We start from the raw sequence: 58,495 nt of genomic DNA, 5'->3' as shown, positions 1-58,495 counted from the left end.
TGCTCTTTTAAACGTCTCTTTGGATGAGCAGCTGAAAACACAAGGGAATAAACATTTTCCACATTGCAGTTTACATATATAGAGAGATATCGATTTTTAATTCAAACGTACAAGAAAATAGCCACTTCCTCTGATTGTCTACACATATTTGCCAAACCGTACAGTACTGTTGCCCCCTGTGGTTGGGCTCCCAATATAATTTCAGAAAATATATCTATTGTTTTTTTTGCAATCTTTTCTTTAAATCATCTCTATGACTCCGACACCTTGCCCCGGTCACCACAGCACAGAGATGAGTCGAGCAGTTCAGGATTTACAACCCGGAGCGTAAGGGAACGTACCTTCAACATGCACAGAAACGTCAGCAGTCAAGACAGAACGTGTAGCTCAGTGGCTGGCTTGTCTTTGGGAAGTCGCTGGTTAAAACATACGCCACAAATGAGCTCAGGGTCAGACTCTGACAGACACCCGCACAGGCTGAACACATCTCGAGGACGGCACCAACGACAATGCACCCCCCACCCACCCCCTTACCCCACTCAGCGTCGCACTGGAGCGTCAGCCTAGACTGTGAGCTCAAACGCCCTACGAGGGACTTGAACCCACGTCAGTTTGACCCAGACGGGTAAAGCCCAGGCCGACTCCTATCCACGTAGGCAAACCCAGTAAAGTAAACCAGAATAATACTTCAGGTCACATCCAAAACAGTGGAACAAGAGGACCCGGGTTTAGAGTTGCAAAGGGGCAACTTCAGGACAGACGCCAGGAAGTATTTCTTTACCCGGAGGGTAATTAACGACTGGAACCCATTCCCAGGAAAGGTGGTTGAGGCCGAGATAGTGGGACTCATTTAAACAACAGCTCGGTGCTGCGCTGGGAGGAATAAGAGGGTGGGTGTTCTGCAAGGAGGCCATCAGATGAGCTGAAGAGCCTTCTTCCCCCCACCAAAGCGATCTTGTATCACAACACGTGTGGTATTTTCCCGCCTGCGTGCATCACCGAGCTTTGTTAAGTGACCTTTCAGGTGACGTTAGCCAAGACTAATCCTTTTGGAGATGGACGTCAGCAAAGCAAGAGGGAGTGGGCGTACGAAGCAAGAGTTTCTTCTCTCTCTCTTCCCACTCCAGAGCTATTTTTACACACACACAAGGCATGAGTCAACGCTGCTCACTCTGCTCACCCACCACATCAGCTCCCTGAAATTCCTCAGCTTTTATGAGACCATTGTCTCAACTTTGGAGCGTGTGAAACTCATCGGTTCTGAAACTCAGCCTTCGTTTCTGCTCACCAACGTTTCTCGGTTCTGTTTCTCCTCTCCCCCTGATGTTCCGCCCTGATGGGCCAGAGGAAGAGAAAACTAAAGGAGACAAACTTACAACTAGATGTTCCTTCGTTTAGGCCACCCCCGAGTACTGTGTCCAGCTCTGACTCTGGTGTGTGTGTGTGAGCTTCATAATAATAATAATAATAATCCTTGCATTTGATATGCTTGTTTGAGTGTGGGTGTTTGTTTTGTGGTGTTCGTTTGTGTTTGCTCATTTGAGTGTGTATGTGTGTGTTCATTTGTGTGTGTTTGTGATTGTGTGTGTTTTGAGTGTGTGTGTGTTGAATGTGTGTTTGTGTTTTGAGTCTGTGTTTTGAGTATGTGTGGGTTTGTGTTTTGAGTGTGTGTGTTTGTGTTTTGAGTGTGTGTGTGTGTGTTTGTGTTTTGAGTGTGTGTGTTTGTGTTTTGAGTGAGTGTGTGTGTGTTTTGTGTGTGTGTGTGTCTGTTTGTTTGTGTTGGAGTGTGCAGGGAGCACGGAAAGGCAGAGTTGGAGGACATACATCTAAGGTTTGAAGGTTTCACTGTTTTGTTGGCGGAGGGGGGGGGGGGTGGGAAGGGTGGGGGAGCGAGAAGTGTTGTTTTGGAGGTTCATGGAGGTGAAGGTTGTTAATATTGGGGAGTGAAACACATTCCCACTTTTTAACTCACGGTGTCAGAATCGAGCAGCACCTGAGATCAAGTAAAGAGTCAATGAGGCGAGATTTCAACCCACATCTCAGCCACTGATCTGAAAGGCCTGTCCGGAACTCTAACCCCAAACCCTAAACTCTGCTCTTTGACAAAGATACGAAATATAATCCCTTTAATAACCAGGAGGAGTTATGCCTGCCCTCTCCCTCCCCCCGAAACACACACAGCTCCCACACATTCAACTCCACGCATCGCCAACCGACCGATCAATCGCAGATATAAAGCATCGATTCCTATCACCACTGCCCACTGCTTCGGTACCTCATCAGCAAAAGAAAAGATCGTTAGTTAAACTGGAGGTTAATTGGTAATCAATCAGCCCTATTTGGTTCCACTTCCAATATCTGCTCACCCAACAGAGACATCGAAGGGCACTTTTGAGGAATGGACATAAAAAAATGACAATAAACTTTTAAGGCTTTTCAAACCCAATCCCCCCTCCCCTGAACACCACAGAGATAACATTCGCTTGAGATAACATGTCCCCCAACCTCACTGTCATCAGCTGCTCTTTCTACATCTCCAACCAGCAGATGAGGGTCCTATTTAAATCCCCCCGTCCCCATCCCCCACACATACCTCACCACCACCTTAAATTAAATTAACCCAAAGCATTTTTGCTCCCGGGTTCCTATAAAGTTTCCACCTGTGACCCCATCTCACAGGAAGGACGTCACCTTGTCTCCATCACTTGATGTCTTTTTCACATTTCCCGTGTGTGTAAAAAAATACTATTCCCAAACTAGTTTCCTGGGAATAGGCCGGAGGTATCTGGGAGCCGGAGTTACTGGGATTGATATGAACATCTCTTGTGGTTTCCATTGATCCCCAAAAAGCCACCGAGACTGAGAGTTCGTTGCCCGTTGAGCGAGGCGAGGCAAGGCTGGGTAAGGCGGTATGAGTGAGTCAGTCATAGATTCCTACAGCAAAGGAGGCCATTCGGCCCACCGTACCTGTGCGGGCTCTTTGAAGAAGCTACCAACTCGTCCCATTCCCCTGGTCTTTCCTCAAGCATTCCTTGTGATATCTTTGCGACGACAGATTCACAAACCCACACACGGTGCAGCGCAGGTCAAAAGTAGTAAAAAAGAAATCCACAAAAATAACGAGAGTGGACAGAGTCCTGCGATTTGAGACGCTGAACCCCGTTAAAAATGTTCCCCCTCCCCCCTCAAAAAAAGCCTGTCCTTTCGCATGCATTGCCCCCTGGAGCCTCCTCTCCAACTTGGCGATGCCAGTGAGGTGGGGTTTGGGGGGAGTTGAGTCCGAAGAGAAAGGAAACAGCAGGTTCATATCAAAAAATCTGAGCCAATCGTTGTTGGGGTGTTGGTGGTACAGGCGGCCACGATTGACTGACATCAACAGGCGGTGACAATCAACACCATTCACGATGGCATCTTACATTCCATGACGTCGCTCCTGCTATTGGCCTCCAGGGGCAGGTTTCCAGCCACAGTCCTTAGTCCTTGTTGGCCCAACCCCTGGTTACTCACTGACCAGTCAGCTCTCTCCTCAAGCCCTCTGCAGGTCTGGGGACAGGGGGGTGGGAGTGGAGGAGCCGTCCAGGTTTGACAACGGCAGCTGCATGTGGCTGTTGATGTTGGGGAACTAAAGAGAAAAGAAAAGGNAAAAAAAACATTTAAAATGTCAATTTTAGTAAACAAACTTTTCTTCCCATTTTCTCCCTCACGCTTCGCCTAGTCCCCATTACTCCCCACACCCCATCTTTGTCTCAGGCACATACCCCCACCACCCCACATCCTGTCCTCGTCCCCACCCCTCCACCCGGTAACCCGCTACAGCTGTTGTTTATTCTCAATCGAAAGAAATACTTCCTGGTGTTTGGTCTGAAATTGCTCTTCACACCCCAGGTGTAAAGAGTCCGAGCTTATCTAATCAACCCACACAGCACATTCCTCTCACACAGGGCTCGTCCATTGAACACTGAAAACATACAGGCCTCGGGTTGATGTGCTCTTGTGTGCACTTGTGTCTGCACGTTCATGCGTGCGTGTATTAGTGCGTGTCGTGTGTGTGTGTGTGTGTGTGTGTGTGTGAATGAACGTGTGGGTATGAAAGATGTTGTGTGTGTGTCTATTTGAGTGTTGTGTATGTTGTGTACGTGTGTGCGTACACTTTGTAAGCATGGATATGTGGATATACACGTGTGTGTGTGTATTGTGTATTGCTTTGGGATTAAACCAGAAAGTAAACGAACCTGAAATAAAGTGTTGGTTCCCGGCATTCTCGCTGGGCTGAGGGTGGCTACAGGACTCAGGGTGCTCCAGAAATGGATGCTGGACAGTAACGGGCTGGGAGTGAGCAGGATCGGGGTCTGAAAGAGCAGACATCAGGCCAATAAAGTCCAAATATCATTACAATACGATACAGGAGCCAACAGTACAACCAACGCCTCTCACGTCAAGTCCGTTATCAAACATCGCAGTTTTAATTATAATAATGATGATGATAATAATCATTGTGTTTGATACAACGCCTTTCACGTCAGGAGGACGCACGTCTCAAAGCACCTCACAGGGTTTACTGTCGAGTGTGGTGACCGTGTGTTTTGCAGGTGGGGGTGTTTGGCGACCGGTTCTCGCATGGGAAGTGGCTGCATGCAAATTGGCTGCCGCGTGGCACTACGTAAGACCCCGTCGCCGGGCTTTACGGCGAATCGACGTGAGTGCAAGTTGTCGCGGTCGTCGTCGTCCCCATTGTCGTTCAGGGCCTCGGGACGGTCCTCCCGACACGAAAGGCGCTGCGTAAATGTGACTGGCTGTGGGGTTAGTTTGTAGTCGAATCCCGTGAGGAGACTTGAGACGCCTGGACGGGGAGGGGGCTGAGGAGACTCGAGACGCCCAGGCGGGAGGGGTGAGGAGACTCGAGACGCCTGGACGGGGGGGGGCTGAGGAGACTCGAGACGCCTGGGCGGGGGGGGTGAGGAGACTCGAGACGCCTGGCGGGGGGGGGGGGGGGTCTGAGGAGACTCGAGACACCCGGGCGGGGGGGGGGGGGGGGCTGAGGAGACTCGAGACGCCCGGGCGGGGGGGGGGGGGGGCTGAGGAGACTCGAGACGCCCGGGCGGGAGGGGTGAGGAGAGAATGATCGTTGTTCACGAGACATGGATTCTGAGATCAGAGGACCTTCACTGCAGGTCACCGGTGAGAGGCTCAGCAGCGCCATCTGTTGTGACGGTGGGTGTACAACACACTGCCACGTGCCCCACCTCCGTTCGCCAATGGGAAAGTGACCGCGACAGTCTGGTTAAGGCCCTAAATCTCTTCGGAGTGGTCACTTTGCCGCCGAATTCCACCGCCGTGAGCAACGGAGTCAGTCAACCGGCGCAGAGCCGGAGGTTGGTGAGCGGAGCGATAACAAATCTGTCGGCCTCTATTTTGGTGGTGCGCGTTGGGGAGAGGTGTGTTGGTTTCGTGCCGGGCACTCGCTCAATCCACCACCGCGGTTTGCGGGGACGTCGCCGTGCTCAATTGGCTGCCGCGGTGCGCCCGCAAAATATACAGTCACTACATTTTGCAGCGTATCCCGAGAAGCGCTTTGAGACGTCTCGAAGACGTGATAAGGCGCTGTATCCAATGCAAGGATTATTATTCTATATTATTATGAGAAGTTGGCTGACTGCACCGCGCTTACAGTCACCTCGTTCCCCCCATCCCCCCCTCCTCCCGCACCCCTCTCCCCCCGGCTTGGCTTAAGGCTCCACCGCGGTTAAGCGCTCTGAGACTCCATACCCCGCGTGAAGAAACACTTTATCAGAGCAAGTTATAGAGCGCACGTGTGCTCACTGACCTGAGTCAAGTAGGCGGGAGTGAGAGACGATGTTGGGAGAGAAGGACTGCACAAGGCTAAGGGGCTGGGGTCACTGTTGGTAATCACCAATGCTGGGGTAATCTCCAATCCTTTGGGCTTCTTTGACCGGGCCTTGTGACTCCTGCCCCCCTCCGGCCTCTCACTGGAGTCACTGGAGTCGGAGGTGGGGTCGAGGCCGTGGGGAGAGGGGCTGCTCTCCAGCTCCGAGCCAATGGGGAGGCTCTCGGGCAGCAGCTCCAGGGACGAGGCTGAGATGAACGAGTTGGATCTGGAGAGGAGAGGCATGGCGGGCGGGCTGGAGGCCAGAGTCAGGGTGCTGGCGCAAGAGCTGGCCAGGTCGGACGCGGACACGGGCGAAGAAGGTTCTTCGTTTGGCATTGGCTTTGGCGAGGCTGGAGGCGGGGGCACGGAGGGCAGCTCTACCAGAGAGATCGAGGGCGGAAATTTCCGCGACGGGTTGGGCACGAACTTGATGACGGTGACGGGCTCCTGAGCCGGTTTCTTCTCGGGCGGTTTGTCGGCCAGGCTCTCGGTCTTGACGGACTTGAAGATGTTGGGGTTGGCCTGCAGGGAGTTGAGGGTGAAGGAGGAGTACAGACCCGAGCGGATGTAGTCATTGCGGCTGGAGACCTTGACGGAGCTCGTGACCAGCCTCTCCTGACTGTGGTTCTCTTTGTCCTTCTGCGTTCTGCCCATCTCCAGCGACGCACTCTCACCCCCACCCTCAGTCCTGCCCACCACGTTTGGATCCATATTTAATATGTCCGGGTAGGATACAAACTTATACACAAACTTCTGCCCGTTGACTTTTTTAATGATGTTCTGTGGACGAAGAACGAAAATTAAAAAAGGGAGTTGGGGGGGAGGTTAGCGATAAGGAAACAGCGCTCAAGGACATCAGTTCCAATCACATCTTCACATCTTGTTTACTTGACGCAGCACAGGCCTGTAATTCCACATGGTCCTAGCCTTCAGACCATCTCGGCTTGAAATTTAAAATTCATGCAAACATTAGGTGGTGGATACCGGACAAATAGCACGTGGGTAACATGCGGAGAACATGCAGAGAGAAGTTATAAAAAGGCGCCTAATAACTCGCCTGAAAATCCCTGAAGCCAATGTCTAACCCAGTGTCAAACTCTGAATAACAAACATAAGCTCATGAGTTCCCATTAAACTGGAGTCACCACCCACTCCCACCCCCCGTCTGAAACCAGCTCAACTCCAACCAGTCATTCCCCCCCACATACCTAACCCCCAACCCCACCACCCCTCCCACACACCGCCTTCACCACCACCCCCACCCCTCCACAAAAAGGTCCGAGTCACAGACAAAGGCAGGACGTACCTTGTCGTAGTAGTATCGCAGAGCCCGGCTGAGTTTATCGTAGTTCATGTTGGGCTTGTTTTTGCGGACGCCCCACAGCCTGGCCACCTCCTCGGCTTTCAACAGCTTGAACTCCCCGTCACTGGATGTCCAGCAGATCAGATACTTGTTCTTGGGCTCCACCAGGAGCTGCAGCAGAAACTGCCACAGGGTGATGGCACTGTCCATGGTCGGCACTGCCACCTGCCGAGGGCACAAGATCCGGTTACTCCCAACTCAACCCCAACTCAACACAGCCCCCAACCTAACTCATGACAACCCAACTCCAACTCATCCCAACCTCAACCCTTCCCAACTCAACTCAACCCAACCCCAACTCATTTGGTAAAGCGCCTTATCACTTCAGAAGGAAGTCTCAAAATGAATCTCACAGGATTTACTGTGAAATGGAGTGACTGTGTATTTGTAGACAAACACGGCAGCACAATTGTGCACAGCAACGTCCCACAAACGAGCCATGAGACGTCCTCCCAACGTGAAAGCCCTCTACCAAGCGCAAGGACCGATTATTACCAGTGCAAAGAGATTGGCATAAATCACAATCTGGGAGAGCTGTACAAGACATGCAGCGGGGAGAGAGTTAAATGCTTGTGGGATGAGACAGAGGCAAAAGGAAAATCCATTTATAATTTCAAGTCAGGACAGCAAATGCCACTAATTCCCATTGCACACCAAATCTCCCTGCGAAAGGATTGTGTGAAAATGGGATTAAGCGCGAACATCGTGTAGGAATCGGTCTGTTTGGGTTCTATATAAATGTCCCCAGATTCCACTGTGTAATTGATTCACACCTCACCCTCGCTTGAGGCCTCTCTCTGTGTCTCTCTCTCTCTCTCTCGTACTGCGTGTGTGGTGTTTTTCTCTCTCTCTCTCTCTCTGAGATTCTCTCTCTGTATTGCAATCTGTTTTTCTGTCTTTGTGTCTCTTGCTCGCTGTCTCTCTCTCTCTCTCGCTGCCTCTCTTTCTGTTTCTCTCTCTGTGCTTGACATCTCTGCCGCTCTCTCTCCCTCTGCCTCCCTCTTTTTGTTAGGTCCGGGTGCCACGGGCGGGTGATTGGAGTTAAGCTGATCATCAGCCCATGATCGTATGGATTGGCAGAACTGGCTCGAGGGGCTGAATGGCTTACACCTACTCCTATGTTTCTCTCTCTCTCTCTCTCCCACTTTCTTTCTCTCTCCCTCCGTGCGAGGAAAACTCTTGGAAGTCGTTCACAAAACAAAAATAAATGTAAGTCCTTCGAAAAAAAAAATCTGGCTTCAATCATTGGCTGAAATCCCCGGACTCTCCTCAGTACAGTTTGCACATTTCCCAATTTTAATTTTTCCAGCTGGGATCGGCCAGGGAAGGCAGGGAGAGGAAGAACTTTTTTTTTACGTATAGCGCCTTGTCACGTCACAACGTCTCAAAGTGCTTCAGGTGTAAATGCGGCGACTCTCTTTTGCAGGCAAATGATTCAGCCAACGTGCACACAGCACTATAACAAGAACAATAATCCCGGCGTTCGGTACAACGCCGTGTCACGCCTTCGAGACGTCTCAAAGCGTTTCACGGAATTCACTGCCGTATTTTGTGGGCGAAACGCGGCAGCCAATTGCGCGCAAAAGTGTCCCACAAACAGTCGTGAAGTGAGTGACCAAATTCTTATTATCATTACACTCACCTCCCCCCCCCCCACCCCGCACCCCCCACACCCCCCACACGGCCTTGGAGCGTCAGTCTGGAGTGTGAGACTGTTCTCGCACACTCCGCTCCTCGTCTCTGACCCTGGCGTTTCGAGCGGTGCTGACGCACCGACAACTCTTTCCAACTACTCGAGAGAACCTTACGGAACCTGAACGAGGCAGAGCATTGACAGGTTGGCAGCTGGTGCCTCGAATCTCCTCTCTCTGCCCGTGGAATTTAGTGACATCTTGTAGTCTTCAAGCAATTTTGCACGCCTTCCCTCCCCCACCTTCTGCCCCAACCCCCGCCCACCCCCCCACCCCTCCCTTTTCTCAACCTCGCGAAAAAACAACTAGACTCCCAGTCTGACTGTTTCCCTGAGGGCAGAGACGAGGAGACCCGTGGGATGGCTCTCGCGTTGGTAACCTTGCAGTAAACACGGCTACAAGTTAAATATAGGAAGAGCAAAACAACTGAGCTGCCGTGAAGCTGAAAATTCTCTGAGTATCCCCACTCGGTCCCAGATTCTATCCGGTCTCAGAGGCGACTTTTTTTTTAAAAAAAAACTTAAAAATTCAAATCTTGAAACTGTGTCAAAACGCGCTGCGCGGGGTTTACCGTAAAGTGTGTTTTGCGGGCGAACGCGGCAGGCAATCGACGTCCCCGCAAACAGCTGTGAAGCGAATGACCCGGAATTTGAGACTCAGTTGAAGAATTATTATTATTACAGTATTGGGAGAAACGGTGTTGTGAGATCTTTAGCGTCCACCGGAACAGGTGTCTGTCTAACATTACACCTGAAGGACGGCACTCTCGACAAAGCAGCATCTCGCAAAATACTGCAAGGAACGTAGGAACAGGAGGAGGCCATTCAGCCCCTTGAGCCTGTACCACCATGCCATAAGATCATGGCTGATCTGTTTCCTCAACTCCAATTACCCCCCTTTGCCCCCATATCCGATGATACCCTCGGTCGGGACAATGCGAATGGATCCAGCATCCTTGAGTTGGGATTCTGATCTGGGGCTCGAACCCATCACCTGCTTTGAGCCGCTCTGGGACGCTACCCTGCCTGAGGGGCACTACGTAAATGCAAGTTGTTGGTGTTGTTACCCACTAAGCCGGGCTGCCACGGGTGGGTGCCAGGGAGAGTAAATAGTGTTAAATGACCACGGGCAGAGAGAGGGAAGTCATTTTCTCTTTCTCTCTCTTTCTCTCTCTCGCTGGCTTACTCCTCTCCAAAACCCGAGGCACAGGAGACACCTATAACCCTGGAGACAGGACTGCCTGCGCGTGAGCCCAGTGTGTGCACGGAGAGAGTTGACAAGCTAGTATCTTGCTCAAGCACACCCGAAACATGAGACGAAGTAAATAGAACTTGTAGAGACTGGCTTTGGGACGGGCACAGGGCCAGAGCGCTGATGAGGGAAGGAGGGAGGGAAGGAGGAAGAAAACTTGCAGCGACAGGCCTCAGTTCCCAATAACTGACAGGAAACCATCTTATTCACCTTCAAAGCACGTCTCAAGACCCTCCATTTCGAACGTGCGTTCGACAACTCGTTCCTACCCCTATTCCTCTCCGCCCCTCCACCCCTCCTGACCCAGCCCCCTGTTTGGGGTCCAAATCCTTGACCGTCCAAGCGCCTTGGGACGTCCTCCAGATGTGAAAGGAGCCGTGTAAATGTAATTTGTTGTTGCTGTTGCTGAGGTCTCCACATCTGCCGGTAATCATTGAAGTTGCTGCGTTTCCACTCCATTCCCTGACAGTTTTATGAGAGTGCTGTTCCATTTTGGAATCAAAGAATGGTTATTATGCACAGAAGGCCATTTGGCCCATGGGGCTCACTCCCCCACTGGAGCTCTCTACTCCAACCCCATTCCCTGCTCTCTCTTTCTCTCCCCATGGTGTCTGTGCTGGGGCTCGCTCCCCCACTGGAGCTCTCTACACTTATGGCGGCGGGGGGGCTTTGAGCTCCTTGACGTAGAATGATGCCCCAGTACAGTCCAGTACTGGGAGAGAGTTTATTGTTGGAGTAACTCTCTTCTCCTTTCCAATAGCGCCCCAGGATCTTGTCTGTCCACCCACAGACAGAAAGAAACCGTATCTTAAAGTCTCAGCCAAAGTCTCTGACAACACAGCTCTCCACATCCCCCATCCCTAAAAATCTCAGTGGATTAATATTAATCCTACTTTCCCTTATTGTTCTCTGACTCATTGAAATGCAGGCGGGGGTGGGCAAGGGGTTGAGATCAGGCGTATGATGTGATAATTATCTTCCCTCACCATCCAGCAAAATCATTGACAGCGAAAGGACTGAGAGGTTTCTTTCCTCCGTTCTGTTTATGTATTTTTTACACGATTTAAAAAAACTAAAATAATCAATCTATGTCACTTCAGTCTCCATTGATGGGGTTTCACGTTTAATCTGCAGTGGAGGATGGGAGAGAGTGAGAGCTTTCCGATTGTGTTTCCTCGCTAACGGGAATAAAATAACCCTATTTTGTTTTACACACACACACGCATTTACACACACATATACACACCACACACATATACACACATATATACACACACATATATACACACACACATATACAAACACATATTCACACCACACACATATACACACACATACACACATATATACACACACACACATATATATATATACACCACACATATATATATATACACACACAAATGCACACAGATATACACATCACACACATATACATACACACACACACACCAGCAATCACCTTTAGATTTTACGATTGGAAATAAACCCTTGAGAAAGATTGCTGTGTCAGTCAAGATAGAGTGCAGATCCCCTGGGCGATAATCAATCAATCTGCTGTTATTGGTTCCACCCAGGCTCTGTTATTCCCTATATAATGGGTTATTAAGGGTGTTTGTCCCCTGATTCAACAGTAGAGACAGCAGAAGTCTTCACAACAAAACAAATTACATTTGGATAGCGCTTTTTACGTTGGGAGGACTACCCAAGGTCCTCCCCACCCCCACCACAATCATAATCCCCCAATAATGTAAATACTTACCCCTCTGCCCCCCTTTCTGTTCAGTTTCGCCCCCAATAACAGGAAACTTTAATCGTAATCAATTCATTTTCCAGAGGCAAAAAACACAAGCTCCTGCCCTCTCCTTTTTTAAATAAAAAAATTATATACTTGTATTTTAAAAAAAAGTTAAAGGCTGCGATGGTTACAGGAAACTAAAAGAAAAGCAGTTGTTTTGTGTTTTTCTCTGTAGTTTCCTACAGGCACGAACAAGGCCTGGTGACAGACGGAGATAGAAAGGGAGGTGCTGTGTTTCACCCACAAAATATACAGTCGATTCACTTTACAGTATATTCTCTGAAGAGCTTTGAGACGTCTCGAAGACGTGATAAGGCGCTGTGACAAATGCAACGATTATTATTATTATTATTATTATATCGCTAAGTATCTATAAAATAAATCACAAACACTTCCCTGTTTATTTAGTACAACAAAAACACACTTCCCCCCCATCCATGAATCTCTGTTAGTTGTCCGCACACACAGTAACACTGGGAATTCTGGGTTCACTGCCAAACTGGACACGAAACCAACAAACGGGTTGTTTTGTGTTACGTTTTTCCGCCAAATAATCATTTAGCAAAAACATTGCCCTGTAAGTTGATGGTCTGACAAGCAGACCCGGAAATCTCTCTCTGTCGGTCTGTCTGTCTGTCTGTCTGCTTTCTCTCTGTCTCTCCCTTGCAAGTCCTCCCCTGATTATATAACCAGTTGTTTGGTTTAAGCAGCAGAAGCAATCAGTCAGATCCCCCCCCAGGGACAAACCCAAACCCAAACCCAAACCCAGAATATTAAGGGTTTGCAAGAAAACACACACACACACACACACACACAAGGAAAACATAAAAATATACCAAGTAAAACTCACCCCAACCACTGAGTCCTCTCGATTTCAGAATCCACAATGTTCATACTATTTATACTGTATGTAGAGAGAGAGGGGGGGAGAGGGGGGGAGGAAAAGGGATTAAATTGTTCACAACAAGGCTGTGGCAATGGTTAAAACAGATCTAGGAAATTGTACAGAGAGAGAGAGAGAGAGTGTGTGTGTGTGTGACAGCATTTCCTCTCTGCATTGTATGTCAGAGCTGTTTGTTATTTTCAAAGTCTTTTTTTTGGCCAATGCTTTGCTCTCTCTCTCTCTCTCTCTGTCCCTTCTCTTCTCTCTCCTTTTTTCTCCCCTGGTGTGAATGTCACACACACACACAGTCCGCCTCTGTCGTTATTCTCCTGTCGTCTTGTAGGTGTGGGAATCAGATCCCAGAGAGAGGGAGAGGGAGAGGGAGGGAGGGAGAGGGAGGGAGGAGGAGGGAGGGAGGGAGTGGAAGGAAAAGGATTGGGTTTGGCGCAGGAAATCTCTCTGACCCAACCTTCCACCAAACCCCGGGTGTGATCAGTTAACAAAAAGGTTTCAAAACAAACCCACAAAGCAAATGCCACCCCCCAACCCCCCACTTGCTCTTTTTACGCCCCTTAAAGGGGGAAGAGGGTTCAGCCCCCTCCCCCCCCTCCCCCCCACCCCACCCCACACACACCCCTATCCTCTCCCCAAATAACACGATGTCCTGGGGTTCCTGGACCTGGGAAATCCTACTTGTTCCGTGTCCCGGAATAATTCTTCGCTCTCCCTTTCTCTTTCTTTCTCTGTCAGTCTCCAGGAACTAAGAGCTGTCACACACACACACACACACACACAGAGCTGTAGACTGTCTGAGGTGCCCTCCAGAGAATACCTCTCCATCTCTCTGATAATAATGAAGCATGTGTACATATATATATATATATGTATATGTACTATAGTATAATATGTATATACTTATATATATTTATCTAAAATATGCAATACCTAATAATAATATATATATATATATGTACCGACGTTCCGCCCACAAAATACAGTCAATTCCCTTTACAGTGTATCCTCTGAAGCGTTTTGAGACGTCTCGAAAACGTGATCAGGCGCTGTATCAAATGCCAGGATTATTATTATATTTTTCTCTCTCTGGACTTAAAGTTGCTCCAATAATGAACCACCGTATATACATCTATTACATATATATAATGTACTGTACATAGAAAAAAAGTGTATATATAAAATACAGTCAATTCACTTTACAGCGTATCCTGTGAAGCTCTTTGAGACGTCTCAGCGCCGTGATAAGGCGCTGTATCAAACGCCAGGATTATTATTATTACTATTAATAAAACCTACCTTAAAGGCTGGTCACTCACCCTTCGCCGCGCTCAGCACTGTGAAACGCTCCGAGACTATTTAAAAAGAGAAGCGAGTTTTTCCTCTCCCGGTGTCCTGGCCAAAGGTTCCCCAAATAGATATTAAAAAAATTGACCACTCACTGCATGGCTGTTTGTGGGACTTTGCATGCACAGTCAATCCACTTTACATGTATATCCCGTGAAGCACTTGGGGACGTCTCGACGACATTATAAGGAGCTATATCAAAAGCAAGTATTATTATGTTATATTATGAAAAATCCTACCCTTTCTCGACCCAACTACAAGGAGCTGAGATGTAAATGTCTCGTACCAGACGTGTGTTTTATTGTATTTCAGGCTGTGTGCGGAGGTTGGGGGGGGCGGAGGTTGAGGGGGCGGTGGGGAGGGGGGTGTAAATGTGCAGAATCCTGGAAGGGTGAGTCACAGGATAGATGGCTGAGTATCAGTTATCTCATCATTACGATTTACTGTCCGAGTGAGACGACAGACACTCTCTATGAAACACAGAAAGCCTTTAAAACACACACAATAGGGGAATTTTGCAATCACAGCCTAACAGTGACAGAGCTGTATCATTAGTTAGTCGGAGGCCCGAATGACTAGAAAAGGACGCAAGGAACTGAGCACAGATCCTGGGAGTGGTGGGACCGGCCGCACGTAAATGAGACCACGTTCAAGCCAACTCTTTCTTTGTTGATGGGTGACTCACTATCTAGGAACACAGGGATATAAAGGGGGGGGGGGATTTCATCAATTCCCTGGAGACTGCTGAGTTTATAATTGTAAAATCAGAACGTATCTGAAACATACTTCGCGAACGCTTTACGGTATATTCTGCGAAGCGCTTTGAGACGTCTCGAAGATGTGATAAGGCGCTGTATCAAATGCCAGGGTTATTATTATTCCTTTTTCATCCAAATGCGCCCCTAAGATTCTAATGAATTGGCTCCTCATCTCATTATTTGTGGGACTTTGTGAGCGTAAACCAGCAGCCACTTTCGGCTATGTGTCATATTACCTTCTTATTCTCCAATTAATCTCGTTCTGTGAAAATAAAGTACTTCATAGGAACAGGAGGAGGCCATGAAACCCCTCGATCCTGTTCCGCCATTCTACTAGATCATGGCTGATCGGTACCTCAACTCCATTTACCCACTTTTGCCCCATATCACTTAATACCCTAACCTGACAAACATCTATCCACCTCAGTCTTGAAAATTTTAATAGATCCAGACATAATCCACAGCCTTTTGAGGGAGGGTGGGGAAGAGAGGTCCAGATTACCACAACCCTTTGCATGAAAAATAGACTCCTGATTCCACTCCTGAATGGCGTAGGGTAGCTTCGAGAAGCTTCTTTTATGTGCAAGGCGCTGCGTCATGGCAGTGGTTATTGATGGCTTCCTTCTGGGCTGTCATTTCTTTGCTTCTACGATTTTACGAGAAGATTTTGGTCCTGACTGGAGCGAACTGGCCAGTCTGCGCTTCTCACTGTGCATTCTGTTTACACAATGGCTGTGGGACGATGTTTAACATGAGATATCAGTACATGTTTTTGTTGAACTTTCCCCCCCGGTTTTGTTTTCATTGGCACCTCCCTGCTTGTCTCTCTCTCTTTCCTCTAAGCTTGTCCCATCGTGGTACTGTCCAACTTGGTCCTTGAAATATCTCTGGCTCCCAGTCAGTCACAACCAGTCTTGTGCGTTTGCTCCTTACAACCCAGAGTTTGTCTACATAACAGGCTTTGTTAAATACAAGGGAATTATTTTATTTCCAGATTAGCATCTCTTTTTTTTCAGTGAGTCATTAATCAAGGTCTCACCGTTGAAAGACTTAGGTGGCCGTGAAGGGGGCTTTTCTGCTAATACAAAGTGGAAGTCCCCCACTTTAGTGATCTTGGTTTGTGTTTCCCTTCCTCATTCAAATTCATCCTGAAAGTTCTCACTCACCGGCCGCTCGGCTCATTGTGGCTCTTCGGATATCGCTATCGTTTTTGCCTCTCTAACATTCACTCCATTTCCAGTCGCTCTCATTTGAGAAAAGCGATACGAGACGTCCTCCCGACGTGTAAAGCGCGATACAAATGTAATTTGTTGTCGTTATTTTTTCTTTTACGTGATTGGGCCCTATACAAATAAGGTTTTTTTTTAAAAAACGATTTCAACACCTTAGATCTGCGCGTATCCGCGGTGCGGGTGCACTGGATTGCGGACTTTGCTGACGAGCAGAACGTTTAAGCTTCTCTCCGATGCCTCACGAGGACCGGTTATTCAGCCCATCGATTTCTTCCCTCCCGCTAAACCCCTTCATTGCGTTCACATCTAACCTTTTCCGGTGGTCGTGAGAGCAGGAGACGGGACCAGCCGTCTGTTCTGGTCCTTACACTGGCTGCCGCGTTTCACCTAGTCACTCCACTTTACAATACATTCTGTGAAGCACTTTGAGACACCTCACCGACGTTACATCCAAAGCTAGGATTATTATTATTAAATGGGGAGGGGTGGGGGCATACAGTAGAGGTGTGGGGAATGGGGGTTATACACATATATATATATATAGAGAGAGAGAATAACTGATCACAGCAGTGAGTTTCAGGTTTGAATCTAATCGAGGGAGATTTACACATAGAATAACTGGGCAAATTAAAGACTGAAAGCAATTTATAAAGGAAGCGAGGTGTAGGAGGAGCCATTTACTGCTGTAACAGCACGGCACATCCTGTCATCTGAGGCCACATGCTCGCTGCTGAGCTGCCTTCCCCTGGACAGTCGAGCAAGGTCTTGGCAAATGTCTGGACTGAGATCGACTTTCATGACTGTGCTGCTCAGTAATAGTAATGCCTGTCCTCTATTAATCAATTGGAGAATCAATCTAAAATGCCATTCACTGCACTGGTATAATAATAATAATAATCCTTACATGATTGTGCTCAATTTACCAGGGGTCTGAGGTCAACTGTAAGCCTCAACCGCTCACCCACACTATATATCTAACTCTGTAAACTGTAGACCAGGGATTCCAGACAATGAGAACTCCATTTTATTCTTGAGTTACACAAGAAACAACACACATAAAATTAAAGTACAGAACACGTATTTTCAGCAGAGAAGTCAGCCATTTGGCTCAGTTTATATCAACCGCCTTTTGGCCACTGTTTTGGACCTCCCCGTTGTGGCCTTATGGTTTCCACTAGAAGACTGGAAAGGGTATGTGATATTGATTATGTTGGCACTTTTAACGGAGGCAGTGTCAGGGTTTCGGACCACACTCCTATTTGGATTTGTCGTACCAATTTTAACAGGGTTTCCGATGACTATTCTATTAGAGTTCCCGATGATAGTGGCTTGAGGAGTTCCAGTGGAGGCCACGTTGGGGCTGTTAATAGTGGTCGTCGACGTGTTTTGAACAGTGGTGGTCAGGGAGGTCCCGACAGTGGTCACTCTGGGACTCTTAGCGCTGGTCACCCAAACTCTCTTGGTGGTGGTTGTCACAGAGGTGTTGGTGGTGCTCAAGCGTGGCTTTTTAGCAGGTGGCACAAGGGCATTACCAGGGCTTTGGACAGTGGTCAGTGAAAGGCTCCCAGTGCCTGTTGACCCTGTCCCTTGGCTTGTATTGGAAGTTGCACTTGGCCTTCCAGTGCTGGTCTGGCCTGCCGAGCTCAGAGGGACTTTGCACTTCGGATTGAACCCTATCCCTTGTGAACAGATACGGACGGTTGATTGTCCTTTAAGGCGAGGCTCAATCATATTGGCTTTATCTCTACAGCATTTGTAGTTTGGACCGACTGCAAAGAGAGGCACAAACATTTGTTTTTGTAATCTTATCGCAATCTTTCACGCAAACATCCTATATTTCCAAATAAACATCCCTTAAATCTCTTACCGAGTCCGTAGAAAATGTTGCCCATCATGAACTGTGTCAAAGCTGATTTCCTCTTGATGGACACCTATTCACCCAATGGCTGATCGATCCCACAGAGCAACCCAGAACTAGTTTAGAGACAAATATTGCTGAATTAAATAAAGGTGATCAAATGCAGTCTCCTACATACTAGATTGCGATTGTGATCGATCACTTGGTGACTGGTTGGGAAATATAATTAGGGGACGGCAATTCCACGTGAGGGGGTGCAAAGTTGGACATTTTGTGGGTTCAGCCATGATCTAATAGAATGGCAGAACAGGCTAGAGGGCCTGAATGGCCTCCTCCTGTTCTAATGTTCCTATTTTCTGCTTTTAAGAACACAATTTCAAAACGACTTAAAAAAGGCAATGTCAGGCACAAAGGCACAGTGATGTCTAGGGTAGAAATACTGTATTTTAGAGACAAATATTGCTGAATTAAATAATTGTGCACATTGCTGAATTAAATAAACCCCAAGGGATTTTACACAAAATTTTAAGACAGATTTCTTAAAATCTGCGCAATAAGCAAGGCAAGGAACCGGGGCCAAAGCATGAAGAATGGAAAAGTAAATCAAACAATGTTGGCATAACATGTATCATACTTCAAAGTGAACGTAATGATCAAATCTTACTGCCTGCGCTGAACACATTGCTAACACACTTCCCATTGTTATGAATGGGAGATGTCATAAATCAAACATTCTGTAAATAACACTGTACCTGAACAAACGAACTTGGGAAAGAATACGCTGAGAGGAAAATAACTCAGGACTACGCAGTTCTCAACTCACAGCAGACTCAACAATGAAACCACTCTTTTCCCCAATCCCTAAATAACCCACCCGTGAACCAACCGGACCAGAGGATTAATCCACAACCCCAATTTAGAAATTTTTTGGGGGAGAGTTTCTACATTAGGTTATAAATCAGTCCAGAGGGATGGTTGATTTGTACATTGTGTTACTGAGTACTCTCTGTGAAGAGATATGTTAGGTTCACCACTAAACTGTACAAAATGTCCCACTTACGCAAGGGAGCTCCTCATATGGTGCAGTTGGTTGCAATCTTGCCTCCGAGTCGGGAGATAACAAGCTCAAGCTTCACAATCGGCTAGAATCAGTATGGAAATGTTCAAAAGCTGCATTTACAAGGGAAACACCATGCACTGATTCCAGTTTCAAAGACCAAAGGTTATCTTGAAGAGCTCATTTTCTAAAGTGAAAAGCTGGAAGACAATTACTGTGAATGGATGTCATTTAAAATTCCTATGCGGGTGGAATTTAATGACCCTCCTGACCAAAAATGGACCTGGACAAAGAGATGGAAGGGAAACAGAATTGGAAGGGGTATTCAGGTATTCTCCCTGGGTCAAAATGGCTCAGACACTGCGGAGAAAAACAAGGAAGTTTCTCGACAATCACTGATGGCTGACCAGCCTGTACGTCTCAAGGTGCAGCAGATATGTCCTCCATCCAATCCTGCAAAGTAAAGCACCAAAGAGTAACGCAATCCCTACTGGGCATTCTCTTTCCATTCCATAAACGGAGTCGACACAACTGGGAGTCTGTGCTTTTTATTCCAACTTTGCTGCGAAAAGAGAAACTGATATTGAAAAACAAAGATGGAAACAAGTCGAGAGGGTAAGAATTTTTTTTATTGATTGATGGTAATCAGATATCAATAAATGCATTTCAACATTATTTACAGCATGCAGATCCAAAAGGCACTTGAAGTTGCATTTTGAATGAGTCAAAGTTCCCAGCAGTAGAACTTGAATCCTATCAGGGAGAGCAGCTTTGCATTTAAGAAGTTCATTGATAAAGTACAAAAAGAATATCACTCATTTACATGCGATTTTAGTCATCCAGTACATTAGGTGTGAAAAAATACTGACTCCGCTATATTACCAAACTAAAACAGTTTTATAGATTATAAATTATTAAAAATATATTGTCATGTCGACTTTTACAGGAATATGAATTGGTCCAATCAGTCAATCAATTACACTGTAACATGCAGCCACTAGAGAATACATAGTTAGTAACACAATAAAAAAACAGGATTAAAAAAATGCATTATTCCAAAACGACAAAGTACTTAATTCATTTTAAGTGCCTCTAATTTGCACCTCGATTAGTCTCTGCCCTGACAGATGACAATTATTGGCTCAATTAATATTTTCCCCCCAAAGCAGACTGGAGTCTAATGTGCTCGGTCCCAGTATCATGCCTTTCAAGATTTGACAGAACAACAACAACAACAAGATTCCATTTATAGAGCGCCTTTCACGTCGGGAGGACGTCCCAAGGCGCTGTACAGTTGGGTCAGGACCCGAGTATTGGGGGGAAATGGTGAGGGGAGGGAAGGGAGGGAGCGAGGAGAGGGTAGAGAGTCGAGAGTGGAGCTGAAGGTACGGTCAAAGAGAAAGGTCTTGAGACCGGCCTTGAAGGAGGAAAGGGAGGAAGCGGCGAAGGCACCGGGGAATGGAGTTTCAGAGCCTCGGGGCTGAGAGGCTGAAGGCCCGGCCACTGATGGTAGGGCGGTTGGGGCGGGGGATGTGGAGCAGACCGGAGCCAGAGGAACGGAGGGTACGGGCAGGTAAGTAGGGGGATAGTAGGTCGGGGAGGTAGGAGGGAGCGAGGCCGTGAACGGCCTTGTAGGTGAGGATGAGGATCTTGAATTTGATTGTACAGAAATAACCTCAGAGAGCAAACAGTCAATTCAAGAAAGATGCAGAATTGTAGCCAATTCCCTCACTCAGATATGCAAAGACCTTCAACTTTACAGACACGTTCCATGTTATCAAATTAAACCAAACCTGGATATGGTACTTGCGGCTAATTGAGTTATTGACAGAACGTCAGAAAAATTGTTTATATTCAAACGGTGGGAGCGAGGGTCACAGATGTTCATTGTTCATACCAGAGCCCAAGACTTATTTTCTTAAATAAACTAGTAAAAAAAAGTCATTTATTTAATAAGTGCAGTCTCTCTCTTTCTTCCCTCTGATAGGAATGCTCCATATAGGGAGATTTTGGCAGGTAAAACATTTTCACTTCACAAATCTTGCTTAACGTTGCCTAATAAATTCTCCAGAAGTAATCATACAATTAACCTGGTGGGATATAATGGGTTAGTGTGCTGTTAGCTCCGTCTCAGTCCAGCTTACTCACGCTGTAAGATGGACAACATGCCTGCCTAGTCTGTGGAGGATCTCAGATTGGATGAGTAGTGATGGTGAGAAAGAAGACGGACGGTAGTCTCGCACAGTGGAAAAAAATGTCCAGGATCTCCTATGGACAACAATCACACACCACCTACAATAAGGCAAGTGCACAAACAGAGGCACCTATTTCAATCTTATATAAAAAAAACACAGGCATTACATACACGTGCACGTTTTTACAGGTAGCAGCTAGAAGATGTTTTCTCCCTACTCTTAATCAGTTTTCACATGCAATATATAAACTGCTGTCGACTTGCTTCCATGAATTAATTCAACAATGTTGTTCTGAAAACCTCTGCTAGAAACTTGCAATTCAATACAAACTTACGTTTACATAGCACCTTTCACCTCTTCATACTTAATGCGCTCTCCCTTCCCGAAGGGAGAGAGCAACGCTTCATCGAGAAGGACAACAGATGCTGCAATCACAGCCAGTCTTCTAAGAAAAACAAGCGATCAATGATGCTAGGACAAAGATCAAAATTCTCTTCAAACACAACTGGAAGATTGTATTTGCACTACCAACGATCCTGTAACCTTAGTGTTCATCACATGTATTTTCAATCAACCCTTTGCTGGGGAAAACATTTTCTCTGTACAGTAATGGATATGTCATGTAAGAAGATAGCTTCATTGTGATGTTATCATACTTATCAAACGATTGAATGATTGCTTTCAGCTGATATGCACACTCCCCAAATTTATAAAGTATTCCATTTTACTGAAGATTTCAAAAGCTGATCTAAACCTTTTAAAAAAATAAAATTATGCGCATGGTCGGGGGGGTGGGGGTGGGAGCTTCATTCCAGAGTACGCCGACCCTTCCCTTCGCACCCCCACGCTCCCCGCCCCTGCAAGTTTAGCCGGAAGTTCTTTCAAGATCTCTTGTGTGTGTACAGCACAAAAGGGATAACAGTATCTACAAAACCTACAGAAAATGGCACAGGTTCAATCTCCCCCTCTCAGTAGTCTACCACAACAGGTTTATAGTGTGTGTTGAACTAATATTTTTCACCAAATCATGAATCCATTTGGTAATCCTTTACTGCTCCTCCCATCACCAAGAGCTACGATTTATAGTTGTTCAGATAAAAATTCCTATGATATGAAGTACGATTAATATGGCAGGAATAAGGTGTTGGCAAAGACCACTGACTGGTTCCAGTCAGCAATTGACATCCCGGACACCTCAGCACCACAATCTGTGCAACATTTGGCCCCAGTGTTCTGTCCAATCATCAAGTGGACATTTTAACAAATTGCAGTTAAAAAGCAAACAAAATAATAGCAATCTATCAATAGAATCTTTTTTTAAAAAAAATGCAGTACTTCTATTAATAGAACTACAATAATCACTCCTATGTACAAACCATTCTAAACACGACTGTACTAAGACAAGGGCCTAATATATTCAATATATCACAGTGTATCGAAGATTTTTTAAAAAAAACACTGGATAATAAAACCGTTTATAAGAAACCAGAGCTACACGTGTACATTTGATCGTGTGCACTGAAAAACTGATATTTTGGATCCTTTAATTGATTATAAAATAGCCCATTTACCTAGTGTTGCAAAAGAAAATAGATCGTAGGCTTGGTAACCCAACGCAAACCAGGAATTCCCAATATTTTATATACTGTGCCACTCATTGTTGTTTCACAACTCCGCTACTTTCATCATCACCCTTTCACCTGCACAAATCCATCTGAACTGCACAGCCCCGCACTAAGGTAACCCCAAACAAAGTTTTTTTTAAAAAAATATTAAATAACCAACATGATGTATAAAAAAAACTGGCAGTCAATTTAAAGCAGAAATGAAATTATTCTCACCCCAACGCTACTCAACTGTACACCTTACAAATTGGCATCAGAATAATGAATTACTGCCTTATATTCCACACATACATTCATTCTCAGTCATTAACAGTCCGTAAACCTTCAGCCATTATCATATCACAATAGTCAATCTTTCATTGTAGATGTCATTACACATCAATGTCACAGCACTGCAGTCACACCATTATTCTAATTACTCCAAGAGAGTGGTCCTGGGAATTACTGAACATAGGTACCATCCTGGGCTATTTAGGATCCCAACAATACAGCACTAAAATGTCACCCCTATTACCTACTAGTATCAGGTATTGCTTTGGCTTGGAGGAAATAAGTACCACCACAATAAAGTCTTTTTTGGTTTAAAAAAGTCACCAAATACTTATATAGAACATGCATGATGTGAACAGTAACATACACACGGCATTTTAATCTAATTTATCACTTATACAATGTTTCAGTCACTTGCTGTGATGGGTTTTTTCAATGCTACCTCAGAGTCATAAATCCATATCGTGGAATGCACGGATCACGGTGCCTGAAAGTCACTGAAAAGCCACAAATCTGCTGTCGACTAGTTTTGCTCTAATGAGCAGCTCACTGGATATTAAAATGCAATGCCACAGGAGGCTTTAAATACTAGGTTGCCAAGAACTGGCAAATCAAGTCATCAAATCCTTAAGAAAAAGGCTCCTTGTATTCACGCACTACTCAAAGTTCCAGGAGCCAGCAAGCAGCGAGGCTAAGAATTGATTGATTGATTTTGAGGCAGACACGATTTATATTGTACGAGCGTCAATGCTTTCAAAGAATATTTCAGAATTTGTTATTTGAACAATGGAACCAGTAACAGCTTCATGTCAGGCAGCCAGTGGTGAAATTAATAGAAATGTAAAGCTTTCTTGCCAATGCCATCCCTCAACCACACAAAGCTATTATTTCTAAAACCTTTCACTGTATTTTTTTTTAAAAGAAAGCAATCTTTTGGCTGTTTCACCCACAAAATACAGTAACCACACTTTACAGTATATTCCGTGAAGCGGAAGACGTCTCGAAAACATGATAAGTGGCCATATCAAATGCAAGGATTATTATTATTATTTCCGTTAATTTCTATCCACTGGCTGGTTAGGTTTTATTTTTGAGGTACTCACTTGTGTGGAATAATTGAATTGCCACTGAATTGCGCATGCATTATTGCTAAGTAACAGTTCAGAATAAAGTGGCAGATTAGTTATAAAATAGCTGATGTACAGACAAGCTGTCACAGCTTTATACATCTTTAGTTGGGGATTTTTTCAACAGGTTTTTAGTCACTGCCTTGAGCAAGCTTGCACCCTGCATGGAAACCCATGAGACACAGGCACAAAGCACTAAACTGAAATAGCCTACACTTCGAATTGAATTCGAGCTGAAATCGAATGGGATAGAACATCGCGTCGATCATTAGGTTGGATAAATCGCAGGACAAGACTACCAGCAAAATAGCATTTGGAGTTTCTGCCCTCCCGGCAATATCAAAATAGAACCTTCTTATGTCTCAACGTACAACTTTAGCAGCTGAGAAACAAATCGAAGGAATATGAGAAGCCATAAACTGCAGGGCACAAGTTGCTTCAATAGCCTGGCTCCCAGCTGTATAATAAACACTTTGCCATTGACACAGGCAGCATAATTTTTTACAAACTCTCCCCGGGGTCCTATAGCTTTATACATAAATAATGCCGGCTCTTCTACGCCTTGCTTTTTCCGCTCCGCATACTAATGCCTGCAACTGAACACAAGCCAAGCTATGGAGAATGGTCCTACCACCATGAACATTACATTTACTTGATAACAAGGATATTGTGCTGACCACTGATGCTTATGAACCATCAATCATATCAAGAGAGAATATTACTCGGGTCTTTTTGATACTTCAGTTGTTCTATTCTACGGCCGGGACTTATACGCTTACAAAAAACACGGTTGTCTTCAGAACATCGTCGCTGTAGATGATGGTGAATTCCAGCTGTGAAGTACTTTGCCCAGCGGGAAGCTCGCAGTGAGTTTCTTGTACCTACTATCCATCTGGTGAGGCTCAAGCCCGCGATTGTCAGATGCGGATTTCACAGTACAGGAACACTCCACTCCACAGAACCGGTTGTGAGATGTGGGGCCCAGAAAATAAGTCACAAACGCTCACAAAACCTGCAGCAACTTTTCATCATCAACTAACTCCATGCACGACCCATCAGTCTTACAAAGTGGTTACGCCACAAGTTATGGGTTAATCACAACAAAATAGTATTAAGCATCAAATGTAGTAGAGTTGGCTTCAACAGAAACATCTAGGAACCTAAAACAGATTAACAAGTCGAGGATATACAGTTCACTAAAGTGAATATTGTACAAGTACAAAATGCAATATAAAGCTACATAATAAATAACTATCTTTGATCCGATCGGTTCAAAAATGCTTCATGTGTCTCGAATCTAAAAAATCAAAAGGAAAAAAAAAAACTCACATTTGATTTCTATGTGGATTAACTACTGGTTGGTAGTAGTATATCAATCTCTTTAGCAGATGGTGTGATCAGAGCACTATTCATGCCACAGGGGGTTGAGAGGTCCAGTGTGGCGTTACACACATCCTTGGAAACTGATGAAAGCTTCATGCAGCTTGTGGGATTGGTTTCGTTGGATGGGGTCCCAACTAGAACTACACGATTTGGGCCTCCGTCCCCTTCCCCGGAGCCTCTCCCTACATTGTGGTCCAGGCAGGGCTTGGATGGAAGTTCCTCTTGAACCCCTGTTTCGCGCGAGTTGAAGAGTGAACGCTGAGACTGAATAGAAGCACTCGACTCACTCTTGGGTATCTGCCCAACTTGGGAATGTCCTCCATCGGTGGTTGGCCTTCCCAGTGGGTGTGGCGATGCCGGTGATTGGGCAAGCCCCGGCTTTTTTGGCGGGATTGGTGGAGGAGTTCCTCTCTCTGCTCTCGAGATCGTTGGTGATTTGATCCCGGGTGTCAATGGACTTTGTGGACTGGAACCTTTGCTGGAGGTTGGAGAATGACTGTGATCCCCAGTCGGTGTTTTAGGGGAAGTGCCCAACTGTCGATAATCAGTACCAAAGGGGGAGTTGTTTGCAGTTTTAAGAGCACCCGGTTGACTCGTGAACCTAGAGAGGACTTGGGTGACAGTATTACGGGCCAACTGCTTGGCAGTAGAACCGTCGACTGTAGTGGGCGACAGATCCCTTGCCGGAGGGCTCTGTAAGCCCCCCATCTGCTGATCATGCTCGGCCTGGGCTTGGAACTTGAAGCGAGCAGCGTGAAATCTCTGGTTCAACCCTGCTTGGTAGGAGGAGTGGAAAGCCGAGCCGGACGTTCCCGGGCTGGCCACGCGCTTCGTTAACACCGGTGAAGAGCACGGCGACCCGGAACCTGAGGATGTGGCGGAAGGGGAGTTGATTGCGGCGTTTGGAGAAAGGGGCATTCCACTGGGAGATGCACTAGAATGTGCGGTCGCACTGTTGTTGGCATAACCTCCATTCTCGACAATGCTCCCCTGATCAGAAGGAAAACCTGCCTTATCTTCAGTTGAGAGAAGACTATCCATTTCACAACCGTCAGAAGATTCATCCGCACCGTTTTTAACCAGGGCTGTACTGCAATGCCCGTTGGTCTTGGCGTGCCGTGGAAAAACTGCAGTTGGGTTTGACGACACAGCCTTGCTCTCGTCACTTTCGTTCGACCGTTCAGCACAAGTGCTCTCGGTTTGACACAACGAGGAAACCAATGGACATTTATCAGACCCTAAGTGTTGCGGCAGACTAGTTACCTCACTTGCTTCGTCCTGTTCCGGCTCATTCGGAAACAGCTTTCCGTTCTTCATGTCTTCAATAAGTTTCTTCAAGTTTTCAACCTCTTCTTTCAGGGCTTGTGTTCGGTTTTCTTCCCGGTTCAGCTTTGCTCGGAGCTGCTCTTTTTCAGTGTCAAATTCCGAGAGCTGCTTTTCCATCTGGGCTTCCCTCCCCGAGCCTCTCCGGATCTCAGCCGCCAGTTCCTCTTCCAGCCGAGTGCTCTTGCTTTTCTCCTTCTCCAGCTTTGCGCTCATCTCGGCTGCTCTTTGCCCCTCTTCTGCTGCCTTATTGGTTGCTTTCTTGCACTCTTTCATCAGCACCGCGGTAACCTGTTTGTGCCGTGATCGTTCCTCCTCCAGCTGCGAGGAGACCTTCTTCTGTTCCTTTTCTACCTTCTTCACCTGCGATTTCTCAAACTCCAGCTGAAAGGAACAATCAGAAAACAAACTGGAGTCAAAACTGCAGTATCCTTAAACTCATTCTGGTACTTATTTAAGGAGCAAGATTGAAATGGGTTTTAAAATAATCTGTCCCTCCCCACAAACCTAGCATATGATGTAGAATTTTACAACAAAGAAGGCCATTTGGTCCCTTATACTGTTGCTGGCTCTCAAATAGGCTTCCATTCAATCCCTCTTCCATGCCTGCCCCCACTCTCATTTTAAACAATTTATTCTCAAATATTTGTCCAAATCACTTAAGACTATTGCATACTTCTCGCCCACCGCAGTTTTGGTCGGGTATCAAGGGACACGGGGCAAAGGTGGGTAGTTGGAGTTGAGGTACAGATCAGCCATGATCTTTCAGAATGGCAGAATAGGCTCGAGGGTCTGAATGACCTACTCCTGTTCCTATGTATTCTATGTGCTAACAATCCTGTGTAAAACAGTTTCTCCCAACTGCTCCATTTTGGTATTGATGTTAAATTGAGGCCCTCCAGTTACTGACTGTTCACAGAAACTCATTTCACCACCACAAATGCATTTGTGTCAGAGCAGTGTTTCTGCTGCTGCTCACAGAGCTGCTGTTTAAAGCATGGGTGGGCTAAAGCAGCCAACAGCTGCAACTGCTGGCCCACCTGCAGCTGACCACATTGTGCAGACAGCCTATAGAACAGCGGCAGATGCAACAAGCTGAGCTGGTAAGAAGCAGGAACAGCTGGATTGGAAGTCTGGAAGCACAAATACAATACTCTCAGTACAGTTCCTTTTCAATTCTTTCACAATATAGGGTCACTGTTCTCTTTCCTATATCCTGTAAATACACAGTCAAGCCACTTTACAATATACCCTTTGAGTCGCCTCAACAACATGATAAGGTGCTATATCAAATGCAAGGATCATCATCATTATTATTACTACGGCCACCGTGCAATATTCTGAAAGGCCACCAAATAAAAGTTAAGTTGCTCCGCTTTCCAACCACAGGATCAATTGTAATAGAGAAAGAGATTATTTGCAGATGCATCTGAAAAATAAACATATGACCGACTGCCTTTCAGATAAGACACTGGACTAAGATTTGAATACTATCAAGACAAAACTGAGATGAAGGCTCGGATCCTGCTTTGGTACCTGTTGTGTGAGCCGCTCCCGTTCCTTCTCCAACATGTAAGTCACATCATCTCCCTCTGCCGTGTCCTGGGCATGTCGTCGCCTTTCCTCTTCCAGGTCCAGGATAACCTGCAAAAATGCACAAAACTCAGCCACGGGGAAACAGTTCGCAAAACCTCCTCAATTTTACTCTAGCTCTGTGTACTTCAAACCCCTCCCGGAAACTCCAGTATCCAAAGGATTGACAACATTCCAATACCCTATGGTTATTCACCTTCTTTAGGGTCAGATAATTGTCAAGTCAGTTGAAGGAATGAATGGGTGGGCTGAATGGCATTCCGGTATTCCTTATCTTCTAATGAATGTAGACATCAACAGAAAAAAAGATGTACCGACTTCCAAGATTATAAAAATGGGTTGCTGCAGTACTGAGGTTCTCCATTAGAGGGCACTCCCGCGCTTACATATATTGTATTTTACCATCAGTTCCATCGCCTGCAGTAATAATATAATAATCTTTGCATTTCGTGCAGCTCCTTATCACATCGGTGAGACGTCCAAGGCGCTTCACAGGATATACTGCAAAATGGACTGACTATATTTTGTGAGCGAGATGAGGCAGCCAGTTGCGCACAGCTGTGTCCCACAAACAGCCATGGAGCGAGTGCCCAATTTTATTTCTGGGAGATTGTTGGTTAGGCACTGGGAGAAACTCCCTTCTCTTTTCGAATAGTGCCAGGGATCTTTAACGCACACCTAATCAGGTAGATGGGACCTCGGGTTAACATCTCATCCGAAAGAACACTACACTTCTCCAGACTGCTGGCTTGGGCTGCAGTGCCAGTCTGAGGGAACAGTGCGAAGGGTTGTGTTACAGGAATGCAAGGCATGGATTCAAATTCTTGAAATGCAGAATTTAATCTAAAATGTGTGAATGCAATAATAATCCTTACATTTGATATAGTGCCTTTCCTGTACGACGATGTCTCGAAGCACTTCACAGGATTTAGAGCGAGTTTTATGGGGAAACATTAAGATATCATGCATTTAAAAGCTGAACTTTGCTTTTAATCCATGATATTTATATCAACCTGAGAAACCACCTGTACAATCTCCGTCCTGTACAATGAATGGTCTGGTTTGCTACCCTAACAGAGCTTACGCTTTCTAATATTGGCATGGCTGAGGAGACAGACAGCAGCTGTGCATTCCTGCACACTTGCTGTGTCTGTTTCTTTTACCCATGAGACAATGACAGACAGTAGTTTCATCGCTGTTTTCATGTATAGAGTTGGCATAGAGGTGCTCTGAAGCAAATAAATTACAATTCAAACTTTAAGCATTCCTCATTTTTGGAAACAATGACAAAATTACATTTGTATAGCGCCTTTCACGTCGGGAGGACGTCCCAAGGATGTTAGGTAGGATTGGGAAGCACATAATTGCTCTTGCCTAAGGCCCAGGAGAAGTTTTGGTAGCTCTGGCTTTAGCCTACAAATGAACATAAATATTTAAAGCAGTTTTTTTTTTAAAACAGATGCGTTTGGATCATTCTGTCCTTCCTGATTAAATTCTACATTATCTCTAACCATACTAAAGAGTGTGAGTATAGTCTATGCAGAAATACATTCCACCTCATTAGCACTCAGAATACCTTGATCCTTGGATAACAAAACACCATGATTACGTATGTACAAGCATTTATTTCGTCAGGACCTTTGGGATTTATCCATGTTCCAGCATTTAGTGGTGAATTGTGCAACTAAATTAGTTAAAACTATTTACAGTACTTGTGTCAAATGTAAGCCAACATCTGGTGGATATCAGTCATATAAATCTCAGTATTAATATTGAAACGATGATTGTTGTTCCCCCTCCAACTGAGGATAAATATCAAACTGAAAAATAATTGCGAAGAAGGCACGTATAAAATCCATTTAGCATATACCAATTTACGATACCTTTCTGTGTCTACTCTCTGCAGCAGATAGCTGGGATACCATCCGCTCCTGCATCTTCTTGCACTGGGTCATCACCACTTTGAGTACAGACAGTGGGTTGGTGCACACCGGCTGTTTCTCACCACGATACGCCTCCCGGATCGTCTCACAGTCCCTCTGCAGAGCCAGGAATGGGTCACTGATGTCATATTTTCCATAGCGTTCTTGAATGAAATGGTCTCTGTGCTGTGCCTGAAATCACACGCAGAAAACACTGAAATATTTCTATGTACTTCTACTGCAGTGGCATTTCAAGTAAATCATGTAATAGAATATACAATAATTAATATACAACAACTTGATAAATGCTTAAGGTCCACTTATATCAATCATCATGTAAAAAAAAACGTGGTCACTCAATCCACAACTCTGTTGTGCGTAATTGGCGGCCGCGTTTCGCCCACAAAATATAGTCAATTCACTTTACAGCAAATATTCTGTGAAGTGCTTTGAGACGTTTTGAAGACGTATAAGACGCAATATCAAATGCGAGGACTATTATTATTATTTTTATCGTGGCTAGTTATTTTACCAAGAGAAACATTAAACAAAACTATGTTGAGTGGATAAAAGAACACAAGAAATTGTTTCTAGGAAATTTAAACAACATTGCTTTTATTTTTGTTAGATAACCTCATTTTTATCTGTGCAGTACAGAAAACAACATGTGCACAGTTGGCTGCGTACTAAAGCAAGGCTTTTGTACAGTAATGACTGGGAGATGGAACTATTTTGATGCTGAAGCTAGGACAAACCCAATTTACTGTAATGTTTTCCACAACCCACGACACTATTTCAAGACAGAACAGAATTTCTGCTGGCCGCGACTAACAATCCAGGTAAATTAGTCATTCACTTCATGGCTTCAAAATTTCTATGGCTTGTTTTTCTATGGAACCTGTTGTGGGCGAAATGGCTGCTGTATTTTCCTACTACACTTACAGCAGTTACCTTTCAACAACTTTGAGACACTTGTTAACTGCTATCAAATAGAATGATTATTGTTTATTATTGCCATTCTATGAACTTCCAGCATTTTGCTTTTGGTTTCACGAGTCTGAGATCACTAGTCTGAGATATTAGTATCTCTTTTGGTAGAATAATCGTCAGCAAATTCAATTCCAATTATTATATAGACATATAGACTTCTTCAATACTAAGGAGGCCAGATACTGTAAATACAATAAAAATAAATAATCCTTGCATTAGATATAGCTCCTTATCACGTCTTTGAGACGTCTCAAAGCACTTCACAGAATATACTGTAAAGTGAAGTGACCGAGTATTTTGTTAGCGAAACGCAACAGCTAACTGCAGCCAGCAGTGTCCCACAAACAGTCATGGACTGAGCGACTAAATTATTGAAACATTTTTTGAAGGGCTTATTAACCCCAAAAAACCAATCCGCCAATCAACTGACAACCGGGTTCCTACTTACTGATAGGTAATCAGAGGCGTGTGGTGAAAGGAAACTTGCCCAAAGTTTTGCTCAATAATCGAACCCAGGTCCTCTCGCTTCAGAGGCGATTGCTCTAACCACTACGCTACAGGACTCCACAATAATTACTATGAACGCCCCTTCCATTTTAAACGCATAAGAGTGAGTCAGTTTCCTTTTCTGGGGGAGAAGACTCATTCTGAGAATGTTTGCAAAACCAAGGAAGCCAAAGTATAAATCATAAACCCAAATGTGGCTTCAACCAAAGTCAAGAAGGAAAGGGAAGCGACGCATGTTTTAAGAGATGCTCAGAGGAACCTGATTCAAAACTCTAAGCAGATCAAAACAATTATTCGTCATTGCCAGAGATCAAGGCCATAAACAATACAAGAATCCCAACAGATCACTGAACTATCGCTCACAAAAGGAAATATATATAGCACTATTTGCATGTATGCAAACAAAACCAATCTCTGGGGTATAAAAACTCACAGCTACGCAGCAACTGAAACACTGTTGGATAAATAACTGTACAGTTACTCAGTAATTTTCCGTCTGGTGAATAAACAGGAACTCACTCCACAGTTACAATGAGTAATCCTGATCTCAGTTTAAGGAACTTCAGCTACAAGAAATGGTTTTGAGGTTGAATTAAATTTGAATGAAGATGATATCTAATTGAGAAATCTCAAATGTCTGTGCTCTAATAACACGCCAATCAATTAAATTCTAGCTTTACCTCCTCCAGAGAGCCAAGCCAGATTACCACAAATCACAACAGCAATTGCATTCTGGCTGTTATTCTACTCGAGATATTACAGGATTTTCCACAGATTTAGCTACAGCTGGTCTCTACAACTGGAAGGACCAGTCAAAGTCAAATGGCAAACTTTTCCTTTTTGTCGAACACTGTTGCACGCAATTGGCTGCAACGTTTTGCCCGCAAAATATATAGTCAATTCACTTCATAGCATATTCTGTGAAGCGCTTTGAGATGCCTCGAAGACGTGATAAGGCGCTATATCAAATGCAAGGATTATTATTATTTCCATTAAAATTTTTATGGTATCATTCACATGACATCCCAGACATGCATGCCTATGCCTGCACAAGCACACAGTTAGGAGCCACTCTCCCGAAGATCAAGTGATTAAAATGGAAACATGGAATTTATGATCGAAATATTACAAGGGCTCGGGTTCGTTTATTAAAAAAATTAAAATGTATTCGTACAACCAAAATAAATTGGCAAAACCACAGCAACACCCTAGAGGGAATGTCCATAAATTCCATTGGGCTGGTAATTAGAAGAGAAAGCCAATGAGGCAGAACTTAAACTTCAGAATGCATTTAACTCAGCTATTAAACTGGGGAAATAAAGGCATTCACGTTGGCTCACAGGCACCCAGAGTAGATTCCACTGGGGACTAAAGCCGTGGATTACGATCACAACGGTCAACTATAAAATACTTCAATGCCTCTGGTGTGTACATCCGCACCGAGGGGAGTTTGCAGCTCTCTTACTGCAAAATGAACTACTTCCTGTCAGTGTTTCTAAGAAAAGCAAAAGCAAATCCAAAGATTTGGAAAGTAGGCTTTTGCTTTGGATAACTAGTGAAATACTCCCCAATATTACTTCTGGTCTGATCATCAGGTTCACAAGCAGGTGCCAATGTCACTGCCCACTGTAACATCCCGGTAAACCATATTACACCTAGTCACGCAATAGGAGAGGGATTGAGATAATTACTGCAGTTTCTTATTGACATTTCAACTACCTCAATGTGCTGCTGCTACGCCAAGCACTCGGATTTAATGCATTCCAAAAACAAAGAATACATTGAATTCCCCTGCTATCCAATTAGACATTTTCAATCTAATGGTTTGTGAAAAGTCAATGCGATAATGCAGCTGGCTCAGTTGCAACTATCTAAGATGTACTTCTCGTTTCTGTTCGAATTAACTTTTCTGGCATAGTGTATGGCTGTCTGGCTATTTAGTTGGAATAATCACATTACGATGCGGGTGGGGGGAGGGGCGGAGGAAGGAAGAAAGAATTTACATTTCATGATTTGAAGTGGTTCCGTCCTGTTCAGTTATGTCTGTATTATTATTATCTGAATCAGCATATGAAATAAATAGAAACTGTTGCTAAGAAACATTGAAATCCATAGCAGTTTAGGATGTAAAAAAGAAAGATCATTTTCAGGAACATCATTAACACAATGGGCTGAAAAGGGCCTTTATAAGGGGATGGATTCGCTTCCCCATCAAATAAATGATGATTCAAGGATAACATATTCTTCAGATACTAGAATTTGCTTAGTTTTTTTTCTAAATGCCAAGTGTACATAATGCAGTCAATCCACCACCACATCTCAGAGTCAGTCTTTGTGATTCCCTTTTTTGTACAATACAGGTTTTTGTTTAGACTGAGTTGTTGATTGAATAATGGAATAAACATATTGGTTCTGTTGACTTCCTGTTTGAAAAGCGCTATATCAAATGCAAGGATTATTATTATTGTTGAGCCAAACTTTGTTTTTTGCCATAATAATAAATCCTTGTATTTGATATGCCTTATCACGTCTTCGAGAAGTCTCCAAGCACTTCACAGAATATACTATAAAGTGAATTGACTGTATATTTTGTGGGTGAAACGTGGCAGCCAATTGCACACAACAGTGTCCCATTAACAGTCTTGGATTGAGTAATCAAATTATTATTGGTTATCATCCCCGGAAAAGCATTCCTCTAATCGACTACCAACCGGGTTCCTACTTACTGCTAGGTAAACAGAGGCATGTGGAGTAACGAAACTTGCCCAACGTTTTGCCCTGCCCGGGAATCGAACCCAGGTCCTCTTGCTTGAGACGAGTGCTCGAACTACTAAGCTACAGGACTCCACTGCTAGTGAGGGCTCTTTAAATAATGGCTTCTGTATTACCAAAAGTCAAACTTCTAATTACAATTCCTGCTGCAATGAAGGCCATAGTCACTTCCTGCTTGTTATGGTTTGCAGCTGACATGGAATTCAAAGCTAAATTTGTTCCTCAGATTTTGGGAAGGCAGAGCTTGATTTTGTTACTGGAGTTGGCATTCATTGGACTATCTTATTAATAATCTGAAAAATAACAATTCTACAAATGGTGTTCAATAGTACTGTAGTCTGTAAACTACATAAACTGCCGTTCTCTAAGATGCCATTGTTGCATTTCAAGCGTGAATATCCTGAAATGAGGAATGACAGACCAGTTGCATCAAAACCAGCTGTGTAAAACTGAGTGGGTTAATGATGTCCTGATGTCTGAATGCACTTATCAGCATGCTGAGGTGTTCCCAAAGCACTGATCCACAGGAAATCCTATTTGGAAGAATTCCCTGGGAGGATAAGGGAAGGGAATATGGAGCTTTCCTCTTCTCTTCCAATGTTTTCTTTAAGAACAGGATGGATATAGGTTCATTCTGGCTCCCAAGTGGAAATGAGGTCACAGGGATAACCTAGTGAGATCTTACCTTGGCATTACTGTTTGCTACCAACAGTCAAATAAATACAAGACTGCTTGTATCAAACTTCCACTAAACTGCCAAATAACGCTATTTTTTCATGGTCTGTATTCTGATATGAACCTGGCTACATAAACCATCCCAATTGTGCCGAATCTCTTTTGACCCTCAAAGGCACCCTCTAGGCATAGGTTTTGTATTGCACAGTACATACATGTTCACTGCTGTGTAAAGCCAGCAGAATCCCAAGCCAATTCAAATTCCATGGCCCTTTCCATCGCTACACAACCTTTGCTACCCTAAACTTCAGAGCGTGTGCTTGATTCAACAATCTTACTTACGGTTTATGTTTTCCTAGGGGAAGGAAGTTCAGCATTTTATGTTGTGTGACAGGATTTAATTGTCAAAGTACAAAAAGCATTGTCTTTTTGAATTATAGCCAGCTTAATCTTCTTAAAATATCCAATCCATATATGTTCAAATTCTTCTAGGTTGCTGCCGGATACCATCAGTAAACATTTATTCTCATTCCTGCTTGGTGAGTCTGGATCTTCTCTTCTTGAACTCTCATGTACTGACTGTGGAACCTCCATTTATCATCACACATTTCTCCACTCTGCTTTACCTCCCCAAATCCCCACTCCTGCTTCATTTACCTCCTTCAGCCAGCTTCAAGAGAGGAATGCAGTTGGAGAAAATACCACCAAAGATCTGAGCAGGTCTTATTTACTGAGCAGAAAAATAAATATTTAATGGGACAGTACTGGTAACTGTGCAATATCAAGCCCAATTGTATTGCACTGTACAATTAATCAGGCAGAATGCTGACCAATCTTACACCTTCTCAGCACATTCACTCAACCATCAATGAACTCTCTTCACTGCCTGAATGTGTTTTAGCAATCAAGCAGCTAAAAAATATTTCACTATTTTTAAGCACTTCGCCAAAGGAAGGGTTGCAGTCAGGATGGCAGTCACACTGAATCACCTTGTGCTTGGTGAAACAGCTGCATTGGCAGAAGCCTGGCTCCGTGTCAGACTCCACCACTGTCAAGCACTCAGATGCTACCCTGCGTGAAGGCCACTATATCAATGCAAGTTGTTGTTGAGCAAGTGCCCAGCCAGGATTCCTGGCCAGGAATGATGTACGACATGGAGATATTGCATTCACACAAAAAAACGGGAGAGAAAATCAATTTCTGGAAGATAGGAGCACGAGAAACGACAAGACCATTTGTAAATCTGGAGCAACGTTTTCTATTTGCACTCGATTTGTCACGGTTCTCAAAAGCGTTTAACTTCAGCATTCTCAGTACAACAGTAGGCTGGCTAGTGCTTCTTCAATTTATTTACTTTCTACTGAAGCGTTCATGTATTTTGACACTGACCAACAATCCGACTATCCATGCCAATAAATGAAACAAAAGGAGCCCAGTTCAGTGCTTCCTGCCATTCATTACGGAGTGTATACAGGAGCAATGTAATTAGCCACTCCTGTTTCTGTGGCTCCAGTTTGTACAATTCACTGACCTTTGAGAGCAAGCCTGAACTGCTGCATGTGTGTGTTGTAATAAAGCCTTTTCCTTGAAGAAAGAGAGTGAGGGAACAAATATCCTCAACCAGAACAATCCCAGTAATATTTTCAATATTGTACATTGTTCAGAAAACAAAAGTGAATATAAACACTAGTTACCTCAAAGTCTCCAGATCTATTTTTAACCAAATTAGTTAAAACATAGGGTTTTTTTTGTTCAGTATTCCAGGATAAAAATATACACAATAATAATTTAAAAACAAGAACATTCAGCCTCCAATGAATGTGAAGGGATTAACCTCACGCAATGTCCTGTAAGAGCAATTTGTTCACCTAAGCTATTTATACTGGCTAACTTTTTTTTAAATCAATTTGGAATGTGCTGTCATACATCTACTGCAAATTTGTAATCTGGAAACGTTCAAACATGAGAAACACAAGATTAGTATTCAATAACTGAGATTTCTATATTTATGATATTGTAGAATGGCGGAACAGGCTCGAGAAGCTGAATTGCCTACTCTTGTTCCTACGAGACGAAGTAACATGAGATTATCACTTTTGAAGCTCAAATGAATCTGTAATTTTACAAAAGCTGCTCAACATGGGAATTGGTGATAGAGATACATTAAGTAGGGTTTGTGGGACCAATGATTCGGAACATTTTACACTGTAAAAGGGTCATTTCCAGAGCTATACAATAGCTTGCAGGATCACAGCAGCTCTCAAATATGCAACAAAACATGGCACACAATTGCTCTTTCTGAAAAATACTATAATTATGTCAGTTCTTTGTTCATGGGAACAACATGGCAGATGGGTTACGCTGTGCTACTGCACTGCAGCAGCCTACACAACCACAGCATAATCATTCATGTTGATGCTTGTAAAGAATATGCTTGTATGATTACCTTTTTCTTTCTTTAGTAACTTGGTGTTGTAAAAAGATTCGCTGTGTTAAGAAATGAACACTGCAGCAAATTTCCGGCCTTTTACGAGGATCAATACCTGACAGCAACATTTTTTTAAAAAAAAACACTACAAGTTAAATTGGATGTTTTGAGGTTTGGGAAATCTATTCAAGCCTAAAAGGCATACATTTTTCCACATTATAATACTTGCATTTGATGTAGTGCCTTATCACGTCTTTGAGGCATCTCAAAGCGCTTCACAGAATATACTGTAAAGTGAATTGACTGTATATTTTGTGGGCGGAACGTGGATTTTTAAAAAAAAGTAAGAAAAAAAAATTCTGTTGTGGAAATGCTCAGCAGTAAGTCAATATTCACAAGTGATTGACGCTTTTCTTTCCAAAACTCTGCAGCTCGTGTAATCTCACGCACCAGGCTCCGTGACCCCATCACTCCCACCCTCGCCCGACTCCACTGGCTCCCCATCCCCCAGAGGATCAAGTTCAAGATTCTCATCCTCACCTTCAAGGCCATCCATGGCCTTGCCCCCTCCTACCTCTCTGACCTGCTGACTCCCTACCAACCTGCCCGCTCCCTCCGTTCATCGGGCTCCGGCTGCTCCATGTCTCCCGCCTGACCATCGGTGGCCGGGCTTCAGCCTCTCTGACCCCACACTCTGGAACTTCATCCCACGGTCCCTTCGCCTCGCTTCCTCTCTTGCCTCCTTCAAGGCCGGTCTCAAGACCCTTCTCTTCAATCATGACTTTGGTCTCCGTCCCACCTCTCTGCCTTCCCTCACCGCTACACAACCCCTCCCCCATGCTCGGGCCCCGACAACTGACTGTTCAGCGCCTTGGGACGTCCTCCCGACGTAAAAGACGCTCTATAGATGTGATTTTGTTGTTGTTGTTGTTTAGAATGCAAATCAGATTTGCACAAAATGTTTAACTTTTTTTGAATTGCTGAATGAATGTTAGTGGGCTACATAACAGTCTTGGCTACTTATAGCTGGAAATTCTGATCGTGCAGCAACATTTCTTGGTAAACCAGTCATGTGTTTATCATGACTCAACTACTATATCCTTTGGACTGGACGACAAAGCCTCGAAAATTCATTCAGTTGCCTTTTTGCTAGATTTAGAATGCAGAAAAAGAAAGTTGCACCTGGTTTGAAGCCACACAACGGCTTCATTGTGGCCCGATATTAACCCATGATAAGGGCATTCAACAGGGAGGCTAATGTCATTCAGGCTGTTTGAGGTGCTTGCATTTCTTCAAGCACCTGCCACCCCCACCCCTCCAAACAATCTTGCTGATAAACCCGTTCGTGATCTCTCCCCTACAGAGTCCTACTGTTTCTATACACTTTTGTAAACAGTTAAGTTTTACGTAGATTCAGAAAACAGTAGAAACTGTCAACATTAAGTATACCCCAACCTTCAATGCATTCTGTATCCATGACATATCCTTGAATCTAAGCACAACTTGCACAATGTCTAATTTCCATTTTAAAATGGCAACGGCTCTTCACTACACTGCAAGTTTTATGGCTTATGGTGTTATTGTTTCATCTCTTCACCACTGGAATCTTATGACAACTTAAATGTTCAGTTAGCAATTCTGAAGATTCAGGTTTCAGATGCTTTATTGAGATGGACTGTTTTGAAAGAATCTGCAACCCGGCCTAACTTGAAAAGCTACCCAGATCTTTAAGAAATGCGATGAGATCATGACATACCTGTAAACCAACAACCGATTCTCCCACCTGGCAAACACACTGAACAACAGGGTGTGATTGTTATCAGGAAACAAGAGACAAGCACACCACACCTGTGTGTTACTAAGCACAGTTTAAAAACGGCCTGAATCATAATTTTCCATAAGATTTAAAGCAGTTAAAATAATAAGCTTAGCATTTGATACAACGCCTTATGTTAAAAAGTCTTAACTGAGTTTTCAAAATGTAGCGTCTATTTGTGCACAGCAACGTCGCACAAATGTGAACCTTCTTTCTGTTAATCAGTGGGGCGGGGCGGGGGGGGGAGGGCTTGCCGGGAGACTGGAAGACCAACGGGACCTCAGTTTAATGCCTCATCGGAAAGATGGCACTTCCGACAACTCAATGTTCCACCAGCACTACGCTGCAACAGAGGATCAGCCTAAACTATGAGCTCAAGGTCCCAACCTGGGGTTTGAACACACACCCTGCTGACTCAGAGGCGAGAGGACTATCTCACTGAGATAGCACTGAGCGAGGCTGACACCTAATCAAATTATCACATGAAAATACTGGTCATTTTAAGATAGTCATACAATCTCCCCTATTGAGCAATAAAATTGAACCCGAGGTATCTGGCCTGTGTAAGATAGTTGCAGAAGAAACTTCTAAAAATGTGTCTCTTGGATATGAAAATTTATTCAAATGTTGATATAAAAGCCTTTTGACTCAGCAAGGAGCATTTGTCTTTAAAGAAACATTTCAATTATTTTATCATCATATTACTAGCTGCAAGATAATACTGTACTTTCATATAACTGGGCTATTGCATCTTCAATACCAAGCAAAAGTTATTGCTGAAAATAAGTTAAGCCTACTCATGGAGATTTCATAACAGTAGGCCTGAAGTCAACTAACTTGCTCTCACCTCACGGTTTACACCATTAACTGCAACGATGAAACCTCATTATCTAGTCTCTCAAAAACATTTCACACTTCACTGAAGTGGCCCACACTCTGTAACCAATACAGTTCAGGATATGACTGCACATCATATCCAGATAAAGACAGCTGTCTGCAATGAAGGATAAAGGCACACTGTTTGAATCCAGACAATGAGGCTTTACTGTGACTCTACTTGGTGAGTGGGATGAATGGTTAAGAATTATGTAACTTTATGCGCCGTTAAATCATAGAAGTTTGTAACATGGGATTGTGCAACAGTTGTGTGCATCAGAAGCTACAGAAATCCTAAATTTAAAGAAGTGCACCACATTCTGCCCTAGATTACAACATCACATCAACATTTTATGAAGATTAAATAGATTTGCTTGAGTAAGGAAAGACAACAAACTATTATCAGAACTGTAGAATATGTGCTGAAATGAAATCTTGACTTTTCACTTCAAAACATAAAGCTCTAAAGTCAGCAAATTGATACGATATACCCTGTAGAGATCAGTCTCAACAGAAGCTGCCGATCAATAAATTTACCAACTTTGGCACCAAGAGCTTACATTGGGGATGTTATAGTGAGCGTGCAGACAGACAATAAGATGCTCGCTCACTTTCCAAGGTCAGTAAATTTACCTACAATTGGAGGATCATCCCTGTTATTTTTGTCAAGTAGTACCGTTTGGCCCACATAATATACAGTCAATTCACTTTACAGGATATTCTGTGAAGCGCTTTGAGACATCTCAAAGACATCGTAAGATGCTATATTAAATGCAAGGATTATTATTATTGTCTTTCAACATTATGCCAACCCTTTAAAATTATAATTATGAAAGGTTCACAGTTGAAAATTCTGCCTGTTCAATTACATCATAACATGTTTACTTAGATGATAAACTAGAAACGAATCAGTCACAAGGAGAGACTGTACCTTTATGTAACAGAGGCTAGCTATTACATTTACAGTCAGATGTTGTGCAGACTTTAAATATAAATGTGCTTTTATGCAATCACATGGAAGGCTGAATGACTGTGTAAAAGGGACATGAAGGAGAATGAACACAAAAGGAAACCTTCGGCAGCTGTATTCTAGCAAGTGATTTTTTTAGACATGTTGCTTTGCTTGACTAATGGCGAGTAACTGCACAGTCATGCCATTATTCAAACAGATGCAGGACGAGAGTCTTTATGAAAGGAACTTTCCTCTCATCTGATTGGTGTAAGAAATCCAGAAGCTAATTATTATCTACACTGGCAATATCCCACAAACAATGAAATGACCTATTCGTTTGTTTTTTTGTGAATTTTTTTTTAGATGATGGATGAGACTGGACAACACACTGGGAGAACTCCCCATTCTTCTTTAAAATAGTGCCACAGGGACTGTCAATCTGATGCATGAAACTTTTGACAGCATAAAATCGGAAAACTTACTAAACACAATACAATCAAGTACTCTAGACTATCTCTACCAGCATTATCCTGGCATTACAATTCTAAACAAACCTCCCTATTAGTAATGCACAACCAGTTAGTACTTGTTAATATTTCATTCTTCAGTGCTGTGCATTCAACAGTACAATGCTGGGTTTAGCTTGCACATATTTTTAGGACCCTTTGGATGGCTTATACACACAGAAACACGCATCGGATTTCTTGCACTAACTTATCAGCGCACTCTCTTTAAAACGAGAAGCTGCTTCTATTCGAGGAGAAATACTGGAGACCCCGACGTCAGCCATTACAGGCAATTAAAGCACACTTTTCTCATTGCTTTTCAAACCAATTCAGAGAAGAAGCTTCAATCCAAGAAAGCTTAACATTTACACCCCTGCAATTTAGATCTATTTTATATATTTGCTTTTAATTGAGCACTTTTTGCTAACTTCTTGCTGAGCAAATACAGGAAGTTGAAAAGGTTACATTGGTGCAGAGGTTGCTTTTCTGAGGTGGGGAAGAGAGTGGGAGGAGGGGAAGATTGCTAAGACAGAATGGAGTCAACCTTCCTTGTGGCAAATATTTAATCATTGCTGACTAGACAGCTAACGATGACATCTTGTATATTTATGGAACTGGCAAGAATTTAGACTGCAAATCCACCAAAGCCACATTTTTCCACACTCAAAAAAAAGTTAAAAAGGGAAAGACGTCAAGTTGCTTTAGAAGTTTCTGACACGTCAAAGCCGTTATAGCAGCAACAAGAAATTCAGTTTTCTACATTATAAAAGCTACATTAATAATAATTTGGTTATCAAACAACAGCCATCTATACTCAATTTACTGCTCAATTGTCAGCTAAACTTGCTGAGCCAAAATCCACATAATGGGATCTTTCATATGCTGATCCCCAAAATAAGTTATCTTTCTGCTATGTTTCAAAATGTTACTTTTAATAATCAGTGTATGATAGACCCCAATATTAGTGCAAATTGTACAGTGTAGACTTAATTAACATTGGTGCTATTTAAAATATACTTTGGCCACATAGACAGCTGCCTACAATTAAGAATATGATGGACTGCCAGCAAGGTACTGGGAAAATGAAGGCAATAAGACTAACCTAATCGCAAATATAAAATGTAATCTTTTAACTGGCCTGCTTGTATAATACGAAGATTATTCGCCTTTAGTACACCACTCGGGTGCACTAAAGGTCAAGCCCCTTAATATTATTGGGCCAATTTCTGCTCCTGTTCATGTCACACTACCTTACTTTTCCTGCCTTTGCACTGCTTTCAAAAATTACTTCCTGTACTCAAACAGCCAACATGGAAAGCTTCCATTGCCACAGGGACGCCGAAAAGGTCGACTGGCTGCATGCAATCTCTTCACAAGTTACGAATCTCTCATACTAGATCCTCAATCAGCTTTGAAAGATCTTTTCTCTCAAAACATAACAGAATGCTGGAATTTAAACCACAATGAGTTTTATACAGTACTCCAGTTGAAGTGTTATCATGTAAATCAGGGAATGTAATCACACCATTTCCACTTTCACACAATGTACCTTGCCAATTCGTACTAGTGGAACTATTGTTAAACCACCTTGGACTGCAACTTGCATAGCCAGAAACTACAAATATCGTCCACACCTCACACAAACTTGCACAAGGGCTTTTACTGAACCTTCGAGACGACAAACCTCCTTGTGGTGGTACAATGTGGTGAATGTGTGTGTTGGGATATAACTAGAACAGTCACAGGCCATTAGTTACTAGTCAACAGCAATACGTCTGGCACTAGTGTCTGTCCATAGCATAATGTAATTGGGAAGACTAGATTCCCTTTCTATAAAAAAAGCAGAAAAAATACACCTAATCTTTAGCCAGGTCACGTCAAAAAGAAAACTGGTGACACCTACCTGTAATGCTTCAATCACAACGTCTCGTGCTTCCAGTTCGCCCTCAAGCACACTGAAGAACATCAACAATTCCGGCTTACTGAGATTTTCTAAATTCATGTTGGCTCTGGAAAACAAAATAGTTTTAGTGCTCCTATCTAAATTGACCTGATGCATGACTTGACAGGTGCGCCACACAACATCTACCTGTCAATAGCAAAACCAAGCAATCGAGTCTCATGCTATATGTGCAGAAAAATGTACAGAGCCTACATTTTCACCTACAAATATGCAGTCAATACATTTTCCAGTGTATTCTGAGAAGTGGTTTGACCTGTTTAAAATTCACTATGTCAAATAGAAAAGTTATTATATTTCTTAAAAGTTAATTAAGATATGCAGCCCAAGGTAAAATCCAGTGTGCAAGTTGCAGTTGCAAGTACAATATTATACTGAATGCATTGAGGATGGCAAATAAACATTTTAAAACTGCACTCGTATTGAGTGAGCTGTTGTAAAATAAGTGAAAAAGAAAAATAGTTACAGAAGAAGAGAGATACACAGAAAGCAGGCAAAGAGGCAGATCACCTCAGAGATATTCAAATAAAAAGCACTGTTCAAACGGACTCTTCACTCTCCACACACAATTTGAAGAACTTTTTGAAAACAAAATCAACACTTCAAGAACTCCCAAGAGCTTGTGCATTGGATTAGCATACGCTCTTCAGTATGAACCAAACAGGTTTTCCTATTCTAGAAGAACTGATGGACACAACAGCAAGACCTTGATATCTGTGAAGCTTTACATGAAAAGTACAGTCCACATTTATTTGGTTAACATACCGTTCCTTCAAAAAGAAAGGTCAGCATTGTGAAAATAGATTAACCAATAGACCATTCAACTGGAACAGACAGCATGAAGGTTCAACTAATTTGTCTTTTAAAATCACAAGGAGTTACAATTTCACATTTCTTGTGTTTATTCAAATAAGTCTTAAAAGCCCCAGAGTTTGGGTTCCATGATTGACAGAAACCCCGGGGGCAAAACGTAGAATCAGCAATGCATGCAAACTATGTGCTAGTTAAACAAACCTACTACAAAAACTTAAATATTTTCATACTCTTAAGCCATTGATAACAAAATATTATAATCAATGTTTCTGAGAGTGCAGCGGTCTAAATTCTAACATTGGAGCACAAATTTGTACACATAAACGTCTACACTGTAGATATTCCCAATTTCAACCACCGAACAAAGGCAAAACAAATACTGGATAAAGAAAATAAGAACAGGGAAAGCTACATCTCAAACAGACTAAAATGATAACACTAATGTTAGGCTTGTCTATAAAACAGAAGTTGAAATGCACAATGGGTTCACATAGCTTCAAAAGACTGTCGATAGTATGCACAGGACAAAATGAGAAAATGGCTGTAAAAATACCCCTAATCACTTACTCAAAGATAAATTACTCTCCAGGTTTGGTGAGGTGACAAACAGAGTTAGTTCAACAGTTCCAAGTACCTGAGTGTTTAATCCCTTATTCTCTAATCTTTTGTTTCTTTCTCTGCTTTCTCACTGCATCTGATCCTTTGTGACCTAATGCAGCTGGGGTCCCTACCTCACAGAATAGGTCTTTGTCTATACTGCAAAATAGGTATGTTATTCCTTTTCAGAGTGAAGTGCTTTGAGACGTTCTCCCGATGTGAAAGGCGCTACACCAAATGTAAAGAACTATTATTATTATCTCTGCTGATTAAAGTTAACGAGAAAACTGAAGTAAAGGTGGCAGAGACTGGTAGACTCAGGTGGGAGGCTGAATATATCATTAAAAATTAAAATCACTGATCATTACAACCACCCACAAAATATACAGACACTTCACTTTACAGTGTATTTTGTAATGCGCATTGATGCGTATTAAATGCAAGGATTATTATTATTAATAAATGCAAATTCAAGCCCAATCAAATGCAATATGCTACAAGTCTTAGCTCTGACAGTCGTTTTATAAATCATCATAAGTGAATGATATCTACAGACAAAATCCATTACATATAATAGAGAACAACAGAGTATGAAACATGATATGCAATATGACCTGGCAAAATGGAATTTACCCTACATCTAAGTGGAACTGACGCATGCGAGAGGTCTGAATGAGCTGTGTAGGTCCCATCCATGACTGTGATGAATTTAATGTTTAAAAAAAATTGAAAGAGGGGACTTATTCCTACCACATATATAAAATGCCATAAAGCAACAAAACTATTTCACTGAAGTCTGGACTAGTGTAACTTTCATAGGGCTTTAACAGCTGAGTGGTTTGCACCTCTCTTCAGACATATTTTTATGAGATTCAAGTTTAAAATTAGAGTTTGGCACAACATTTTTTGTTATAAAAAGACATTTATAAAAAAGCAGTTCAGCTGCTCCTTCCAAAACCTTTGATCTGAAGTCAAACTCAAGCCAGAACTAGAAATATGACAAGTCATTAAGATAATTAGTTTGTGAAACTGCCTGGAAGAGGAAGTAAAACCAAGTTCATAATCCAGAATAAATGAGGTAATCGGGAGCTGTTTAGCACAATTGTTAGTAACCTCCACATAAGTGGCTCTAATTTATATAAAATAGACAGTGTGTGCGATCATAGACAAGAACTATTATTAAGGTAGCAGAATCCCTGGATCAGAGTATTGACAACTGCCCACAATTACTGCTCTCTCAACAGAAATTAGCATGCGTTTTTTTTGCAGACAACTTGGAAAAAGCTGCCACCGGAAGCTTCTTCCTGTATATGGGAGCACAATAAGGCAAGCTCACTTGGCCTAGGAATGAATTCTTTGGTCCACTGAACAGCTGCTAAACGCAGTGGTCCCTGTCTGGCAAAGTAGTTATTATCAAAACCATACTGGCATCAGATGATGGTGTCAGCACAAGCATCACATAGAAAAATGAAGGCTGTTTGTATGTAATAGACTTATGGGTGTGATATTACAGAAGAAAGATTGAAATATATAAGACGCAAGGTATGAAGAGGACCTAGATTTCATCTGTATTTATTGCCCTTTTCTAACTGCAAGAGTACATATAAGGGACAAAACACACTATACCTCAACCCCACGATCATTATGTTTTTTTAAAAAAATGCACCTAAAGTATATTCTTTTTCCTCCAGGTTTTAATTATAACACACTTAGAAGACGAACAAACAGCTGATTTGTGAATGGGACACAGTAACCTGGAAGGCACTTATCCATAGGTATTAGGAATTTTAGAAATGCCAGTGATTGCTTTATCTTTATATCTTTATTTGTCAAAACAATCAACCGACATGGTTTGAAACCTTGATTATGTACACAAATTTGGGTTTGTTATCATTAACAGATTCCTTACTCTGTTCAATGATCTGTAAGGAGGAATCAATCAGCATTCAATGGTTGAATTGAGCCAAGTGGATACAAAACTGCAAGCCTAAAATCAAGTTTTTCTAAGCAAATAATGCATGACAGAAAAATAATAACCCTTACATTTGATATAGCGCCTTATCACATCTTCGAGGCGTTTAAGGACCGACTGAACATACAAATAGGAATTTTCAACCCACAAGGGAAACATTTCGTGCCACTATCACCTTTTTAAGTTATCCTTTTATTTAACTTATCATTTTGTATCAATCTCTCTTTCCACTTCTTTCCTTGTACCCCTTGTTACTTTTGCTAACTCATAACGAATCGTAAAATAGAACTGAATATAGTTCTCTCCTATTCTATTAAACCGTTGCCTTTCAACAAAGGGAACAGAAAACAACACAGAAGTCCTACCTAAACCGAAGGACGCACTGAGGCCGACTGCAGGAGCTGAATAATCATTATTAGAGGTGTAGTCATTAACACAGGGATGATTCAGCAGCCACTGTGGGAGCTAATTCAGTTCCACATAAGATTGTATAAGATGGTCAGTGTTTAAAGATGTAGGAAGAGTAGATAATAAAATTGGTTGGAATTTTAAAAAAAATGCTAATGTAATAATTTCAACTACTTGATGTTCGAAAGAGAATCCATCTATGAACGAAGCACAATATTATACTAAAAGCGATCGACACCCTACAACATCATCATTTTATGAGACGTTACAGGACATTTTACAGAATATTGATAGAAAAACACAATTACCGATAATCATTCATAATTATCAGTACATTTCATCAATCACATTGAAATGTTACCAGAATGAGGTGGTCAGCAGCCAAGGACTAAGTACTGTGCCATCACAGATCAAGATTAAAATTAAAAACTGAGTTAATATTTTGTTACGAAAATATAGTAAAAAAAAAGCACACAAACTGTTCTCAACAGTCCTTTTAAATTGGCATAGTTCCCTTTAAAACATGTCTGACATCCTTTTTTTTTAAAAAAAATTCCCTGCCCCAGCCCCCACAAAACCAAAAGCAGGAACTTTTCCAAAAGCAAGATCGGGATCAGATAGCTGCAGATTACAAAACAAGAAAAGCACGCATCTTTTCCATCTACTGCATCAAAAAAACAATTCTGCGTCTTTCGTTTCTGAGCAAAGATAAATAATAAAGAATACAACCCCTGCATGTGATATAGAGATCCTCATCCTGTCAACAGGATGATTTCAAAGCGTTTCACAGAGAACACTTATAAAGACCGTATTTGTAGGCTGGTGCAGAAGCCAATTTACACGTAGCAACCATGAAGATTTTTTGCGTGTGTGTGTGGAGGGGTAAAATCCACTGGGCAGGAAGAAATAAGTTTTTCCTGCTAAACTGCAGCCAGTTTCCACTCTTCCCCCCCCACCCCACCCCCGGCTAAAACCACACCACCAACACCAACCACACCCCCTTTCAACAGTCCCAAATCACAGCGGTTACACACGAGTCACTGCCGCCTACTGAAAGTTACACACAGAAAAAACAAACACAATGAAAGAAAATCCAGGAAGAGATTTGCGAGGAAGGGAGGGAGAGAGGGAGGGAGGAAGGGAGAGAGGGAGGGAGGGAGAGAGGGAGGGAGGGAGGGAGGGAGGAAGGGAGAGAGGGAGGGAGGGAGAGGGAGGGAGGGAGGGAGGGAGAGAGGGAGGGAGGAAGAGAGAGGGAGGGAGGGAGGGAGGGAGAGAGGGAGGGAGGAAGGGAGAGAGGAAGAATAATTGGATTTGAAGCTCACATTCCTTCAAAATAATAACAACAATCCTGGCATTTGATATATAGCGACTTACCTCGTCTTTGAGAAGTCTCAAAGCGCTTCACAGAATATACTGTAAAGTGGACTGGATTTTTTTTGGGGAGGGGGGGAAACGAGGCAGACAATTGCGAACAGCAGTGTCCCACAAACGGTCGCTTAAAATATATTTAAAATAACCTGTATATGTTTTAAGTATATTTATACGAGTTATTTTAGATCCTCTTTTTTAAAAACACGTACACGCGCACACAAACCGAGGTTTGGTTAGACTCCCCATCAACTACAGCAAGTTTCTTCTTTTTTTTTAAAAAAAATATAGTTTAAAAAGAAAAAGACAAGAAGGAGAAAGGTGGAGGAGAAATGAGGGGAAAAAAAAGGTGATGAGGAGGAAAGGGAGTAAATGAGAATTTAAAATAACTTAATGCCAACAAAGAGTTGGGTTTGTGTGGACATTGTGCAAAAAAAAACAAAGGTGAGAAAAGACACTTACTTCCCCCCCACCTCCAGAAAAATAAATTGATTTTCTTTTGCTTTAAATATAATATACAATATACACATTTAAATATGATATATATACATAAAATATATGGTTAAGTATAAAATATTATATATATAACATATACACATTTAAATAATACCTATACGTATAGTTAAATATAAAATGTTATGCGATATATACACATTTAAATATATATACATAAAGGATACTTAAATATCATATATAATATACACATTTAAATATATATACACACGTAAAATATACAGTTAAATATAAAATATAGGCAATAAGGAAGCCGTGATAAGGCGCCACAGCAAATGCAAAGATTGTTATACTATCCATAACCACAACATACAATGAAATCCATAATATACACACACGTGGAATATTATACATTTAAATACAATATAATACATATATATATATAATTTTTCCCCCCCTCCCCCCCCCAAAAAAAAATCTAAACGCGAGCAGAGATTTTTTTTCTTTTGATTTTCCTCCCAGAAGAGAGAGAGAGAGGAGAGAGGAGAGAGAGAGAGAGAGGAGAGAGAGAGGAAAAAATAAAATAAAATTAAATAAAATTAAATAAAAATCACCTCAAATCAAGACACGAAGACTCGACGGGACTCTTCGTCGAGAGAATGTATATTCTTTCCCTCCGGAGGAGGAATAGACAGAAAGGAAGAGGAGAAGGAGGAGGAGAAGAAGAAGAAGAAGAAGAAGAAGGAAGAAGAAGGAGAAGGGGAAAAAAAAGGTGTGCGGAGGAGAAGAAAAGAAATAAAGAAACGATCTTTTTTTTTTGAAGAGGGGGGGGGGGAAGAGAGAGAGAGGAGAGGAGACGAGAGAGAGAGGGAGAGAAACGTTAATTATTATAATAAAAAAAAACCCTCAAGAAACCGAACCGGAAAAAAAAATAAACCGATCGCGAAATAAAATATAATATTTTTTTTACCTCAGGATTTTTTTTTTTTTTTTTTGGGGGGGGGAGGGAACTCGCTCTGCGGTTAAAAAAAAACTCTCCCCTCACACCCCCCCACTCCCCCCCTCACACACACACACACAGCGACACACGGGACGGTTCCCACACTTTCTGGTCGTCGTCTGTACCCCCTCTCCTCACCCCCACTCCCCTCCTCGAGGGCTTTTCTCGATCTGTTCTGGAGATATTTCGAGGTGTTTTTTTTTATATACTATACGGTGATACCGTAACTCTGACCGGACACCTCTCTCTCAGTCTCTGTGTCTCTCTCTCTCTCTCTCTCTCGCGCTCTCGTCTCCTTCTCTCGACTGCAAAGCACCCGTCGCCCTCCCGCCCGCGACGTGCGCGCCGCGTGCCACCGGCAGAGCGTCATCACGCTCTCTCCCTCCTCATCCCCGCCACCGCGACGTGAGCGCGCGCGTCGCGTCGACAGACAGACAGCCGCCCCCGCCCGTGGCCAATCACGGCGGCGGACGGGCGGGGAACCCCGCCCCACTCCGCCCGACCCGCCTTTGACTGACGGCAACTCTGACCAATCGGAAGCGAGGGAGAGGGTGGTTGGGTGGGGGTGGGGCGGGAGCGCGTCACCGGCCCGGCTGCCCCCACGTGGCCGCGGGTTGAAAGTGGGCGGGCGTGGCTGAAGCCCGGTGACGCGTACTGAGTGACGTGGTTGCCTGGGCGACAAGTGCAGGGAGACTCCGCCCAGGCCCCGCCCCGCCCAGACCCCGCCCCGCCCAGGCCCCGCCCCGCCCAGGCCCCGCCCCGCCCAGGCCCCGCCCCGCCCAGGCCCCGCCCCGCCCAGGCCCCGCCCCGCCCAGGCCCCGCCCCGCCCCAGCTGATCAGCCACTCCTTAACTCAAAGCCCAACTCATTTTGGGGGAGAAAAAGGTTTTCGCTCAATTTTTTTTTTTTTTGGTGGTGGTGGTGGTTTAGAGGGGTTTGTAAGTCTCATTTCACTTCTCCTTTCCCTCACTGGTCAGTGAGCTGCAGGTTCTGGACACCAGTTGGGTATCCCCAGGTACTAACTCTGTAACTTTTCTGGTAAAATCATATATTTTATGATAATACTATATTTTACAACGCGACGCAGTTTAAGGTTCGTCTGCGCGCGTCTTCCGCGCCAAAGGCAGGAGCGGCCGGGAACGCCTCAGGCAGCCCCTGCGGAGAAAGGAAGGCGAGTCGACGTTTCGGGTCCGCGACCCACCGCGTCAGAACCTGGGGCGCGTGTAGGTGGGAGAACCGGACACGTCCCGCCCCCCCACCCTCCTCGGGGACGCCCCCTCCCCCCCGACGTGAAAGGCGCGATACAAGTGTAATGTTGTTGTTGATGTTCCGACAAAGGGTCGTTGGACCTGAAACCTGGACTCGCTTTCCTTTCTCCGTAGATGCTGCCTGACCCGCCGCTGCTTGAGTGCTTTCCCGGCCGCTTCTGTTTGTGTTTCAGATTTCCAGCGTCCGACAGTATTTTGCGTTTTATGTATCTTCAGTTTCTTCGGTTTTGCTGTGGTATGAACTTGATGTTAGCATTACTTACGCAAGAGTTTCCAGTTGAGTTTACGAGACCACAAACTGCACCATTGCCACGCTCTACAGTAAACGGAGTGGGGTCCTCTTGCCTAGTGGTTAGAGCCCTCGCCTCGTAAGCGAGAGGGACCTGCGTTCGATTCCCGGTCAGGGCGAAACCTTAGGCAAGTTTTTGCTCAGCCGGGAGTCTGACGCAGGCGGAAACCCATCACGGTGCTTAAGAGTCTCCAACCCAAACTGAGCATTCCATGCATCCCACCTACACACAAAAAAAAATCCAGAGATAGATTGTTGGAATGGAATGCGCTCTCTCTCTCTCTCTCTCTCCCTGGAGGGACGCACTCTGCTTACCTAATTCTGGAAAGTATTAGATGCAAGTTGGCAAGAGCCAAGGCTTGGGGGGAGCCCAAAGTGTGGGTTGAGGTCTAATCAGCGAAAAACCACACAGCTTGCCATTGAGAGCCCTGCCTGGCAAGCTTCACCATTGCTTGTGAGCACCCAACCCGTTAGGGCTTTGGCTTCCACAGTTAACAGGTGCTGAGTTGAGTCTCCAGTGACTGGTCTGCCCGTCCAAGTCCTGCTGTTGATCCAGGCTGGGCTGTGCTGTTAGTAGCAATGCTCCTTGGAGACAATGTTTACCAACTTATGCCGGGAGAGGAGTGGGTGGGGGTAGGGTAGGGAAGTGGGTGTGGAAATGTACTGAGCTCGATATCGCCCTTACGCAATGTGCATTTCGCAATAGGTGTCACCAAGAGGAGTGATCAGGAAACGTTGGCTAATTATTAATCTCTCCTCGCTGGCCTGCCGTTGCTGAAGGCAATTATACATCTCCGATTCTGCAGCTGTTCAGTGATCGAACCCGAGACAGGTTAGTCCTACACTGAGCAATCAACGTACTAACAGCCATTGCAGGAGGAAGGAAGCGCGGTTTGCTTTTAAATAACTTGTCTGTGAGCAGTGGTGGAGTGGAGTGAGTCCTGCGGGCGATTAACAGAGACATGCTAACGAGAAGCAAGTTAATAGTTGCATTTGATGGGGTCGCTTCAAAGCTAGCAGGAATTAGTTTTACTGTGACCAGTGTAGTCCTGCAGCACAGTGGTTAAGAGCACTCGCCTTGCAACTGAAAGGACCCGGGTTCAATTCCCGGCTGGGCAGGAAGAAACGTTGAGCAAACTTCCTTACTCCGCACGCCTCTCTTTACCTAGCAGTAAGTAAGAACCCGGTTGTTAATCAATCGGAGGATTGCTTTTCTGGGGGTTAATAATCCATTCAAAAAAAATACAATAATAATTTGGTCACTCACGCTACGACCGTTTGTGGGACACTGCTGTGCGCAATTGGCTACCGAGTTTCGCCCACAAAATATACAGTATTTACAATATATTCTGTCAAGCGCTTTGAGACGTCTTGAAGACGTGATAAGACGCTGTACCAAATGCAAGGATTATTATTATTATTGTTGTTCCATGAAATGGCAATGAATCTCTGACGGTTGGTAGCTTCGTAAATGGAAACCTTGAAACTGTCAGTCCTGCTCTGGGCACAACTGGAACCGCAGGCTCTAATTACTAACTGAAAATTACAATATTAATTAGAAGATTCAATGTGTTAATTAATGGGTTATGTGAAGGGGTTAATTAACAGATCAAATCTGTTGGGGGGAGAAGAATCTGAAAAAAATTCCCCCCCACCCCACCCCCGAAAACGTGCATTTAAATTGCAGAAAAGATTTTTTGGGGGTTTCAAAAGCAAACACCGTATTACCACTGACTGACTTTAGCGCATTTGGACCTTTGAGACTCGAGCGGGTTTATATGGGTTTATATGGTTCCCCGAGACATTTATTTGCAAAACGCTTTGGGTAAAAAAAAGATCATGAGACGCTGCTTATTCAGGCGATCTTTTTAGATTGTGGAATCCTGTAGCTCAGTGGTTAGAGCGCTCCCAAGCGAGAGGACTTGGTACGATTCCCGGGCAGGTCCAAACGTAGGGCAAGTTCCTTTTACTCCACACACACGCCTCCGATACTGAGCAGTAAGCAGGAACCTGGTTGTTAGTTGATTGGTGGATCGCTTTTCTCTGGGTAACAATCCCTTCAAAATTGTTTTTTTACAAAAAAAATACTTCGGTCAAGAGTATAGTGACTTTGTATTTGTTGGCAGACGCAGGAGCCATTCAGCTCCGCAAGGTCCCTCAAACAGCCATGAAGCCAACGGCCAACTTATCTTATATTGTTGGCCAGGACACCGGGGGAGGGAGAGAGAAAAACTCCCTTCGCTTTTGCAATATCGCTGCGGGGAATCTTTAACGTCCACCTGGACAGGGCACAGAAAGGAGCTCAGCTTAAGGCCTTATCTGGGGTGGGTTTAAGAGGTTCCTGGAGGTTGCCGAGGGCTTCGTTGGAATGCAATAGAAACTCAAGAGATCCAAACTTGGGGAACAGAGGGAGGGAAACGGCGCCCTCTGCCGGAGAGGTTGCCCACGCACTCGCGGACACAAATACAGCAATAATAGAACAGAAGGCAAAAAAAACCACTGGAAATCTGAAATACAACCCAGAAGTGGCTGGGAACGCTCAGCAGGTCAGGCCGCATCAATGGAGAGAGGAAAGTGGCTTAACGTTTCAGGGCTGATGACCTTTCGTGCCATAGGAAACAGGAGGAGGCCATTCAGCCCGTCGAGCCTGTTCCGCCATTCTAGAAGATCGTGGCTGATCTGTACGTACCTCAACTCCCAAGTTCTGACACTGGAGCAGAGCTTTACCAAAGACCCAACCAGCAAGCCGTTGGTTTAATGTGTTTAACTTTCCAGATCGCATCCAGTTTCTGCCCACCTTAAGCTCCGCTATGAGCAAGCGGACGGTTTAATGTAACTGGCTTTTATTTGGCCCCTCGTAATAACCTTTCGCTCTTTCTCTGTGACGTTTATTAAAAGCAAATTGATTTCCCCCCCCCCCACCCCCACATTCCCTAATAAAGTCTCCCAGACCTGAGATTTTGCTACGATGAAATCTGCGTCCGTTGAAGTTACGATCACCAATGAAAGCAAAGTGGCCTCACTGACCAGCCCCAGGTGAGTCGGAGTCTCTTTACACAGCGATACTGGCGTCTGTCTGTCTGTCTGTCTGTCTAACTTGGAGGTCGGGTTAAGAGTGTGCAAATTTGGAGTCGGGTAGTGTAGTGATTAACGCACTCGCCTCGCAAGTGAGAGGACCCGGGTTCGATTCCCATGTGGGTCAGGGCAAAATCCCTTGGGCAAATTTTCTTACTACACACGCCTCTGTTTACCAAGCAGTTAAGTAGGAACCCAGTTGTTAGTCGATTGGCAGATTGCTTTTCTGGGGGTAATAATCCCTTTAATTACTTAATCCACCACTGTTTGTGGGGACGCTGCTGTGCGCAATTGGCTGCCGCATTTCGCCCACAAAATATACATTCAATTCACATTACAGTGTATCCTGTGAAGCGCTTTGAGACGTTTCAACAGCGTGATAAGGCGCTGTATCAAATGCAAGGATTATTATTGCTATTATCTCTGTCCTCGCCCTTGCCTCGATCCTCACCAGCCCCTGGTTTATTTCCCAGGATCTTCCTCGACATCAGTGAGACCACCAAGGAGCCAGAGGACATCCCACCGGGAGGTGTGGGCGTCAGCTCCTACTCCACCAGCCCAGCCTCCATCCAGTGCGTTGGGGTGTTGAGTTACCAGCTGGGCTCGAGCCTCGTTGCTGTGATGTTTGAGACCCCGGTGGCCATGGGGGAGCTATGCCCAAACCTCGGCTTGTTCGTCACACAAGACCTCGGCCTCAGAGACAGGCAAGATATGTACTCGGTGGTGAAGGGTCCCGACCCTTCCCCAGCCCTCCAGAGAAAGGCCGTCTTCAGGTCCAATGAAAATGAGTTGGTCAGAGTCAGCCTGGCCCAAGTCCAGGTCTCGGGCACAATGACGTACGACACAAACTCTCTGATCAAGGTTTGGGTCAGAGACGTGTCCTCAGAGTGAGTGTCCACTGGCGTGCGGCCTGTTAAGGCTTGTCTTTGTGGCAGGTCTTCAGGTCTGCACTCTCGACACCCCAAGGCCCATCTCCTTATGACTGGCTTTAGATTGGGGGCAAATCAAATTCCAAAAATCTTCAGTCTTTTTTTATATTCCTTAAATGACTGAGTTTAAGGATGTTCCACATTCCTGCACGACCTTTAAATTGCACACATACATGTAAACATGCACAGAAACACACAGACAGACAGACACACATTTATCTTACACCATGGCCATGGAAGGACGCACGCTTGTTTATTTTACCTTCTGAGAACCAAAATTCCACCTGGTCTTAGCCTGAGAGACCGTTCAGGCTTAATATCTAAGGCGATGAAGACAATCCTTAACTCGTGTCTTTATCTGGACGCCAGGTTTCTTTTCGGGAAACTGCGGGTCTGAATTTCAGTTCAGATTCAGATTGAATCGAAAACTTTCTTACAACTAATTAGGTCACTCAATCCGCGACTGTTTGTGGGTCACCGCTGTGGGCAATCGGCCGCCTCCTTTCACTCACAAAATACACAGTCAATTCACTTGACAGTATATCCTGCGAAGCGCTTTCAGACGTCTCGACGACGTGTTAAGGCTCTGGTGGTCAAACGCAAGGATTACTCTAATGGATGGAGAGGTACGAGTGTGTCACTACCGTATGACCACCAGAGGGCAGTGTAACCCGACGTTCCCATCTCATCCTTAAGGACAATAGATCACGAGAGCCGTTCGGATGAAGAAAACCCTTCAGCCCTTCGGATCCCTCCAGCGACGGGTGTCTGTCTGTCTGTCTGTCTGTCTGTCTGTCTGTCTGACCGGCCCGTTTTCCCCATTTCTGGGTCTTCTCCAAATTTCACCCTCAAAAACACACAATCGTTGTATTTGTACANTTTTTTTATCAGCGTTTCCTGCGAAAGCGCTTTGAGCCGTCGCGACGACGTGATAAGGCGCCGTATCACCTGCAAGGATTATTATTACTATTAGTATTAAATTTGAATCGAAACGGTCTCGCAGGCTAAGACAAGGTGGAATTTCCACGACTGTTTGTGGGACACTGCTGTGCGCTATTGGCTTCTGCATTTCGCCCACAAAATGCATAGTCACTTATACATTACAGTGTGTCCTGTGGAGCACTTTGAGACGTCTCGAAGACGTGATAAGGCGCTGTGTCAGAGGCAAAAGGTATTATAAATATCCCGCCAGCTTCGCTCTGCGAGTGATGATGAAACAAACAAACACGCGAGGTTCGGGTGCCATTCACATCGCTTTGAGGTTTTTGCGCTGCAGTGAAATCTACGCTTTATTGTGTTACGCTTTGAGTAAAAGCCGAGTCTAACATACAATGCAATAACGTAATGCAATCACATTTATTGAGCTGACGAATAAACGGAAAAGAAATTCTGGTTGAAAGACTGAGCAGATTCTCTTTTATTTCTCTGGTGGCTGTGTTGGTACTCTGACGTCAGCCCTTCTGGGTGGCCTCAGGTGTTCAGTTCTCTCGACACTGACGTTCTCCCCCCACCCCCCCCCTCGGGAGCTCTCACAGCTCCTCAAGCACGAAGGGAAAGGACAGGGAACAAGTTTACATAGAGTGAGACGGCATGGAAACTGGCCATTCACACATCTAGTCTGTGCTGGTGTTTGTGCTGCACATGCCCCTGTGCCCCCTCTGTTCCCCCGATCAAACTTCTCTTTAATGGGCCTCACCATCAGCGGTCAGGCCTTCAGCACTCTGCCCCCACCCTCTGGAACTCTATCCCACAGACCCTCCCTCCCTCCCTCGTCTCCTTCAAGGCCCGTCTCAAGACCTTCCTCTTCGACCGCGCCTTGGGCCCACCCTCCTACCCCCTGCCCTCCACCCCCCACCTGATCCCAACCCCCAGCTCGGGTCCAAATCCTTGACCGTCCCGCGCGTTGGGACATGCAAGTGTCACGTGTTGTTCCTGATCGATCGTAGTGAGAGAGGAATATCAGAGGGGGATGAGTGAGTGAGTGAGTGAGGGAGTGAGTGAGTGAGTGAGTGAGGGGAGTAATGAGAGTCTGCCTTAGCTCGCGGTAATTTCGATGATCCAGCCTCGCTAAATTCCCCCTCAAGTAATTAGAGTACTGTGCGTTTTGAATAATTAAACGAGCCGGACACAGAGCAGAGGCACGCACGCAATTTATCGCGGCCGAAAAAATAAAATAAATTGTTGCCGGCTGTGAGGTTTGCGAGTGGGTTGAATGTCTCGCGTAGCTTAAAAAAACAACAAAAAAAAAAAATGGGTTCCTCCAGGCC

The 58,495-nt window shown here is 44.1% G+C and overlaps 3 protein-coding genes across 4 annotated transcripts; 1 reads left to right on the top strand and 2 right to left on the bottom strand.

Moving 5' to 3' along the window:
* Positions 1-2,111: 2,111 nt before the first annotated feature.
* On the bottom strand, positions 2,112-13,630 carry elk4 (ETS transcription factor ELK4). 2 transcript variants are annotated; one of them, XM_042342082.1, is made up of 6 exons: positions 13,567-13,630; positions 12,841-12,894; positions 7,194-7,415; positions 5,825-6,667; positions 4,233-4,349; positions 2,112-3,622 (listed from the first exon to the last, which is right to left on the bottom strand). In XM_042342082.1, exons 3-6 carry the CDS (start codon positions 7,398-7,400, stop codon positions 3,527-3,529), a joined length of 1,263 nt encoding a protein of 420 aa, XP_042198016.1. In that variant the 5' UTR covers positions 7,401-7,415; positions 12,841-12,894; positions 13,567-13,630; the 3' UTR covers positions 2,112-3,526. The 2 variants fall into 2 exon arrangements, with proteins under 2 accessions (XP_042198016.1, XP_042198017.1); XM_042342083.1 differs by lacking the exon at positions 13,567-13,630 and adding an exon at positions 13,508-13,533.
* Positions 13,631-24,248: 10,618 nt separating this feature from the next.
* Positions 24,249-44,106, bottom strand: cttnbp2nlb (CTTNBP2 N-terminal like b). The gene is made up of 4 exons (XM_007899448.2): positions 44,001-44,106; positions 30,537-30,767; positions 28,597-28,704; positions 24,249-27,444 (listed from the first exon to the last, which is right to left on the bottom strand). The coding sequence occupies exons 1-4, from the start codon at positions 44,097-44,099 to the stop codon at positions 25,702-25,704; spliced, it is 2,181 nt and encodes a 726-aa protein (XP_007897639.2). The 5' UTR covers positions 44,100-44,106; the 3' UTR covers positions 24,249-25,701.
* Positions 44,107-51,560: 7,454 nt separating this feature from the next.
* LOC103182428 lies at positions 51,561-57,627 on the top strand. The gene is made up of 4 exons (XM_042342234.1): positions 51,561-51,682; positions 52,931-53,056; positions 55,167-55,260; positions 55,773-57,627. The coding sequence occupies exons 3-4, from the start codon at positions 55,193-55,195 to the stop codon at positions 56,188-56,190; spliced, it is 486 nt and encodes a 161-aa protein (XP_042198168.1). The 5' UTR covers positions 51,561-51,682; positions 52,931-53,056; positions 55,167-55,192; the 3' UTR covers positions 56,191-57,627.
* Positions 57,628-58,495: the final 868 nt, after the last annotated feature.

This window comes from Callorhinchus milii, unplaced genomic scaffold (genome assembly GCF_018977255.1).
Source record: "Callorhinchus milii isolate IMCB2004 unplaced genomic scaffold, IMCB_Cmil_1.0 Scaffold19, whole genome shotgun sequence".
NCBI lineage: Eukaryota > Metazoa > Chordata > Chondrichthyes > Chimaeriformes > Callorhinchidae > Callorhinchus > Callorhinchus milii.
The sequence above is the reverse complement of the archived record's forward strand: the minus strand, read 5'-3'. Positions and strand labels throughout refer to the sequence as shown.

Coding starts and splice junctions, on each gene's coding strand:
- elk4 (XM_042342082.1), bottom strand. CDS start 7,400: ATGGACAGTGCCATCACCCTGTGGCAGTTTCTGCTGCAGCTCCTGGTG. Junction 6,668..7,193: donor TGCGATACTACTACGACAAG/GTACGTCCTGCC, acceptor CTTCGTCCACAG/AACATCATTAAAAAAGTCAA. Junction 4,350..5,824: donor CTCCCGCCTACTTGACTCAG/GTCAGTGAGCAC, acceptor CTGCTCTTTCAG/ACCCCGATCCTGCTCACTCC.
- cttnbp2nlb (XM_007899448.2), bottom strand. CDS start 44,099: ATGAATTTAGAAAATCTCAGTAAGCCGGAATTGTTGATGTTCTTCAGT. Junction 30,768..44,000: donor TTGTGATTGAAGCATTACAG/GTAGGTGTCACC, acceptor GTGTGATTTCAG/GCACAGCACAGAGACCATTT. Junction 27,445..28,596: donor GGGAGCGGCTCACACAACAG/GTACCAAAGCAG, acceptor TGTTCCTTTCAG/CTGGAGTTTGAGAAATCGCA.
- LOC103182428 (XM_042342234.1), top strand. CDS start 55,193: ATGAAATCTGCGTCCGTTGAAGTTACGATCACCAATGAAAGCAAAGTG. Junction 55,261..55,772: donor GCCTCACTGACCAGCCCCAG/GTGAGTCGGAGT, acceptor TTTATTTCCCAG/GATCTTCCTCGACATCAGTG.